Consider the following 72,089-nt stretch of genomic DNA (forward strand, 5'->3'; position numbering starts at 1 on the left):
CCAGCTGCATGGGCTCAGTCTCTGAGCCAGAGGAGGGAGATGGTTGCGATGCGGAGCAGGGAAACACCGTTGATGCGAGCTCTCTTCCACGAGCCCGGTGACGAAGATCTACCCGTCGTTCTATGCGGATGGCGAGAGCAATCAAAGAGTCCACATCTGAAGGAACCTCCCGGGAGAGAATCTCATCCTTAACCACTGCGTGGAGTCCCTCCAGAAAACGAGCGAGCAGCGCCGGCTCGTTCCACTCACTAGAGGCAGCAAGAGTGCGAAACTCAATAGAATAATCCGTTATGGACCGTTCACCTTGGCATAAGGAAGCCAGGGCCCTAGAAGCCTCCCTACCAAAAAACTGAACGGTCAAAAACCCGAATCATCTCCTCTTTAAAGTTCTGGAACTTGTTAGAGCAATCAGCCCTTGCCTCCCAGATAGCTGTGCCCCATTCTCGAGCCCGGCCAGTAAGGAGTGAAATGACGTAAGCAACCCGAGCTCTCTCTCTAGAGTATGTGTTGGGTTGGAGAGAGAACACAATCTCACACTGCGTGAGAAAGGAGCGGTACTCAGTGGGCTGCCCGGAGTAGCAAGGTGGGTTATTAACCCTAGGTTCTGGAGGCTCGGCAGGCCAGGAAGTAACAGGTGGCACGAGACGTAGACTCTGGAACTGTCCAGAGAGGTCGGAAACCTGAGCGGCCAGGTTCTCCACGGCATGGCGAGCAGCAGACAATTCCTGCTCGTGTCTGCCGAGCATGGCTCCTTGGATCTCGACGGCAGTGTAACGAGCGTCTGAAGTCGCTGGGTCCATTCCTTGGTCGGTTCCTTCAGTCATGCAGGTGAAAGAGGACCCAAAAGCGACTTGGCGAAAACAGAGTCTTTAATCCAGTAAAGTAAATACAAACAAAAAACACAACTTTCACTCGAAATGACGAGGACAAACTGGAGACTCGATCTTGAACAGCAGGTGAACAGCAGGTTGCCTCGGGAAGGCACTTGAACCAGACAGACTCAGACACCTGCTCACCACGCAGCATCTGAGGAAAACACGACACGACAGGGCGATACACAATCACAGCACGGTGAATTCTAAACAAGGAACCGACAGGACAGGAACGGAACACAAAGGAAGAAATAGGGACTCTAATCAGGGGAAAGGATCGGGAACAGGTGTGGGAAGACTAAATGATTGATTAGGGGAATAGGAACAGCTGGGAGCAGGAACGGAACGATAGAGAGAAGAGAGAGCGAGAGAGTGAGAGAGGGAGGGGGAGAGAGAGGGATAGAAAGAGGGAAAGAACCTAATAAGACCAGCAGAGGGAAACGAATAGAATGGGAAGCACAGGGACAAGACAAGATAATAAATGACAAAACATGACAGTTTAAGTGTTCCCTTTATTTTTTGGAGCAGTGTATAAGATGTTACAGTTTTTACTCTCCCGTTGGAAGTTTAATCCTCCCAATAACTCATCCATTTTATTGTCCAAGAATTGCATGTTTGTGAGCAGAATTTAAAGGATTTGGGGTTTATTCGATCGCCTCCTACTTCTCAGAGGGAAGCCTGCCCTCCGGCCTCTCTTTCTCTGCCTCCTCTTCACGCAGATCACTGGGGTCGGGGGCTGTTCCCGAGGGAGCCATATGTCCTCCGCCTCAGGCTTGTCAGAGTCGTGAAAGAAGAAAAAGGATTCTGCTAGTCCGTGGTGATTAATCACTGTCCTGATGTTATTTTCGGCAATAAGAGACAGTAGCGGCAACATTATATACAAAAATAATTGTAAATAAAGTTACAAACGCAGATAAACAAAAAAACAATTGGTTGGGGGCACGTAAAACGTCTGCCTTCTGTTCCGGCGCCAAGCCTCTTCTTATTTTTGGTGTCCTATAGTCGTGGTTTCTTTGCAACAATTCAACCATGAAGACCTGATTCACGCAGTCTCCTCTGAACAGTTGATATTGAGATGTCTGTTACTTGAACTCTGTTAAGCTTTTATTTGGCTACAATCTGAGGTGCAGCTAATTGTTGATTTCTGAGGCTGGTAACTCTCATGAATTTATCATCCGCTGCAGATGTAACTCTGGGTCTTCCTTTCCTGTGGCGGTCCTCTCTCGTCAGTTCACCATAGCTCTTGTTGGTTTCTTTAAAAGTTCTTGAAATGTTCCAGACTGACTGACCTTCGTGTCATAAAGTAATGATGAACTGTCATTTGTCTTTGCTTTTTTGAGCTGTTCTTGCCGTAATTTGGACTTACCAAATAGGGCTATCTTCTGTATACCACACCTACCTTGTCACAACACAACTTATTGGCTCAAACGGATTAAGAATGAAAGAAATTCCAGAAATTACCTTTTTACAAGGCACACCTGCTAATTTAAATATATTTTTTGATACTTAAAGAGTTCCTAAAATTCTAAATCAAATAGCTAAATGAGTTTTGGTATGACCATCTTAAAACAATTCCATATGTTAGCTTGCTAGAAGTGGGTTAAACTGGAACCCGGCTACCTTCAGGCAAGTCTTGCATGTGTTCGTGAGAACATGCACGTGTTCATGAGAGTCTCATCTTTCCATACAGTGGTCATATTAGTTTGTAGATTCAGATGCTTTAGACATTTTCATAGGAAGACTGATTTTCGGAATGTCTCATGGTCTGACAAACACCGCTGTAGCTCGACAACCTTCCACCGCAGATGCAAAAGGCTGCCATTGGCAGATGTGGTGGATATAGAGACGCATCTCTAGCTTAGGGATGGATTGAAATTTACAGAATGGGTACCTGCAGGAAAATGTGGGAAAATGCTTTTTTAATTTCAATTTTAAAAAATCTAGACCAGTGGATTTTTATGTAATTTGTAATGGAAATGTCAATATTTCTCAGCATTTTAGAATTAGTTGCTTAGGCTATATATCGATGTATGCCCGTTGCCACCCCTTATCTCTGATTTTCTGCTGTGCGCGTAATATTCAGTGTGTCTATAGGCTATTTAGTGGGGTCACAATCAAATGATCCATAGCCTATAGGTCATAGGCTATGAAGTGCACGCTTAGAGAAGCACAGAGCAAAGTTATATTTTGAAGAAAATGTACTTCCTTCCTTAGTCTTTTGCACTGCTTGGATGGCCTAAATCAGTGGTCACCAACCTTTTCTGGGTCAAGATAAATAAAAATGTAACGCAAAACTTTTTTTTTTTTTTTTTACTGAAATGTTTGGTGATCATCTAGGAATGCCTTGGAGATCGACCAGCCGAATATGGGACATTCCTCCTTTGTTAGTGAGCATTCCTCCTTTGCCAAGATCCATCCACCTAACAGGTTTTGGTATGACCATATTAAAAAGCTAATTAAACAGAATGATCATTACACAGTTGCACCTTGTGCTAGGGACAATAAAATAACTCTAAATGTCTAGTTTTGTCAAACAACACAATGCCACAGATGTCTCAAGTTTTGAGGGTGTGTGGAGTTGGCATGATGACTGAATGCCAACAATGTAGTGTTTATTTCTCTACCACAAGCCGCTTCCAGCTCCATTTTTAGAGAATTTGACAGTATGTCCAACCAGCCTCCTAACCACAGACCATGTGTAGCCAACCCAGGACCTCCACATCTGGCTTCTTCACCTGCGGGATTGTCTGAGACCAGCCACCTGGACAGCTGATTAAACTGAGTATTTCTGCCTGTAATAAAGCCAGTTTGTAGGGTGAAAACATTGTGAATGGCTGGTCCTGGCTCCCAAGTGGGTGTACCTATGCCCTCCCAGGCCCAAACATGGCTGCACTCCTGCCCAGTCATGTGAAATTGATACAGTAAGGCCTTTTTTTCAATTGATAGATTTCCTTATATGAACTGTAATTAATTAAAATTGTAGACATTGTTGCATGTTTCATTTATATTTTTGTTCAGTATATATTAAACACAGGAAAATCACATTTTTGCCTGCACTGGGCCTTGAAGTTATAACATTTTCCTATCAATCTAATTTGCATAACATTGTGATTGGATGATAGCTGTGAGGGTTCAGGATCAAACACTTTTATCTCCTCAAAATCATTATTGATAGAATGTTCATATTTGAAGATTGCCAAAAGGCCAGTCGCTTTGGCAAATTACAGGAGTGGCAAGATGTGTAATGTAATAGCTGAACAGAGACAGCAGCCAGGCTAGTCAATATGGTGGGTACCCCACATCTCAGAACATTGCTTTGAATGGAAATGTCTTTTCACACAGTCTTTCTGTTCAGTTGGGTCCCTGGCAAGCAGCCACCATTTAGAAAACCTAAGGAGAGATCGCCCTCAGGTGGTGAGTTAATGCATCCACACCCATGTGTGGAGGCAATAAGAGCTGTGAAACCTTATCAATTTGGAGATGATTTGAACATCCTCATATCTTAAAACAATGCTTTAATTTGACTCGTGCCAAGACGATAAAATATACCTACTGTCCAAATAATGGATGAATTGCAAATATCTTAGTTGGTGTTAGACTTGAGAGATGTTACTAAGCAGCTTGTTCCCTCATTTACTAATTTACATATTATTAGTCTCTTTGCCAAACAGGGATGGGGTCTGGCATCTAAATGAATATTTAAAATACTGAGATATATTGTATGCAATTTTTGTTGAAATTAGATAATTTTATGCAACTACAATTGAGTACCACAGTATGAGTTAAACCTAGTGGTAAAACCTGGAAGTGGTTCCTATCGTTTTTTCACCATTCATTTTTATGTCTGGGATTTTTGACCTACTTTCTATAAGGTCTGTGTTTTGCGTAGGCTTACCCTCATGTGACATTTTGATAACCGTGCAAATCTCTCTCGGATAATGTAACGTTTATCAATATATTCACCTGTAATCCCCCCCCCCCCCCACAAAAAAATAAAAATAAATAATGAAATGCTAATGTGCCAATCACACAGAACTACACATCCTGTCATAAGCTAAAACATCATCCCTCAAGGCCCATTTCTCCATGCAGTAAGCTAGAAAGTATGCAGATAGCTTTTTTACTTTGATATTGCGTATTTCTCATGTGTGTTGTTGTTTCGTATTTTTCAAATTACCTAGCTTGTAACCTAGAATGAATTACCCTCTGGCCTTTGTAGTGAACAAGCTAAGTTATCTCTGTTGATCTGAGGCCAGCTGCCAGGATGGTTCTGTGCAATGTATCGGATTGTAACCACTAAATCATATCAAATTGTATTGGTCACATACACATGGTTAGCAGATTCTATTGTGAGTGTTGCAAAATGCTTATGCCTCTAGATCCGACAGTGCAGCAGTATCTAACATATTCCACAACAAAACCTAATACACACAATCTAGTAAAGGAATAGGATGAGAATATATATGAATGATCAGTGACAGAGTGTCTAAGATGCAATAGATAGTAAAGAATAGATAGCAAAGGTAACTTTTATCAGTATGCTGATTGGAGAGTTACCGCCACTCTGATATCCATAAGTTACTCCCATAAGCACATGTGCATTTTATTGTTTTCCGACCTCTTTAATTCAAGAGGCATCGCTGGAGCCGCATGACAAGGTAGACCCAGTTTGCTAGCTGCACAGAAGCTGTTTTGGTTATGTCAATGATCTGTGGTTAGCTAGGTGCTTATGAAAATTCGCTAGATATCCACTAACTGTAGTTACGTGTAATACACACTTTACCTTCCTTACAAGTAAAAAGAACCAACAAAAGCTAGCATAATGATGACTGTTTTATTGACAAGTATTTAGTGAGCTAGCCAGCTATTTAATGTTAGCGCACGATTAGGTAGTAATTCTTTTTAATGTGGTGACATGCTAGCTAGCATTAGCCCACAAGGGAAGGCATATTTAGCTAACGTTAGCTAGTTTACGTTAACTCACTATTTGTGTAGTCAGACTTGCTAGCGAACGTTAGGCCGACACCATGGCAAGGATAGTTGGTTAGCTAACATGTCACCACTTAAAGTCTGACTACACATACCGTGAGTTAATGTTCACCAGCTAGCTACCTAAATATCGCCTGGCGGGCTAGCGGGCTAGGCACCTTTGCTAGCTATATCAGCTAAAGTTGGCTAGCGAGCTCACAAAGGACTTGTTATTACATAATGCCGGAAATAACTTTTGGATATCAGAACGGCGGTAACTCACCAGCATTACAACTGGGAATATGGCTTCCCGAATTGGATCCTTTGTTCGTACCCACCAGGGCAATTGAACTGATTCCGGAGGCTGATCCAAAACACTGCCGGCAGAGGAGAGATATTTGGAGTGGACTTCTAGTCCAACTCAGGAGGCATGCACCCCATCCATTACTTCCAAGTATATTTCTCGCTAATGTTCAGTCACTGGATAATAAGGTAGACGAGCTCAGGGCGAGAATCCCCATTCAGAGACATCAGGGATTGTAACATGCTCTGTTAATAAACATGGCTCTCTCGGGATATACTCTTGGGATACAGTCTTTGTCCATACAGACCTGGGTTCTCAGTACATCGCAAAACAAATATCTCTGGCCTTGTGAGTGGCACAGTGGTCTAAGGCACTATTAGTTGTTAGCTGTACCACTAGAAATCCTGGTTTGAGTCCAGCCTCTGTTGAGGCCGGCCGTGACCGGGAGATCCATGGGGCGGCGCACAAGTGGTCCACCGCTGTCGGACCTAGGGGAGGGCCGGAGCTAGGGGAGGGCCGTCTTTGTCCCATAGAGCTCTACCGACTCCTGTGGTGGTCTGGGTGCATGCACGCTGACATGGTCGCCAGGTGTACGGTGTTTACTTCAATACATTGGTGTGGCTGGTTTCTGGGTTAAGCAGACATTGTGTCAAGAAGCAATGCGGCTTGGTTGGGTCGTGTTTCGAAGGACGCATGGCTCTCTGTGCGGGAGTTTCAGCAATGAGACAAGACTGTAACTGCCACTTGGATATCATGAAAAAGGGGTAAAAGTACAAATAAATTATTTATTATAAAATATTAAATAAATAATGTATTAATTAAGAACACTGTATGGTTCATGATAAACCACTCATGGTGACATTGTGATAATATACAGAAACTCAAGTCTTTTTGTTAACCTGACCTTGAATAGCTCACAATCAAATGCCAACATGTATATTCCCCCTCAAGCCAATACCATGACGGCCCTCAAAGAACTTCACTGGACTTTATGCAAACTGGAAGCCACTTCCTGTGGCCGCATTTATTGCATCTGGGGATTTTAACAAAGCAACCTTGAGGAAAACGCAACCGAAGTTCTACCAACACATTGACTGCAGCATTCGTTAGACCACTGCTACTCAGCTTTTCAAAATGCCTACAAGGCCCTACCCTGCCCTCTGTTCAGCCAATTTGAACATGATTCCATTTTGCACCTCCCTTCCTATAGGCAGAAACTCAAACCGGAAGTACCTGTGCTAAAGACTATTTAACGCTGGTCTGACCAATCGGAATCCACGCTTCAAGATTGTTTTGATCATATGGACTGGGATAAGTTCTGGGTAGCCTCTAAGAATAACATCGACAAAAACATGGATATGGTGACAGAGTTTATCAAGAAGTGTATAGGACATGTTGTATCCGCTGTGACTATTAAAACCTACCCTTACCAGAAACTGTGGCTGGATAGCAGCGTTCGTGCAAAACTGAAAGTGCAAACCACTGCATTTAACCATGGAAAGGTGACTTGGAATATGGCAGAATACAAACACTTTAGTTATTCCCCCCGTAAAGCAATCAAACAGTTAAAACATCAGCATAGAGACAAAATGGAGTCGTAACTCAATGACTCAGACACTAGACGTACAGTGCTTCCTCCTTTAAATGTTGCGTCATACTGCGGCACACCTTGTGGGCTGCTGCAGCCTTCTGTGGCACATTATCTATTTGTCAACCATTTTTTCTGTTACTGCTAGTTTGACCACCAGAGGGCATCTTTGAGAAGCATTTGATAGTCTTCCGTATTGGCATTACCAGAAAAGGGGAGGGCACGCGGGAGACTAGGGTTCAATTCCCCGACGGGGAGGAAGGAGTAGGCTGTCCTTGTAAATAAGAATTTGTTCTTAACTGATTCCGTATGTGTTATTTCAGAGTTGTGATGTCTTCTCTACAATGTAGAAAATAGTAAAAATATAGAAAAATCCTGGAATTATTATGGTGTTTCTATTCCATGAAAAAAAAAACTCTGGGTATATTCAAACCGTTTCACTCTCGGAGCGCACACTGGACGTTTGTCCCAAGGATTAGGGTTGATTTTGAGCGTTCTGGCCTTACAACGGCAGACAAGCGCCCAAGCTAATGCTGGCTAGCTTGAAAGCTACTTCCAGACACAAATGAGACCACTCTGACCATTTTACATGCCCTTCCAGAGCTGGTTAACCAGAGCGTTGGTGACTAACTGTGCTGCAATTTAATTGTTGAAACTGGAGCAGCAGCACAGCCAGGTGGACTGAGGACAGCAAGGAGTCATCAGGCCAGGTAGTCGTGAGGCATGGTCCTCGGGCTCAGGTCCTCTGAGAGAGAGATGGAGAAAGAAAAAGCGAATTAGAGAGAGCGTACTTAAATTCACACAGGACAACCGGACCAGATAGGAGAAATAACCGACACCCCCCCCCAACACAAACTGCTGCAGCATAAATACTGGAGCCTGAGACAGGAGGGGTCGGGAGACACTGTGGCTCCATCCAACGATACTCCCAGACAGGGCCAGTCAGGCAGGATATAACCCCACCCACTTTGCCAAAGCACAGCCCCCACAGGACTAGAGGGATATCTTCAACCACCAACTTACCATCCTGAGACAAGGCTGGGTATAGCCCACAAAGATCTCCGCCATGGCACAACCCAAGGGGGGGAGGGCAACCCAGACAGGAAGATCACGTCAGTGAGTCAATCCACTCAAGTGACGCACCCCTCCTCGGGACAGCATGGAAGAGAACCAGTAAGCCAGTGACTCAGCCCCTGTAATAGGGTTAGAGGCAGAGAATCCCGGTGGAGAGAGGGAATCGACCGGGCAGAGACAGCAAGGGCGGTTCGTTGCTCCTGTGCCTTTCCGTTCACCTTCACACTCCTGGGCCAGACTACACTCAATCATAGGACCTACTGAAAAGATGAGTCTTCAATAAAGACTTAAAGGTTGAGACCGAGTCTGTATCTATCACATGGGTAGGCAGACCATTCCATAAAAATTGAGCTCTAGCTGTTTGCTTAGAAATTCTAGGGACAGTTAGGAGGCCTGCGTCTTGTGACCATAGCGTATGTGTAGGTATTTACGGCAGGACCAAATCGGAAAGATATGTAGGAGCAAGCCCGTGTAATGCTTTGTCAGGTGAGCAGTATAAGTCGCTCTGGATAAGAGCGTCTGCTAAATGACTTAAATGTAAATGTAAATACAGTAAAACCTTGAAATTAGCCCTTGCCTTAACAGGAAGCCAGTGTAGAGTGGCCAGAACTGGAGTAATATTATCCAATTTTGGGATTCTAGTCAAGATTCTAGCAGCCGTGTTTAGCACTTACTTTTAGTGCTTTATCCATAGGCCGATAGTTTCTACTAAGATGTATAATGTCTCCAAATCTAAGAAATTATTTAAACTTTTTTATTCTTACTTATTCATAGATACATTTTCAGTGATGTATGAAATTGGAGTCTTTCAACAACTGGTAATACATAAATAATGAAGCAAGTTAATAGGTTAACCTCTCTGGGATATGTGGGACACCTCGCCAAAAGCCAGTGAAAATGCAGAGTGCCAAATTCAAATAAATTACTATAAAAATCTAATCTTGAAATCACACGTGTAAGATACCAAATTATAGCTACACTTGTTTTGAATCCAGCCAACATGTCAGATTTTAAAAAGGCTTTTTGGCGAATGCAAACGATGCTATTATCTGAGGGTAGCACCTCCTTAAACAAAGAGAGAAAGCATATTTCAACCCTGCAGACGTGACACAAAATGCAGAAATAAAACTATAAATCATGCTTTTGACGAGCTTCTTATTTTAACGTAAATAATCTATAAAATTGAAGACGGGATGATCTGTGTTCAATACCGGAGGAAAACAAACTTTAGCTAGCTTTCTGGTCACACGCCTCTATCTGACAGTACACTTGAAGTGACCCTCGTTTTGAACAGGGCTACTTCTTCATTACACAAAGGAAAAACCTCAACCAATTTCTAAAGACTGGTGACATCCAGTGGAAGCAGTAGGAATTGCAAGAAGGTCCCTTAGAAATCTGGAAATCTGAATGGTTTGTCCTCTGGGTTTCGCCTGCTAAATAAGTTATTTTAAACTCACATACATGATTCAAAAAGTTTTAGAAACTTCCATCCAAATCTACTAATAAAATGCATATATTGTCTTCTGGGGATGAGTAGCAGGCATTTGAATTTGGGCATGCATTTCATCCGGATGTGAAAATACTGCCCCTTGTCACCAAGAAATTAAACATTTCACTTTAAATCCAGTGCTTTTTTCCAAGATACAACATTGTCATCTTTGGTGGTATAGATGGATTTTCAAGGAAGTATTTTATTTTGTATACATATTGTTCATTAGGCGATGGGAAATATGCAATCACAATACCAGTCTGGGGTTAAGCTTTCTGTGCTCTATTGACGTATCCTGACAATGACATCTGCTGCTTTAAATTGTAACGGTCATATATCAGTTATTGTTTTCACATCTACAAAAAATAAGCTATTTTCTTTACTTTCAGAGTGCGAGCTGATCAAGGGGTCAAAATGTAGATATTGCCAGATGTTCAATGTCTGAGGAACATAATCAGAGGTAATTAAACTGTATTTTTTTCTCTCTTCTTCTCTGCCTGTCTTGTTGTACATGGAACCTGTCTCACATGCACAGTTTGTAGGAAGAAGGATACCTTGACCTGTCGAATTAATAATAATAATATATGCCATTTAGCAGACACTTTTATCCAAAGCGACTTACAGTCATGTGTGCATACATTCTACGTATGGGTGGTCCCGGGGATCGAACCCACTACCCTGGGGTTACAAGCGCCATGCTCTACCAACTAAGCTACAGAGGACCACTCTATCCACCTCTTCTGTTTGGGATATGTGTTCCTACCTCGTCTGTGGGCAGATCTGCAGCATTTCACAGAGTTGGAATATTCACCCTTTATTAAGTACAGAGGCGAACCAGACCACGTGACCTTCTCCCATTCCTCCTCTGGATCATCCAGATGGTCATTTGCAAACTTCAGATGGGCATGGACATGTGCTGGCTTGAGCAGGGGGACCTTGCGTGTGCTGCAGGATTTTAATCCATGACGCCGTAGTGTGTTACTAATGATTTTCTTTGAGACTGTGGTCCCAGCTCTCTTCAGGTCATTGACCAGGTCCTGCCGTGTAGTTCTGGGCTGATCCCTCACCTTCATTCATGATCATTGATTCCCCATGAGGTGAGATCTTGCATGGAGCCCCAGACCCAGGGTGATTGACCGTCATCTTGAACTTCCATTTTCTAATAATTGCGGCAACAGTTGTTGCCTTCTCACCAAGCTGCTTGCCTATTGTCCTGTGTTCCATCCCAGCCTTGTACAGGTCTACAATTTTATCCCTGATGTCCTGACACAGCTCTCTGGTCTTGGCCATTGTGGAGAGGTTGGAGTCTGTTTGATTGAGTGTGTGGACTGGTGTCTTTTATACAGGTAATGAGTTCAAACAGGTGCAGTTAACTTCTTCTTGCAATCACAATACCAGTCTGGGGTTAAGCTTTCTGTGCTCTATTGACGTATCCTGACAATGACATCTGCTGCTTTAAATTGTAACGGTCATATCTCAGTTATATATATATATATATTAAATATATATTTTAAACAAGATATTGTGTCATGAAAAGATGCTCGACTATGCATGTAATTGACAGCTTTGGAAAGAAAAAACTCTGACATTTCCAAAACTTCAAAGATATTATCTGTGAGTGCCCCAGAACTAATGCTACAGGCGAAACCAAGATGAAGTTTCATACAGGAAATGCCCCAGATTCTGAAGGCACTGTGTTCCAATGTCTCCTTATATGGCTGTGAATGCGCCAGGAATGGGGCCTGCCCTTTCTGTCGTTTCTCCAAGGTGTCTGCAGCATTGTGACACATTTGTAGGCATATCATTGGAAGATTGACCATAAGAGACTACATTTACCAGGTGTCCGCCCGGTGCCCTGTGTCGAAATTATTGCGTAATCTCTAGGTCCATGCGCGTTCCATTTCTTCAGAAGAGAAAGTCAACTGCCACGAAGGATTTATCATCGATAGATATGTGAAAAACACCTTGAGGATTGATTCTAAACATCGTTTGGAGGGCTTCTTAAAGAAAATCTAACAGGTCTGTGAGAGTCGGAATTCTTACTGGTTGGTAGGTGATCAAATACTTATGTCATGGAATAAAATGCAAACTAATTACTTTAAAATCATACAATGTGATTTTCTGGATTTTTGTTTTAGATTCCTTGATAAAAATTACAGACCTCTGATAAAAGTTACAGACCTCTCCATGCTTTGTAAGTAGGGAAAACCTGCAAAATCGGCAGTGTATCACATACTTGTTCTCCCCACTGTACATGCAGACAAAGCATCATTCAAAGAATGGAGTTTGATACACCCGGTATTGGATAAAAATAATGTTTCACAGAGATTCATACCTGCAACTTTATTTGCCAAAGAAGAGTACATGATTAGTGAATATATTCAATATACAGGCTACAATGTGGGGATCTCATTGGTGGTAATAACTACAGTACATGTATTAAAGGACTTGCATCCTTGGCACAACAAAGTTATTATATTCTACTCTAACCACAGGCTTCATTAATGCCATTCAGACTTGAAGTTGATACAACTATGATAGCTAAGGTTCATAGATTGGTATGAATATTAGTTTAGAACCTAAATACTGTAGCTAGCTACACATCCATAGGCATAAAGTTATTTTTATCCTCCACTACACAATAAGAAAGTAAATAGTTAGCTATTTAGGCAAGCTTACGCAACTGTACATTCAATTGGCAGTAAATGCTTTAGCTAGCTAGATTATTTACATCCACTGTTTCGCAAGACAAAAGCCTGGTTTGATGGTTTTCTCAGGAGTCCCTTAAACATGTTAGGGGGTTATATTCCTGTGCGGGTAGCGTGACTACAGCTCAAGCTCATTACCATAACGCACAATGCGCAAAAATATTCCTAAAAATATTTAACCTCCACACATTAACAAGTAAAATAGCTCAAATGAAAGATAAACAAGTTGTTTATCTAGCCAGCAAGTCAGATTTCTAAAATGTTTTACGGCGAAAACATAGCACATATTTATGTCAAACCACCACCGCAGACATAGCTCATTAGCATAGCCAAGTAGGAAAAAATATGCAATCAACAAACGCAGGATTAAAAGAAAAATCATTTCACTAACCTTTTGAAATCTTCATCAGATGACAGTAATATAACACGTTACACAGTACATTCATTTTTTTTCAATAATATGCTATATATATCCATAAATCTCTGTTTACAATGATGCATCGTTCAAAAAATGCTACTAAAATGTCCGGAGAAATTAAATAGCTCCGGCAGATAACGTCAGCTAACAAGGAATACACATCATAAACTTTGACTAAATATGCATGTTTTACATATGTATAGGAAGATACACTTCTTCTAAATGCAAACGCTGTGTTACTTTTATTTATAACATTACATTTTGCGTTTACTAGGCTATAATAGGGAGTCGGCGCTCCCACATTAGCATAATGACTCCTCTATCTTGGAGTCGACAGAAACCCAAAATTAACACATAAATATTCCCTTACCTTTGCTGTTCTTCCATCCAAAAGACCTGGAAGGAATTATACTTACCAAAAACAGCCTTTAGTTTTCAAGTCTGCGTCTTTCGGTTCTCAAAATAGCCTGATTTTGGTCAAAATGTAGGCAAAATTGAAGTGGGTGCGCACCAAAACGTCGAAAATATATATCATATGTCGAGTAAACTTGTCAAACTATGTTCATAATTAAGCTTTAACATGTTATAAAGGTGTACAGCAATTGTGAGGACGAAGCGAAACACACACGTCTTTTAATCGATCCTGAGGGAAAGAGAAAATGTGCAGAGCGCGCAAATAGGTGCACTGTTTTTTGGCGTGACCGAGACCTTTCGGCACGCTCAAAGTCTCGTGAGCGCGCGATTCTCACAGTTACATGCCTCATTGGAAGCAGGCTTCGCGCTGAACACATACAGACTCTTCCCAGGCTTGTAACTGCTTGGTAAGTGCGTATACGATGACGTCAAAGTGGTGCCAACTTTTTCCATTACAAGAGAGACTTTGGGAGAATGCATGCCCTGACACTTCTGCTTTACATAGAGACAAAATTTTAATGATTTTAGAAGCGTTAGAGTGTTTTCTATTCGATAATATTTTTTTATATGCATATATTAGCAACTTTTGAAAAAAATGTATCCTGTTTTATATGGGTACCCAAATCCTCCAGAAGGGGCAGTAAACTGTGGTATCCTGAACAGGTTAAACATAAAACAACACGAATTACAAATTCATACTCGCGTCATAACACCAGCTGGCTAATGTTAGCTAGTCAGCTAACTTGCTAAAAAGCGATTTTCGTAAATGAACTTTATGACCAAAAAATATGCACAATCGTTTGTCTCCACATTAACCTCTAGTGTCGAGCAATCCCGTATCCGGGAGCGTAATCATAGCCTCAAGCTCATTACCATAACGCAACGTTAAATATTTATGAAAATCGCAAATGACATGAAATGAATATATTGGCTCACAAGCTTAGCCTTTTGTTAACCTCTTAAGCCCAGGCGTCCCATCTAGCCATCTGGAAATGCAAATGCGCTCCGCAAAATGCTAAACTCAAACGTTCATTAAAATGCTTTTCGGCGAAATCATGAGAAGCTATTATCTGATAGCATGCAACACCCCGAAATACCTGAAGGGGACGTAAACAAAATAATTAGCATAGCCGGCGCTACACAAAACGCAGAAATAAAATATAAAACATTCATTACCTCATTTTTTTAAGTTAAAAAAGTTGACGATAAACTTTCACAAAACACTTCGAAATACTTTTGTAATCCAACTTTAGGTATTAGTAAACGTTAATAATCTATCAAATTGATCACGTGGCGATGTGTATTCAATAGCTCCACGTCTTCAAATCATGGTCGGAAATCTCTCTTCCAAAACATCCTGTCTGAGACCGGAAGGAATGGGGTCTCTCTTACTCGTTTGACCAAGAAACAACCCCCTGGCAATTGACAAGACTGGCAACATCGTGTGGAAGCTGTAGGACTTGCAATCTCGGCCCCATCTAATTTGCTGTCCCACATGCAAGTGGCGCATTTATATTTTTTCCAGTTTTTGGTGGTCAGTTTTCCTTGCGCATTTCGACGAAACACACGTTCTGTTATAGTCACAGCCGTGATTTAACCAGTTTTAGAAACGTCAGAGTGTTTTCTACCCACACATACTAATCATATGCATATACTATATTCCTGGCATGAGTAGCAGGACGCTGAAATGTTGCGCGATTTTTAACAGAATGTTCAAAAAAAGTAAGGGGTAGGCTTAAGAGGTTCAACACTGTCATCTCAGATTTTCAAAATATGCTTTTCAACCATAGATACACAAGCATTTGTGAAGAGTATTGATAGCTACCATAGCATTAAGCCTATCATTCAGCAGGCAACATTTTCACAAAAACAAGAAAAGCATTCAAATAAAATCATTTACCTTTGAAGAACTTCGGATGTTTCCAATGAGGAGACTCTCAGTTAGATAGCAAATGTTCAGTTTTTCCCAAAATATTATTTGTGTAGGAGAAATCGCTCCGTTTTGTTCATCACGTTTGGCTAAGAAAAAAAACAGAAAATTCAGTCATTACAACGCCAAACTTTTTTCCAAATTAACTCCATAATATCGACAGAAACATGGCAAACGTTGTTTAGAATCAATCCTCAAGGTGTTTTTCACATATCTATTCGATGATAAATCATTCGTGGCAGTTGGGTTTCTCCTCTGAAGCAAATGGAAAAATGCACGCAGCTGGAGATTACGCAATAATTTCGACGGAGGACACCAAGCGGGCACCTGGTAAATGTAGTCTCTTATGGTCAATCTTCCAATGATATGCCTACAAATACGTCACAATGCTGCAGACACCTTGGGGAAACGACAGAAAGGGTAGGCTCATTCCTGGCGCATTCACAGCCATATAAGGAGACATTGGAACACAGCGCCTTCAAAATCTGGGCCATTTCCTGTTTGAAATTTCATCTTGGTTTCGCCTGTAACATCAGTTCTGTGGCACTCACAGATAATATCTTTGCAGTTTTGGAAAAGTCAGTTTTCTTTCCAAAGCTGTCAATTATATGCATAGTCGAGCATCTTTTCGTGACAAAATATCTTGTTTAAAACGGGAACGTTTTTTTATCCAAAAATTAAAAGAGCGCCCCCTATATCGAAGAAGTTAACTAACATATTCCTCTGAATAGTACACTTATATTTGCTTCCACCGTAATGTTTTGTCAGTCATCTTTGCTGAAGAATGTCACCAGAGACGGGTGGCTTGTGTTAAATTTGTTAATGGAACCACTCAATATGATTGGTCATAGAAAAGCCTTTGGACCCAAATGCATAATGAGTGCTCTAACTCTCCCTTGGGGTGGTCTGGAGCAATGGCGCTGCCGTGATGCTGGGTACCTCTAAGTCCCGCGGTGAAAGATCACAATTTTTAAAGGAGGAACCACTATGTGGCAGGGCCTACTGACAATCACGGACTACAAAATGAACTTCTTGCTTCCAGACAAGCTAAACACAGCACCCGTAGCACCCACTTCCGCCATCATGAAGTGCTTTGAAAGGCTAGTTAAGGACCATATCACCTCTACCTTACCTGACACCCTAGACCCACTTCAATTTGAAGTGGACCCACTTCAATTTGAAATTTGAATTTGAACAACAACCACCGAGTCACTGCCTGTTCACCCAGCTATCATCCAGAAGGCGAGGTCAGTACAAGTGCATCAAAGCTGAGACTGAGAGACTGAAAAACAGCTTCTATCTCAATGCAATCAGACTGTTAAATAACCATCACCTTCGAGGCTGCTGCCCCCATATTCATAGACTTGTAATCACTGGCCACTTTAATAATAGATCATTATTCACTTTAATAATGTTTACATATTTTTGATTTACTCATCTCGTATGTATATACTGTATTCTATTCTACTGTATTTAGTCTATGCCACTCCGACATTTTCTCATCCTTATATTTATATATTCCTTAATTCCATTATTTTACTTTTAGGTTGTGTGTATTGTAGTGAATTGTTAGATATTACTGCACTGTTGGAGCTAGAAACACAAGCATTTTGCTACACCCACAAAATAACATCTGATAAACATGTGTATATGGCAAATACAATTTGATTTGATTTGGGATACTTTTTTTCACACATGCAAAACACAAACTCATTAAATATGATACAATATTGTGTAAAAAATTGCATTTGTAGAATTTGACTTTGTTTCCTTTTCCCCCGTGTTTTAAACATGAGGCGTGACATGCGGTCATCAGGCTCACCCCATGAAAAGCAGTGCATGATCAATGCCAGCCCATGCTGGATCCAGATCTGCTGGAAGTGATGAACTCTCTCTCTCACTCTGGGGTAAAACATAATTCAAACATCACAGATATACATTCCCACGGTGACCATGATAAAATGTTATGTGAATTGTTATATGGTCCTGAATAAAACTGTGAGGAGATGCTCTCAGACCAGCCTTTGTGATTGAACTTATGCTAACTACATTACTTTAGTTGGCTGCTTTGACCAAACGTTTAATGTAATATAACCTATTCTAGGTATCTATTGATTGTCTATGATCTTAATTCATTGTACGCTTGTTTTTCAACAATGTCCAGTACAGACAGGGATGACAGAGAGGGCAGCGTTGTTCTGGCTCAGGTTCCAGGAGCCACGCCATTCCACTGAACCTGCCCCAGAGATGGTTCCTTAGCCACTGAAGATCCTCTTCTGTGGACAGATGGTTGTAGTCTTTGGCCGGGTACAGGTCCTCCACTGACTGCACCTGGTTTGGCACGGCTGGCTTCCTCCACTAGCATTCCACTTAAGTACAGTCGATATTGTGAACTGCAAAAAAATAGCCAATGCAGTTGCATGGCTACACTTATGAACTCCACAGAGGCATTCACATGTGGTAGAGAGAATCCCCTGGTCACCTATAGATACATTCCTTTCAATGCATGACTTTGAACACCTTGAAATGCATTTGTTGTAAGAAATGTGCTACATGAATAAAGTTTGAGTTAATTGATGACATTACAGCTGTAGAATATGTAATCAACTGTAATTTTCATATGAGGACAAGTGCAGTTTTTCGATTAACTTTTAATTGATCATTTGGGATTTTATCACTTGACATAGTGAGAAGGATCATATAAATCAAGGCTGTGTGAATGCATGTACCACCACGAATAAACAATACTGCCTTTGAAGATTTGTCTCTGGTCATGAACCTACAATACAGGATGGATGTCTCGTCAAAGTCAATTATGAATGCCAATGGATTTTAAAAAATTCATTCTCCTCATTGACAACATTCTAGAACTGAGTTTATCTCTCATCCACCTCTGGTATACGGGGAAATCTGTTGAATTATTATGTAAATTATTAAGTGGCTCTTTCTTTGTAGAAAGTTGATAGCTGTATAGAACATGTATTGTATATGTATTGCTATGATGCTCAAACTTAACTTAATAACTACAGACACAGGATAAACTTTATTCCTCATGCTGGCCCTGACCAAACCGGCAAGTTGCCCCTCACTATAGCTGCACTGCTCCACATGGCCAGACTTATATTGGTCTGCTCCCCTTTTAATGCTCTTATGCTCATCCTTGAAAAAACGATTGGAATCATTATCGGGTTTTGTCACTAGGTATTATGGGTATTATGAAATGTCCACTGTGTAGACTATTGCCCAGAAAGAGATTTTGTTTAACAATATTTGTTTATTCTAAAAACGGTAGGAGTCAAAATCATTGACACTCTTTTTTTCAGTACCTTTCAATACCTCACCTTGCGAGGATAACAGCACTGAGCCTTTCTTTTAAATGTTGCATGAGTTGGAGGGATCTTAGACCATTCCTCCATACAGAAACCTTCCAGATCCTTGATATCTTTTGTTTGCACTTACTCATTTGAAAAGAAAACAACATTCACAATATATTTTTCAATACATTTTTTTAGGATACATGCAAAATATTTAAATCTTTGTTACGAACGCACCAGAACACCGCTAACCATCCACTGTAGAGCCTTATAATACAACTCATTGGAAGCATAAGACATAGAGCTTCACTTTGACATATTGTGGAGCATTGTAGAATGTATAGTTTTTGTTTAAATGTATTTAAAAAATGAATAATAAGAAGAACATCCTAGTGCCCGATCTCTCCTTATTTAACTAAGCTGAAGAAAGGCACTTACTATAAACTTTTTTTTACCTCTTGAGATGGGAAAACATATAAAAAAATGAAATTTAGTTTAACATTTTCTCTTTATGATGGAATGTTAAAATGTGAGTTTTTGTCTCACCATCACAATTTTAATTATATCGCTGCCAAAGTTTTAACTTGGTGGCACAACAAATTATCTCCGTTGATCAATATGTAAAGAGTAATTTAAGAAGCCACTTCAGTAACGCTGTACACTAGATGCATGCATTTTGAGTGAAGCTGCAAATGTACAGTGCATTCAGAAAGTATTCACACCCCTTTGTTTTTCCACATTTTGTTGCGCTACAGATTAAATATAAAATACATTGAGATTTTGCGTCAATAGCCTACACAATACCCCATCATGTCAACGTGGAATTATATTTTTTAGATATGTTTACAGGTGTCCTTCCTAACTCAGTTTCTGGAGAGGAAGGAAACTGCTCAGGGATTTCACCATGACGCCAATGGTGACTTTAAAACAGTTACAAAGTTGAATGGCTGTGATAGGAGAAAACTGAGGATGGATCAACAACATTGTAGATGCTCCACAATACTAACCTAAATGACAGTGAGTGAAAAGAAGGAAGTCTGTACAGAATAAAAATATTCCAAAACTTGTGTTCTGTTTGCAATAAGGCACTAAAGTAATAATACAAAACATGTGGCAAAGAAATTAACGTTATAGCCTGAATGCAAAGCATTATGTTTGGAGCAAATCCAACACAACACGTCACTGAGTACAACTCTTCATATTTTCAAGCATGGTGCTATGGCTTCATCATGTTATGGGTATGCTTGTCATTGGCAAGGCCTAGGGAGGCTTTTAGGATAAAAATAAATGGAATAGAGCTAAGCACAGGCAAAATCCTAGAGGAAGACCTAGTTCAGTCTGCTTTCCAACAGACACATTCAGCTTTCAGCAGGAAAAAAACGTACAACACCGGGCCAAATATACACTGGAGTTGCTTATCAAGACAACGTTGAATGTTCCTCAGTGGCCTATTAACAATTGTGACTTAAATTGGCTTGACAATCTATGGCAAGACTTGAAAATGGCTTTCCAGCAATGATCAACAACCAACTTGACAATACTTGAAGAGTTTTAAAAATAGACTTTCCCAAAAGGACTTGATATTGTAATCGCTGCCAAAGGTGATTGTAACATGTATTGTCCAAGGGGTGTGCAAATACTTATATTTATGTATTTAATTTTCAATACATTTGACAACATTTCATAAAACATGTTTTAATTTTGTCATTATGGCGTATTGTGTGTAGATGGGTGAGAAAACATATATTTAATCAATTTTGAATTGAGGCTCTAACACAATAAAACGTGGAATAAGTCAAGGGGTGTGAATACTTTCTGAAGGCACTGTATTGAAAGACTGTGAGGAAAAGAAAATGGAAGTACGTAAACTGACTGAGAATTATTATTTTGTTGACTACACGGAAAAAATTAGTAGGAGAAGGCTTCTGTGGGCATAATGCACCTTATACAAGGCTTGGCACCGCACTATCAAATGTTAATCGAGGCCTTTTCACCACAGATAGTTAATACGGAAATCCATAGAGATCCACCGCTGTAAAGATCTTGATCACCACATAGTTTGCATTCAATTCATATCTATGTCATCAGTCTCTTTGCATAGCTAGCCCTCTACACACTATGCACTTCTGAGAACATTGGGGAGGTAAAAGCACTTTGGCGGAAATTACACCTAGCCAATCAGTAGGGAAAGTGGACCAACACTAAATTGTAATCGCTCCCCACAGATCTACACAAATCCATAAGGGACAGGGGCTATAGGGTTCAATTTGCGATTGGTAGATGTTTCTCTATGACTTCACTGCTGTTTTACTGAACACAACCCAGTGATGAGATAATAAATGGAATTGAAAATAAACCAAATACAATATCATGTTGATCTGGCTACTCTACCTTTAAATGATATTAATACACGGGAAATGACAATAATGGAGCAGTGTTTATACTTTAATTGATTCATTTACATTGTCGATTAACAGCCAAACTAAGTGAATCACAGTTGTTTTTATGATGGTCAACCTATAATAAAGAATGACGATCTCATTGTGAGGCGACACACATGTTTCAGTTGGTCTAAAGTAGCAGTCAGACATACAGACAGTCGATGCAGTGGCAGCTGTTTTCCTCTGCCCAGGTTGGATTTCAGCGTGATTGATATCTGTCAGGTGCAAGCAAACGGCCCCTCATTTATCTGGCCATCTGCCAATAAATCATTCAGCCTCTTACTGGCGTGACATCACAGGTGTCTCAGGATTGAGTTAGCAGCTAATATTAAAGAGATAGCGAACCAGAATAGAATTAACAACTCCCCCTTTCCATCCTTCCTTTCCCCACCCCTCACACTCATCTCTGTCTTTGATTTGCTTTTTTAAAATGAATATTTTCTCTTTCCTTTTCCTCCCTCACCCTCCCTACCACCGCCTTTGTAGACCCATCCCTGCCTCCCTCTCTGCAGAGCCCCTCCCTGGCCCCCTCAATGCTCCCCTCAGTGACTCCCGATAGGCAGGCGAGGCAGGCAGATGTAGGACGAGGCAAACAGGTTGATGTTGACAGGGTTTCCATCCAGCCTGATGTCCTCCAGGGAGCGTCGTATGTAGTTACGGTCGTGGCTGTTACAGAATGTGTCCACATGAAGATTCTGGATGTTGTTGTTCTGGCGGGGAGAGGAGAGGAGGAGAGAGTGAGACAGAGAGACAGAGAGAGACAGACAGACGGACAAACAGAGAGACGGGGGTGTGGGGGGGGGGGGTTATGTGTTACTTTGAGGAGGAAATTAAACTGGAAGAAGCAGAGACATGATGGCAGACGTCATTAGAGTAATTAATTTAATCTGGAGAGCGACTCCAATTTGACTCTGTGCCCGTTGAGAATCCATGACTACAGAGGAGAGGAGAGAGAAACCAGGTCGTCACTATCTGACCAAGTTGCAATGTCTCCTCTATTTTCAGCCCTCAGAGAATACTAGGTTTGAGACAGAGTCTGCGGAAATGTGTACTCTAGTCTGGTTGTGCTGGGTGTGGGGAGTACCACAGGATTTTTTTAAGTATACAGTACTGGAATTACTATATTTATATATTATACTATTCACTCTAGTGTTTTTGCGCAGTGTTTTTGTACAAAAACATTAAAGTGAATACTGTAATATTTAATTTAGTGTTTTTACAGATATGACTATTTTGAAAAGAAGGTCGACGACATCCGATACTCGTTTGCTAAGTCAAACGACACCGCTGGTTCTGCTGACACTGCCCTACCCTGTGCTCTGACCTCTTTCTCCCCTCTCTCTCCAGATGAAATCTCGCGTCTTGTGACGGCCGGCCGCCCAACAACCTGCCCGCTCGACCCTATCCCCTCCTCTCTTCTCCAGACCATTTCCGGAGACCTTCTCCCTTACCTCACCTCGCTCATCAACTTATCCCTGACCGCTGGCTACGTCCCTTCCGTCTTCAAGAGAGCGAGAGTTGCACCCCTTCTGAAAAAACCTACACTCGATCCCTCCGATGTCAACAACTACAGACCAGTATCCCTTCTTTCTTTTCTCTCCAAAACTCTTGAACGTGCCGTCCTTGGTCAGCTCTCCCGCTAATCTCTCTCAGAATGACCTTCTTGATCCAAATCAGTCAGGTTTCAAGACTAGTCATTCAACTGAGACTGCTCTTCTCTGTATCACGGAGGCGCTCCGCACCGCTAAAGCTAACTCTCTCTCCTCTGCTCTCATCCTTCTAGACCTATCGGCTGCCTTCGATACTGTGAACCATCAGATCCTCCTCTCCACCCTCTCCGAGTTGGGCATCTCCGGCGCGGCCCATGCTTGGATTGCGTCCTACCTGACAGGTCGCTCCTACCAGGTGGCGTGGCGAGAATCTGTCTCCTCACCACGCGCTCTCACCACTGGTGTCCCCCAGGGCTCTGTTCTAGGCCCTCTCCTATTCTCGCTATACACCAAGTCACTTGGCTCTGTCATAAGTTCACATGGTCTCTCCTATCATTGCTATGCAGACGACACACAATTAATCTTCTCCTTTCCCCCTTCTGATGACCAGGTGGCGAATCGCATCTCTGCATGTCTGGCAGACATATCAGTGTGGATGACGGATCACCACCTCAAGCTGAACTTCGGCAAGACGGAGCTGCTCTTCCTCCCGGGGAAGGACTGCCCGTTCCATGATCTCGCCATCACGGTTGACAACTCCATTGTGTCCTCCTCCCAGAGCGCTAAGAACCTTGGCATGATCCTGGACAACACCCTGTCGTTCTCAACTAACATCAAGGCGTTGGCCCGTTCCTGTAGGTTCATGCTCTACAACATCCGCAGAGTACGACCCTGCCTCACACAGGAAGCGGCGCAGGTCCTAATCCAGGCACGTGTCATCTCCCGTCTGGATTACTGCAACTCGCTGTTGGCTGGGCTCCCTGCCTGTGCCATTAAACCCCTACAACTCATCCAGAACGCCGCAGCCCGTCTAGTGTTCAACTTTCCCAAGTTCTCTCACGTCACCCCGCTCCTCCGCTCTCTCCACTGGCTTCCAGTTGAAGCTCGCATCCACTACAAGACCATGGTGCTTGCCTACGGAGCTGTGAGGGGAACGGCACCTCAGTACCTCCAGGCTCTGATCAGGCCCTACACCCAAATAAGGGCACTGCGTTCATCCACCTCTGGCCTGCTCGCCTCCCTACCACTGAGGAAGTACAGTTCCCGCTCAGCCCAGTCAAAACTGTTCGCTGCTCTGGCTCCCCAATGGTGGAACAAACTCCCTCACGACGCCAGGACAGCGGAGTCAATCACCACCTTCCGGAGACACCTGAAACCCCACCTCTTTAAGGAATACCTAGGATAGGATAAAGTAATCCTTCTCACCCCCCCCTTAAAATATTTAGATGCACTATTGTAAAGTGGTTGTTCCACTGAATGTCATAAGGTGAATGCACCAATTTGTAAGTCGCTCTGGATAAGAGCGTCTGCTAAATGACTTAAATGTAAATGTAAATGACTAGTATATTGTAGTGTTTACTGTGTTTTTTTGCAGACATTGCTGTAGTATTTACAGTAGTATTTTTGCAGACATTATTGCAGAATACTGTAGGACAGTACTATTTTTTTGCTATCTTTTGAGGGATTTGTCCTTGAGTGAAACCTACTGAACGAATACAAAAATAGAAAATTGTCCATAACCCGTAAGGAGTTAGAATTGGGAACTGAACGGCTGCTCCTTTCAGTAATCTGTAGGTAGGTAGGACTAGAGCCTGATTGGATAGTTCAAAGCTTCTGCTCTTTTCTATCCATTTCATCTCATGGGATGAGAGGAGGAGGCAAGGCAGGCAGGGGCAAGGTAGGCGTGGTTGACTCAAGGTTTGGTATTAAGTGTGCATTGAGGTGCGGGGGTCGCAGGAGTTTGCAGATTCTTTTTTTAACAGTACGGCCTTTTCTTCGTAATTCTCTATGCGTTGACCCTGTGACCTCAGTGTCGGGATTGTGTTGTCCTTTGTATTTCCATTAAGATTCTTTATTGTCTGTCAGAGATGCATGGGTTGGAGTCTTTGCCAAACTGTTTCTAGAATGAGGTGCAGGTATTCTGGCTCTGCAGGGTAAATTTTTATTTGATATTTTTCTGAAGCTGGTTTATTTATGATTTGGTGTGGGGGGGGGTCTGGTCTTGATGTATTTTCTCCTTAATTATATTTGGACAAGGTAAGGTGGGATTTGTTGTTTTGGTAGCCTGATGGTAGTTAGAGAGATCGTAGCCTCCCATACCTGGATAAGGACATTCTCCAGCCTCTCCACCAGCTGATACAGCAAAAATTGGGATATGGGCAGGGGAATGGGCAGGGTATATGCTAATGAAATATTAGCATATCTGTAGCCATGAAGTGCTTTGAACGGCTGGTCATGGCTCACATCAACACTATTATCACAGAAACCCTAGACCCACAAAAATGTGCATACCTCCCCAACAGATCCACAGATGATGGAATCTAATTTGCACTCAAAACAGGTGAACCTCAGGGGTGCGTGTTCAGTCAGGGGTGCGTGTTCAGTCCCCTCCTTTAATTCCTGTTTACTCATGACTGCACGGCCAGGCACGACTCCAACACCATCATTACATTTGCCGATGACTCAACAGTGGTAGGCCTGATCACAACAACGATGAGACAGCCTATAGGGAGGAGGTCAGAGACCTGGCCACGTGGTGCCAGCACAACAACCTCTCCCTTAACATGATCAAGACAAAGGAGATGATTGTGGACTAGAGGAAAAAGAGGACCAAGCACGCCCCCATTCTCATTGACGGGGATGTAGTGGAGCAGGTTGAGAGCTCCAAATTCCTTGGTGGCTATGTCACCAACAAAGTAATGGTCCAAATACACCAAGACAGTCGTGAAGAGGGCACAACAAAGCCTATTCCCCCCAGGAAACTGAGAAGATTTGGCATGGGTCCTCAGATCCTCAAAAGGTTCGACAGCTGCACCATTGAGAGCATCCTGACAGGTTGCATCACTGCCTGGAATGTGAACTGCTCGGCTTCCGACCGCAAGGCACTACAGAGGGGAGTGTGAATGGCCCAGTACATCACTTGAGCAAAGCTTCCTGCCATCTATGACCTCTATATCAGGCAGTGTCAAAGGGAGGCCCTATAAAAACTGTCAAAGACTCCAGCCACCCTAGTCATAGACTATTCTCTCTGCTACCGCACAGCAAGAGGTTTTGGAACGCCAAGTCTAGGTCCAGGAGGCTTCTAAACAGTTTCTATCCCCAAGCCATAAGACTCCTGAACATCTAATCAAATAGTTACCCAGATTATTTGCATTTCTCCCCCCACCCCGCTTTACACCGCTGTCATCTATGCATAGTCACTTCAATAACTCTATCTACATGTACATACTACCTCAAATTTGTGCCGCCACAAATTGACTCTGTACCGGTACCCCCCCCTGTATATAGTCTCCCTATTGTTGTTTTACTGCTGCTCTTTAATGACTTGTTACTTTTATCTCTTATTCTTGTCCATATTGTTTGGAAACTACATTGCTGGTTGGTGGCTTGTAAGTAATTATTTTACTGTAAGGTCTAAACCTGTTGTATTCGGTGCATGTGACTAATACAATTTGATTGTATTAGTCACATATAGTATTCTACAATATACTACAACTTTCTATAGTAAGCACTACACAATCGAGGGATACTACAGTATAAGACAGTGTGGAGTATTCTACAGTATTCTTCAAAATGCTACAGCAAGTACTACATGTGATCGAGGGGTCTTTTTTTGTTGTTGAGGATTTTAAAGTATACTAGAGTTTACTACAAAATGCAATAGAATGATATAGTAAGTACAATAATATTCTTTAGTAACCTGTAGTATTTTTATGTGGGGCGTGTGAGGTGTATGAGCGGGGTGTGTGGGATGCATGAGGAGTGTATGAGAGGTGTGTGCGGTATGTGAGGTGTATCAGGGGTGTGTGTACATGCATGTTGATACCTGCAGGTGTAGTACTCGGAGGCTCTCAGGTAGTGGGACAGGGATGTAGTCCAGCTTGTTATCAGACAGATACAGGAACTCGAGCAGGCTCATCTCCTGTTTAGGCCAGATGGAGTAAAACAACAATGTAAAACATCAATAAAAGCCACCAGAGGGAGCTCCATCTCTATTCAGTCAAGAGGAACTGTATCCTACAATACTGATTCAGCTACTTTGGTATTTACTGTTTGATGATGTTGTCAAAAGGAATTCCTTCTGGCATTTACATCAAAGAATTAAATACAATTATAGCTAGAGTGTGTGTGCACATGTGAATGTATTTATGTGTGTGTGTGCAAATGTGTGTGTGTGCACCTTAAACCCATCTGTATGTAGTCCATTGCTGATCAGTCTGTTGTTGCGCACATCAATGTATCTGAGGGTGGGTGGGAGTTCTGGCAACGCCTGCAGGTTGTTATCAGCCAATAGGATGTCCTGGAGCTGTGATAGGGGGCGGAACGCATCTTCATCCACACCAGAGATCTGGTTCCCTGTTAAGTCGATGCTCTTCAGCTTGTCTGGAACGCACAGACCAGGGGGTTGAGGTGAACATATACTATATCACACACAGTGTTGGGTAGGTTACGTTCTGAATGTAATCCGATACAGTTACTAGTATACAGTTACTAGTTACCTGTTCAAAATTGTAATCAGTACTGTCATTTTTGGATTACCCATACTCGGTAACATAATCAGATTACTTTCAGTTACTTTTGGATTACTTGTATTATGCCCCCCACACACATGCTCACTTCCTTCTTGACTTTTCCTAAGTCTGTTTAACAAATGCATTTTAGAATTTTGACATCACACAGAATCTGTGGTAAAACAGTCTTAAGTGGACATTATTTTCCCTGAGTGCCAAAAAAAATATTTTTAAAATCTTTCTACATGCAGGTAAGAAGTTTTGATTTCTGTATATTTGATTTGTACATATAGTATCTGAAAGATCAGAGGATAAGGTTTCCAAAAGACTTGCCATTGTCAAATAACTCTCAAAAGTGAAGAGATGAGCTCTATTTCAAAATATCACTGCTTCCAAGAATAACTACTGTTCCCACTCCACACATGTCAAAAGACAGGCTACAGCAGGGGTACTCAGCTCTTACCCGACGAGGTCCGGAGCCTAATTAGCATAATACAAAAATCTCCAAAAGAATCTGTCAAATTGACCTTTTCACGTGTGAGTTTCAAATATCTCTAACGGTCTCCCCCAGCTTGAGTTGTTTTATTCACATGACAGAATGCTCTCACTGTTCCAAAATATGATTATTTCGCAACAGGACAGTTAACATGCGCTGCCTGCTAATTATCTATAGGCTATGTTTCAACTTGTCAATTTCTAATTATTTTCTAACAACAGTTTGAATTGAGGTGTGTTCCGCCGTCTCATTAATTCACATAGAAGTAGCCCATTTCAGCGTCGCGGGTAATTTATGTTTGAGGCTTTACTGAGCCAGATACAATTCTCTCTTCCAGGAGAACACACCAAACTTCACACGTTTGCAGAGATCAAGTATGCAAATAATAGCGCAGTTTTGCAAGAATTTGAAAATGTTCCATGTTGTTGTCCTTATTTTCTGTATATCGTGTTCTCGTTTCTACTGTAAGCGCATACCGTATGTATGTACAGTTGAAGTCAGAAGTTTAAATCCACTTTTGTTGGAGCAATTAATACTCGTTTTTCAACCACTCCACAAACAAACTACAGTTTTGGCAAGTCGATTAGGACATCTACTTTGTGCATGACACAAGTAATTTTTCCAACAATTGTTTACAGACAGATTATTTCACTTATAATTCACTATATCACAATTCCAGTGGGTCAGAGGTTTACATACAGTAAGTTGACTGTGCCTTTAAACAGCTTGGAAAATTCCAGAAAATTATGTCATGGCTTTAGAAGCTTCTGATAGGCAAATTGACATAATTTGAGTCAATTGGAGGTTTACCTGTGGATGTATTTCAAGGCCTACCTTCAAACTCAGTGCCTCTTTGCTTGACATCATTGGACAAATCTAAAGAAATCAGCCAAGACCTCAGAAAACAAATTGTAGACATCCACAAATCTGGTTCATCTTTGGGTGCAATTTCCAAATGACTGAAGGTACCACGTTCATCTGTACAAACAAGAGTACGCAAGTATAAACACCATGGGACCGCGCAGCCGTCATACCGCTCACGAAGGAGATGCGTTCTGTCTCCTAGAGATGAATGTACTTTGGTGCGAAAAGTGCAAATCAATCCCAGAACAACAGCAAAGGACCTTGTGAAGATGCTGAAGGAAGTACAAAAGTATCTATATCCACAGTAAAACGAGTCCTACATCGACATATCCTGAAAGGCCGCTCAGCAAGGAAGAAGTCACTGCTCCAAAACTGCCATAAAAAAAGCCTTTTTTGCAACTGCACATGGGGATATGTGTATCGTTCATATCTGCTGGATATATGCGACACAGTCCCTCTCCAAAACAACACATATTTGGTTAGTTAGAGACCCTACTGAGTATTTTCCACCCCACTTTAGCTCAGACAGGTAGAAAAGTTTACACTCTACTGTTTGGAATTGAAAACCTGGTCTAGGTGTGGAGAAATGCGAAATATAAGGCAAACAACTTCTATATTTAAATATTTAATAGACAAATACAGACAGAGACAGACAAATACAGACAGACATAGACAGTATAGTATCCTGAGAAGTCTACCCTGGGGTTTGGTGATAGAGGGAAGGTACATGCCACGACAATGGCTCCTTCTGTTGGGAGTACACGGGCTGGGCACCCCAACACGGATGGCTCCATGTAGAGGTAATTAGGGGAGAGTGCCAACCAGCCGTGCAGGCCACATAAAGGGAGCACCGTGGCACACCGCAGGAGGGACAGAGAGACAGACAGAGCAGCACCTGAGAAGAAGGACTGAGCCAAACCCACGTTATTTTGTGATGTTTATTTTGTTGTAAAGTCGTGTTTTCTGCCTAGATCCTCCCTTTCTCTGTGTTAATCTCTGCGCGCACAACCCAACCCCCACGGTTTACCACAACAATTTGGACAGACGTAGAAAGACAAATACAGACATAGACAGATGTATTGGAAGACAGACACATTCCTCGAAGAGATTTGTTCACAGCAAATCTCTCCCCCTCCAGCTGGCAGGGCTGACCTAAATACACTCTTGCCTTCGCTGTTTGCTGTTTCACCCTTTTGTGCCTGGTGCCAAAGCATTAAATAAAGGCTGAGATCTTGGGGTTGAATAGACTATACATTTGAAACATAATTGCTTAAGGACACCTATGGCTGATTTTATGGCTCAGGGGCCCATATACCAGTTACTGAGGCCTGCTTTACGGTGACCTCTGGCCTGAGAGAGGGTACCTAGAGGCCAAATTCCAATAGGAATTCCAATATTGGAAAATAGAATTATTAACACTACAAGCCTATTTGTATCCCATGTACAGTCCATTGGTGGCTATGGAGAGGGTGGAGAATTAAGTGCTACTGGATGTCATGTTTTGTCTTATATTGTCTTGTCATTATGCTTTCCCTTCTGTTCGTTTCCCCCTGCTGGTCTTATTAGGTTCGTTCCCCTTTTCTATCCCTCTCTCTCCCCCTCCCTCTCTCTCCTCTCTCTATCGTTCCGTTCCTGCTCCCAGCTGTTCCTCATTCTCCTAACTCACTCATTTACTCTTTTCACACCTGTCCCCTATTTTGCCCTCTGATTAGAGCCCTATTTCTTCCCTTGTTTTCCGCTTCTGTCCTTGTCGGATCCTTGTATGATGTTCGCTGTGCTGTGTCCTTGTCTCGCCCTGTCGTGTTTTGTCTCCTTCAGATGCTGCGTGTGAGCAGGTGTCTTAGTCTGCTACGGTCGGTGCCTTCCCGAAGCAACCTGCAGTCAATGGTCGAGTCTCCAGTCTGTCCTCGTTACTACGAGTGGATTTAAGTTTTTTCCTGTTTTGTTTTCTTCTTGATTTTTCCAGGATTATTACCTTTGTCATATACTGGAATAAAGACTCTGTTTTCGTTAAGTCGCTTTTGGGTCCTCATTCACCAGCATAACAGAAGGATCCGACCAAGAATGGACCCAGCGACTACGGATTCTCGTAACACTGCCGTCGAGATCCAGGGAGCTATGCTCGGCAGACACGAGCAGGAATTGTCTGCTGCTCGTCATGCCGTTGAGACCCTGGCCGCTCAGGTTTCCGACCTCTCTGGACAGTTCCAGAGTCACCGTCTCGTGCCACCAGCTACTTCCTGGTCTGCCGAGTCTCCGGAACCTAGGGTTAATAACCCACCTTGTTACTCCGGGCAGCCCACTGAGTGCCGCTCCTTTCTCACCCAGTGTGATATTGTGTTCTCTCTCCAACCCAACACATACTCAAGAGAGAGAGCTCGGGTTGCTTACGTCATATCACTCCTTACTGGCCGGGCTCGAGAGTGGGGCACAGCTATCTGGGAGGCAAGGGCTGATTGTTCTAACAATTACCTGAACTTTAAAGAGGAGATGATGGTTTTTGATCGTTCAGTTTTTGGTAGGGAGGCTTCTAGGGCCCTGGCTTCCCTATGTCAAGGTGATCGATCCATAACGGATTACTCTAAAGAGTTTCGCACTCTTGCTGCCTCTAGTGACTGGAACGAGCCGGCGCAGCTCGCTCGTTTTCTGGAGGGACTCCACACAGAGGTTAAGGATGAGATTCTCTCCCGGGAGGTTCCTTCCAGTGTGGACTCTTTGATTGCACTCGCCATCCGCATAGAACGACGGGTAGATCTTCGTCACCGAGCTCGTGGAGGAGAGCTCGCGTTAACGGTGTTCCCCCTCTCCGCATCACAACCATCTCCTCCCTCCGGCTCAGAGACTGAGCCCATGCAGCTGGGAGGTATTCGCATCTCGACTAAGGAGAGGGAACGGAGGATCACCAACCGCCTGTGCCTCTATTGCGGTTTTTCTGGACATTTTGTCAATTCATGTCCAGTAAAAGGCCAGAGCTCATCAGTAAGCGGAGGGCTACTGGTGAGCGCTACTACTCAGGTCTCTCCATCAAGATCCTGTACTACTATGTCGGTCCATCTACGCTGGACCGGTTCGGCTGCTTCATGCAGTGCCTTGATAGACTCTGGGGCTGAGGGTTGTTTTATGGACGAAGCATGGGCTCGGAAACATGACATTCCTCTCAGAGAGTTAGGGAAGCCCACGCCCATGTTCGCCTTAGATGGTAGTCATCTCCCCAGTATCAGATATGAGACACTACCTTTAACCCTCACAGTATCTGGTAACCACAGTGAGACTATTTCCTTTTTGATTTTTCGTTCACCTTTTACACCTGTTGTTTTGGGTCATCCCTGGCTAGTATGTCATAATCCTTCTATTAATTGGTCTAGTAATACTATCCTATCCTGGAACGTTTCTTGTCATGTGAAGTGTTTAATGTCTGCTATCCCTCCTGTTTCTTCTGTCCCCTCTTCTCAGGAGGAACCTGGTGATTTGACAGGAGTGCCGGAGGAATATCATGATCTGCGCACGGTCTTCAGTCAGTCCAGAGCCAACTCCCTTCCTCCTCACCGGTCGTATGATTGTAGTATTGATCTCCTTCCGGGGACCACTCCCCCTCGGGGTAGACTTTACTCTCTGTCGGCTCCCGAACGTAAGGCTCTCGAGGATTATTTGTCTGTTTCTCTTGACGCCGGCACCGTAGTGCCTTCTTCCTCTCCTGCCGGGGCGGGGGTTTTTTTTGTTAAGAAGAAAGACGGTACTCTGCGCCCCTGCGTGGATTATCGAGGGCTGAATGACATAACGGTTAAGAATCGTTATCCGCTTCCCCTTATGTCATCAGCCTTCGAGATCCTGCAGGGAGCCAGGTTCTTTACTAAGTTGGACCTTCGTAATGCTTACCATCTCGTGCGCATCAGAGAGGGGGACGAGTGGAAAACGGCGTTTAACACTCCGTTAGGGCATTTTGAGTACCGGGTTCTGCCGTTTGGTCTCGCTAATGCTCCAGCTGTTTTTCAGGCATTAGTTAATGATGTACTGAGAGACATGCTGAACATCTTTGTTTTTGTCTACCTTGAGGATATCCTGATTTTTTCACCGTCACTCGAGATTCATGTTCAGCACGTTCGACGTGTACTCCAGCGCCTTTTAGAGAATTGTCTCTACGTGAAGGCTGAGAAGTGCGCCTTTCATGTCTCCTCCGTCACTTTTCTCGGTTCTGTTATTTCCGCTGAAGGCATTCAGATGGATCCCGCTAAGGTCCAGGCTGTCAGTGATTGGCCCGTTCCAAGGTCACGTGTCGAGTTGCAGCGCTTTCTAGGTTTCGCTAATTTCTATCGGCGTTTCATTCGTAATTTCGGTCAAGTTGCTGCCCCTCTCACAGCTCTTACTTCTGTCAAGACGTGCTTTAAGTGGTCCGGTTCCGCCCAGGGAGCTTTTGATCTCCTCAAGAAGCGTTTTACGTCCGCTCCTATCCTCGTTACTCCTGACGTCACTAAACAATTAATTGTCGAGGTTGACGCTTCAGAGGTGGGCGTGGGAGCCATTCTATCCCAGCGCTTCCAGTCTGACGATAAGGTTCATCCTTGCGCTTATTTTTCTCATCGCCTGTCGCCATCGGATCGCAACTATGATGTGGGTAACCGCGAACTGCTCGCCATCCGCTTAGCCCTAGGCGAATGGCGACAGTGGTTGGAGGGGGCGACCGTTCCTTTTGTCGTTTGGACTGACCATAAGAACCTTGAGTACATCCGTTCTGCCAAACGACTTAATGCACGTCAAGCTCGTTGGGCGTTGTTTTTCGCTCGTTTCGAGTTTGTGATTTCTTATCGCCCGGGTAATAAGAACACCAAGCCTGATGCCTTATCCCGTCTCTTTAGTTCTTCTGTGGCTTCTACTGATCCCGAGCGGATTCTTCCTTATGGGCGTGTTGTCGGGTTGACAGTCTGGGGAATTGAGAGACAGGTTAAGCAAGCACTCACTCACACTGCGTCGCCGCGCGCTTGTCCTAGTAACTTTCTTTTCGTTCCTGTTTCTACTCGTCTGGCTGTTCTTCAGTGGGCTCACTCTGCCAAGTTAGCTGGCCATCCCGGCGTTCGAGGTACTCTTGCTTCTATTCGCCAGCGCTTTTGGTGGCCTACTCAGGAGCGTGACACGCGCCGTTTCGTGGCTGCTTGTTCGGACTGCGCGCAGACTAAGTCAGGTAACTCTCCTCCTGCCGGTCGTCTCAGACCGCTTCCCATTCCTTCTCGACCATGGTCTCACAACGCCTTAGACTTCATTACCGGTCTGCCTTCGTCTGCGGGGAAGACTGTGATTCTTACGGTTGTCGATAGGTTCTCTAAGGCGGCACATTTCATTCCCCTCGCTAAGCTTCCTTCCGCTAAGGAGACGGCACAAATCATCATCGAGAATGTGTTCAGAATTCATGGCCTCCCGTTAGACGCCGTTTCAGACAGAGGTCCGCAATTCACGTCACAGTTTTGGAGGGAGTTCTGTCGTTTGATTGGTGCTTCCGTCAGTCTCTCTTCCGGTTTTCATCCCCAGTCTAACGGTCAAGCAGAAAGGACCAATCAGACGATTGGTCGCATACTACGCAGCCTTTCTTTTAGAAACCCTGCGTCTTGGGCAGAACAGCTCCCCTGGGCAGAATACGCTCACAACTCGCTTCCTTCGTCTGCTACCGGGCTATCTCCGTTTCAGAGTAGTCTGGGTTACCAGCCTCCTCTGTTCTCGTCCCAGCTCGCCGAGTCCAGCATTCCCTCCGCTCAGGCGTTTGTCCAACGTTGTGAGCGCACCTGGAGGAGGGTGAGGTCTGCACTTTGCCGTTACAGGGCGCAGACTGTGAGAGCCGCCAATAAATGTAGGATTAACATTTACATTACATTTAAGTCATTTAGCAGACGCTCTTATCCAGAGCGACTTACAAATTGGTGCATTCACCTTATGACATCCAGTGGGACAGTCACTTAACAATAGTGCATCTAAAACTTAGGGGGGGGGTGGGGTGAGAGGGATTACTTAACCTATCCTAGGTATTCCTTAAAGAGGTGGGGTTTCAGGTGTCTCCGGAAGGTGGTGATTGACTCCGCTGTCCTGGCGTCGTGAGGGAGTTTGTTCCACCATTGGGGGGGCCAGGGCAGCGAACAGTTTTGACTGGGCTGAGCGGGAGCTGTACTTCCTCAGTGGTAGGGAGGCGAGCAGGCCAGAGGTGGATGAACGCAGTGCCCTTGTTTGGGTGTAGGGCCTGATCAGAGCCTGGAGGTACTGAGGTGCCGTTCCCCTCACAGCTCCGTAGGCAAGCACCATGGTCTTGTAGCGGATGCGAGCTTCAACTGGAAGCCAGTGGAGAGAACGGAGGAGCGGGGTGACGTGAGAGAACTTGGGAAGGTTGAACACCAGACGGGCTGCGGCGTTCTGGATGAGTTGAAGGGGTTTAATGGCACAGGCAGGGAGCCCAGCCAACAGCGAGTTGCAGTAATCCAGACGGGAGATGACAAGTGCCTGGATTAGGACCTGCGCCGCCTCCTGTGTGAGGCAGGGTCGTACTCTGCGGATGTTGTAGAGCATGAACCTACAGGAACGGGCCACCGCCTTGATGTTAGTTGAGAACGACAGGGTGTTGTCCAGGATCACGCCAAGGTTCTTGGCGCTCTGGGAGGAGGACACAATGGAGTTGTCAACCGTGATGGCGAGATCATGGAACGGGCAGTCCTTCCCCGGGAGGAAGAGCAGCTCCGTCTTGCCGAGGTTCAGCTTGAGGTGGTGATCCGTCATCCACACTGATATGTCTGCCAGACATGCAGAGATGCGATTCGCCACCTGGTCATCAGAAGGGGGAAAGGAGAAGATTAATTGTGTGTCGTCTGCATAGCAATGATAAGAGAGACCATGTGAGGTTATGACAGAGCCAAGTGACTTGGTGTATAGCGAGAATAGGAGAGGGCCAAGAACAGAGCCCTGGGGGACACCAGTGGTGAGAGCACGTGGTGAGGAGACAGATTCTCGCCACGCCACCTGGTAGGAGCGACCTGTCAGGTAGGACGCAATCCAAGCGTGGGCCGCGCCGGAGATGCCCAACTCGGAGAGGGTGGAGAGGAGGATCTGATGGTTCACAGTATCGAAGGCAGCCGATAGATCTAGAAGGATGAGAGCAGAGGAGAGTTAAGAGTCCTAGGTATTGTTGCGGCCAGAGAGTGTGGCTTTCCACTCGTAACCTTCCCCTTACGACAGCTTCTCGTAAGTTGACTCCGCGGTTCATTGGTCCGTTCCGTGTCTCCCAGGTCGTCAATCCTGTCGCTGTGCGACTGCTTCTTCCGCGACATCTTCGTCGCGTCCATCCTGTCTTCCATGTCTCCTGTGTCAAGCCCTTTCTTCGCACCCCCGTTCGTCTCCCCCCCGTCCTTGTCGAGGGCGCACCTATTTACACGGTACGTAGGATCATGGACATGCTTTCTCGGGGACGTGGTCACCAATACTTAGTGGATTGGGAGGGTTACGGTCCTGAGGAGAGGAGTTGGGTTCCATCTCGGGACGTGCTGGACCGTTCGCTGATTGATGATTTCCTCCGTTGCCGCCAGGATTCCTCCTCGAGTGCGCCAGGAGGCGCTCGGTGAGTGGGGGGGTACTGTCATGTTTTGTCTTATATTGTCTTGTCATTATGCTTTCCCTTCTGTTCGTTTCCCCCTGCTGGTCTTATTAGGTTCGTTCCCTTTTTCTATCCCTCTCTCTCCCCCTCCCTCTCTCTCCTCTCTCTATCGTTCTGTTCCTGCTCCCAGCTGTTCCTCATTCTCATACTCACTCATTTAGTCTTTTCACACCTGTCCCCTATCTTGTCCTCTGATTAGAGTCCCTATTTCTCCCCTTGTTTTCCGTTTCTGTCCTGTCGGATCCTTGTATGATGTTCGCTGTGCTGTGTCGTTGTCTCGCCCTGTCGTGTCTTGTCTCCTTCAGATGCTGCGTGTAGCAGGTGTCTTGGTCTGCTACGGTCGGTGCCTTCCCGAGGCAACCTGCAGTCAATGGTCGAGTCTCCAGTCTGTCCTCGTCACTACGAGTGGATTTAAGTTTTTTCATGTTTTGTTTTCGTCTTGAGTTTTACTGGAATAAAGACTCTGTTTTCGCTAAATCGCTTTTGGGTCCTCATTCACCTGCATAACACTGGATATATACGACACAGTCCCTCTCCAAAACAACACATATTTGGTCAGTAGAGACCCTACTGAGTATTTTCCACCCCACTTTAGCTGAGACAGGCAGAACATTTCTCTCTCTACAGCCCAATATTCTCCACATAAGTGTGAACCTACACTGATTGTACAAAACAGTAAGAAAACCTGCTTTCGATGACACAGACTGACTAGGGGATTGCAGGTGAAGGCTATGATCCCATATTGATGTCACTTGTTAAATCCACTTAGATCAGTATATATGAAGTAGAGGAGACAGGTTAAAGAAAGAGTTTTAAGCCTTGAGACATGGGTTGTGTATGTATGTGTGCTAATGGAGGGTGAATGGGCAAGATACAATATTTAAGTGCCTTTGAACAGGGTATGGTAGTAGGTGCCAGGTGCACCGGTTTGTGTCAAGAACTTCAACGCTGCTGTTTTTTTTACACTCAACTGTTTCCCGTGTGTATCAAGTAATTGTCTACCACCCAAAGGACATCCAGCCGACTTGACTGAACTGTGGGAAGTATTGGAGTCAACATGGGCCAAATGAACATGACGTCATCAAGTCATCCCTTTTAAAGCCTGTGGGGAATCTAAAACGCCGCACCATGAAATGCAATGGCACAACCAAAGAAAGCTTTTTCTAGACTGAAATATAGGTGCCATGGTCAGAGGTCGAGAACAACCAAAATATAGTATTTTATTTGGCACGCTCAGTTATGACTTGACAAGTAAAAATATAAAACATAGCTATAAAAAGAGGACCATTAAGACAAGTTGCTTTACATTTGCCATTTATACTTCAAACTAGTAGGCAAATGAGTAGGCAACTAAGACATCCATTGTAAACAGCTCCCTCCTGTAGTCGTATAGGCAAACATTTCCGTTCTTAGGCCAAATTGCTGTTCTGCAGAATGAACGAGTCATGCGTTCCACCTGGCCACCACATTCAGCAGTGTATTTTGCACATCACATAACCTATCACCTGCATATTAAGTGAGGGGAAGTGTTTTCTGTTCACATATTTTAACTTGTTTTGGGATGCTGCTTTTATGGAGATGTGGGTCCCATCTATTGATCCATTTATATATGGGAATTGATTGACGCACCTGGACTCAGGTGTAGACCTACCATAGTAAATATAAATCCAAGACACACCAATTAGAAGTTATGTTTCGTATTGGGAAGTATTAATTCGTGGATGTTACAAATTTGTACAATATGTTTCGAATTAGCAAAACATATGATATGTAATGAATTCCCATTTGTTGTGGCTAACGTTAGCTAGGTGGCTAATGCTAACGTTAGCTAGGTTCTAATGTTAGCTAAGCTAGGGGTTAGCATTAGGGGTTAAGGTTAAGATTTGGGTCAGGAGTTAGGTTAAATGGTTAAGGGTTGGGGAAGGGTTAGCTAACATGCTAAGTTGTTGAAAAGTAGCTAAAAAGTAGTAAATCGTTGCAAGTTGTTAATTAGCTAAAATGGTCCATGATTAGATTCAAACAGGCAACCTTTGAGTTGCTAGACGTTTGCGTTATACAGTCGTGGCCAACGGTTCAGTCCTGTGTCATGCCAACAGTAAAGCATCCTGAGACCTTTCATGTGTGGGGTTGCGTCTCAGCCAATGGAGTGGGCTCACTCACAATTTTGCCGAAGAACACAGCCATGAATAAAGAATGGTACCAACACATCTTCCCGAGAGCAACTTCTCCAGTAACAGTTTGGTGATGAACAATGCCTTTTCTAGCATGATGGAGCACCTTGCCATAAGGAAAAAGTGATAACTAAGTGGCTCGGGAAACAAAACATTGATATTTTGGGTCCATGGCCAGGAAACTCCCCAGACCTTAATCCCATTGAGAACTTGTGGTCAATCCCCAAGAGGCGGCTGGACAAACAAAACCACACAAATTCTGACAAACTCCAAGCATTGATTATGCAAGAATGGGCTGCCATCAATCAGGATGTGGCCCATAAGTTAATTGACAGCATGCCAGGGCGGATTGCAGAGGTCTTAAAAAAGAAGGGTCAACACTGCAAATATTGACTCTTTGCATCAACTTAATGTAATTGTCAATAAAAGACTTTGAAACTTATGAAATGCTGGTAATTATACTTCAGTATTCCATAGTAAAAATATCTAAAGAAATAGGCAGCAAACTTTGTGGAAATTAATATTTGTGTCATTCTCAAAACTTTTGACCACGACTGTACACCTAACCAGCCACCCTGACTAACCACCCTACTTTAGTTTGCGCTTTAAGTAACCTTCTGTCTTATGTAACTAAACCAAAGGTAACATCATACTAACTTGAGTGTCATAAATGTACATTTATTATGTCATGTCTAGTCTATGAGACCAGGCTGATTGATGGCCTGGTCTCTCTTATTAGACCAGGCTGATTGATGGCCTGGTCTCTCTATGAGACCAGGCTGATTGATGGCCAGGAAACCTCTCTTCAATTCAACCTGTTTTGCGATGGTCTATGGAAATTTTATGTAACTGTTCATTTTTCTGATGATTGCATCCAAAACATCGGCTCGTGGAGGGCTGTGAAATACCCATCGTCAAGTTCCAGCAGAAAAGTGCCCATTGACAAAAACCTGAGGGTGGATATAAGCACTTGGATGTGCACCGGAATAGCATGCATGTTTGTCTTTCTAAAGTAGGTTTTAAATCCTCGCAAAAATATTGGTTTTGGGAAACGATATCTGATGAGCCAATCCCACCTTTCTCTAAAAACGGGCTCTCTGCGAAATGCAATATGTGCAAAATCTTCCAACAGAGAAAGATCAGCCATCTCTCATTCAATGCCCCATTATCTCAGTCTTTTATAATATTTCAACAATAAATGTACTTTCACACGTGCCTCTGGTTGCTGTACTTTACATGGATTATTATTTAAAAATATAAAATGATTTACTCTCACAGTTTCACACATGTTCAACATACATTTTCCCCATTCACTAGGCTATGCTTGGCACTGTGCGTCACGGTCATGGCTGTGAGTAATTTATGCACACGCTCAAACAAACGTTCATAGTGATATATCTCACACTTTGTAAATGATCCCATTCATGGTATCACTCAGATATAGGACAAACACTTCAGGGCAAACTTCCTTTTGATTTTCTTTGGGACTATCTGTTGTGCTATGTTTGTAAGGACTAATAGCAGTAAGGCCAATAAAAATGTTCATCAAATATTTTCTATACAGTGCATTTGGAAAGTATTTAGACCCCTTGACTTTTTCCACATTTTGTTACGTTACTGCCTTATTTTAAAATATATTCAACAGTTTTTTCCCGTCATCAATCTACACACAACACCCCATAATGACAAAGAAAAGAATAGGTATTTTATGTTATTAATGTTAGAAAATTTATAACAAACCCCCCCGAAAAAATCACATTTACATAAGTATTCAGACCATTTACTCAGTACTTTTCGGAAGCACCTTTGATAGTGATTACAGCCAGTCTTCTTGGGTATGAAGCTACAAGCTTGGCACACCTGTATTTGGGGAGTTTCTCCCATTCTTCTCTGCAGATCCTCTCAAGCTCTGTCAGGTTGGATGGGGAGGTGCCATGTTGGTGCCAGTTTTCCTCCACACGTGACGCTTGGCATACAGGCCAAGGAGTTCAATCTTGGTTTCATCAGACCAGAGAATCTTGTTTCTCATCGTCTGAGAGTCCTTAAGATTCCCTTTGGCAAACTCCAAGGGGGCTGTCATGTACCTTTTACTGAGGAGTGGCTTCCATCTGGCCACTACCATAAAAGCCTGATTGGTGGTGTGCTGCAGAGGAGGTTGTCCTTCTGGAAGGTTCTCCCATCTCCACAGAGGGACTCTGAAGCTCTGCCAGAGTGACCATCGGGTTCTTGGTCACCTCCCTGACCAAGGCCCTTCTAAGGCCCTTCTCCCCGATTTCTCAGTTTGGCCTAGTGGGTAGCTTTGGGTAGAGTCTTGGTGATTCCAAACATCTTCCATTTAAGAATGATGGATGCCACTGTGTTCTTGGGGACCTTCAATGCTGAAGAAATGTTGTTGTACCCTTCCCCAGATTTGTGCCTCTACAGAATCCTGTCTTGGATCTCTAATAACATTTCCTTCCACCTCATGGCTTGGTTTTGCTCTGACATGCACTGTCAACTGTGGGATTTTATATAGACAGCTGTGTGCCTTTCCAAATCATGTCCAATTAATTAAGCAGAAGTTGTAGAAACATTTCATGGATGATCAATGGAGACAGGATGCACCTGAGCTCAATTTATGTTGTGTCTCATGTCAAGGGGCCTGACTACTTATGTAGATACATTATTTCTAATTTTATTTGTAATACATCTGTTTGCTCTTTGTCATTATGGGGTATTGTGTGTAGATTCATGAGATAAACAATTGATTTAATTTGTTTTGGTATTAGGCTGTAATGTAACACAATTTGGAAAAAGGAAAGGGGTCAGAATACTTTCAGAATGCAATGTATATAAAAACAAAGATCTAAATTCAGTAGCAAAATTATCCTTGCTATGACCTACCTAAAACAATTCCATATTGCTTAGTAGAACCCCCCCAGACTGTAATGGGTTAATCATACAAAGAGCACCACCACTACTGACCCCATCGTAAACCATAGCACGCACTGTGTCAAAGGTGCACTTGGTAGAGACGGATTCCTGCTCTTTCAAATCTAAATCAAACTTAGTGCCATCCTTTAGAAGTATGGCTGTAGTGCCATACTTGTGTCCAAACTTACTAGTAGCATCAGTGCAAAGGATGAGCTTATTCAAAGCATCCTCCAGATGTCACATTGAAACCTGTCATGCCTCCAAAACCATGTGAATGCAGAATATTGGACCTGGTCACCTGTCAACCTGTGACCCACCAAGTTTTTCCAAAACAACCGTGACAACCTGTGATGCTTTTACTGAAACAACACACATGGTAGTGATAAAATCCATACAAACCTCTCTAACAGCATCTGTGTAACAGCTTCAGCCTCATCTATCCTTTCCTTGTACAGCCTCTCTCCTCCCTGAGACGCTCACACTCCTTTCTCAGGTTCCTCCTACCACCAAGTTCCCTATCTAACTCCTCTACAGCAGAGTCTGTCTCCCGAGCACATTCCAAAACAGCGACACTGTCATCTTCATCACAATCTCCTACAAAAAAGTATATCCTGACTCTAGCATCTTTTTAGGAAGATGAAACACTCTCTCATCAAAACCCCCCTGTTTCAGTCCAGCTAAATGTTTCCTGTTTGCTTTCATTCAATGTAGACATCAATCCACTCCGCTGCAGCACATCTAAAATCAAGTTATTGCATGACTCTGACTGTGGGACAGTCACCTGAGCGCGGTTGCTTATCTCCAGCATAATGCCATTGGTCAACTGGTCAGCACCAAACGTACATGGCCCTTATATAGACAAATAAGACTCAATTGCAAAATCCTGACTTCCCCTACCGTCCATACTACAACTGCTGCTGTGTCTCCACCTCCCCACAGGCCGAAGTAGCAATTATCCCTGGCAATGCATTCGTTTAGCTGGACACATTGTGCCTCATTGGCTAAAATACAGACAATCAGATCATAAAAGCCAGTGGTATAGACATGTAAACACAGACAACCCACTACTCTCTTCAAACACACACCTGGCAGTTATTTGGGGAAAAAGTTCAACAAAATATTGCTGTGAGCAGTAGGACCTGGGGTTCACAGGATGACAGAAAGGACAAAGGAAGTGTAGGATAACAAAATGAGCACTTTATCGTGTATGAACTATCTTCAAATATGTACAATCAGTGAAAGCATTACTATGTGTACCCGTCTATACCACAAGGATGACGTAAGTGAAGTTTAGTCTAGTGCTTTAGGTTGGTTATCTTTGAATGCAGCAGGTAATCATTCTTAAGGTCGATACTTAATGTATTGAGTTTATATTCCAATTCTGGGGTCAATTTGACTAATATTTCAGTCTCCTGAGGGGAAATAGGTTTTGTGGTGCCCTCTTCACGACTGTCTTAGTGTGTTTGGCCTATGATAGTTTGGTGTTGATGTGGACACCAAAGGACTTGAAGATCTCAACCTGCTCCACTACAGTCCTGTCGATGAGAATGGGGGCGTGCTCGGTCCTCCTTTTCCTGTAAGTCCACAATCATCTCCTTTGTCTTGATCATGTTGAGGGAGAAGTTGTTGTACTGGCATCACACAACCAGGTCTCTGATCTCCTCCCTATAGGCCCGTCGGGAAGTTCAAGATCCAGTTGCAGAGGGAGATGTTTTGTCCCCGGGTCCATAGCTTAGTGATGAGCTACAAGGGCATTATGGTGCTGAACACTGAGCTGTAGACAATTACTATAATTCTCACATAGGTGTTCCTTTTGTCCATTTGCGAGGTCAGTGTGGAGTGCAATAGAGATTGCATCATATGTGGATCTAATGGGGCTGAATGCAAATTGGAGTGGGTCTAGGGTTTCTGGGATAATGGTGTTGATTTGGGCCATAACCAGCCTTTCAAAGTACTTCATGGCTACAGATGTGAGTGCTACGGGTCGGTAGACTTTTCGGCGGGTTACCTTAGTGTTCTTAGGTACAGGGACAATGGTGGTTTGCTTGAAACATGTTGGAATTACGGACAGACAAGGTGATGTCACTTGCCTTGTCTGTCACTTGCCTGTTGGTCAGCACACTCTCAGAGTATACTTCCTGGAAATCCGTCTGGCCCTGCGGCCTTGTGAATGTTGATGTGTTTAAAGGTCTTACTCACATCGGCTACGGAGACGTGATCACATAGTCTTCCCAGAACAGCTGATGCTTTCATGCATGTTTCAGTGTTACTTGCCTCGAAGCGAGCATAGAAGTAATTTAGCTTGTCTGGTAGGCTCGTGTTACTGGGCAGCTCGCGGTTGTGTTTCCCTTTGTTATTTGTAATAGTTTGTAAGCCCTGTCACATCCGACAAGCATCGGAGCAGGTGTAGTACGATTCGATCTTAGTCCTGTATTGATGCATTGCCTGTTTGATGGTTCGTCGGAGGGCATAGCAGGATTTCTTACAAGCTTCCGGGTTAGAGTCCCCTTCCTTGACAGTGGCAGCTCAAGCCTTTAGCTCAGTGCAAATGCTGCCTGTAATCCATGGCTTCTGTTTGGGGTACATATTTATTATTATTTTCCTTCTTGGAATATTTGTTGTTTTGAGTAAAGTTACGTGAATTAATCATCTCTGTGTCCTGCGCCTGACTCCGCCTTACCTGCTACACCTAGACGCCTTACAGAAACACGCACCTTAAAATGGAGTCAGCAGGTGCACAAAGCCCTCCTTTGTTAGTAGAGGAGCGTGTCCAACAGCACTCGACCATGTTGCATAGTCTCGGGTATGAGGGCCTTATCGGGTGTCTGGAGTAAATCTCCCTCCTTCGACTCGTTAAAGAAAATAATTGTCTTTCAATACGAGGTGAGTAATCTCTGTCCTGATTTCTAGAAGCTCTTTTCGGTCATAAGAGACGGTGGCAGAAACATTATATCCAAAATTAATTACAAATAACGTGACAAAACACACACAATAACACAATTGATTAGGAGACTGTAAAACGACAGCCATTCTCTCCGGTGCCATTCTGACTAAGACAATTGGACTTACGGTTCATGAGAAGATTTTTAAAAGTATTTTTAGAATTAGCATATGTGCATCTATAGGTACAGTGTGACCATATTTGAATGCAGGATTTTTTCAAATCCAAACCATAAATACCTAGTCATTTGCACAACTGCATCCAGCCAAAATGTGTCTTCCTCATTTATGCCAAAATGGCTACCATTAATCCACATAGCAGTTGTTGTTAGGGGTTAACTGCCCTGCTCAAGGGCAGAATGGATTGTATACCTTGCTGGCTCAGGGATTCAAACCAGCAACCTTTCGTTACTGGGCCAACACTCTTAATGCAACCGCTGTGTCAGATTTCAATAAAACTTTACGGAAAAAGCATAATCTGAGAACAGCGCTCAGAGCCCAAAACAGCCAGAGAAATATCCGCCATTTTGGAGTCAACAGAAGTTAGAAATAACACCATAAATATTCACTTACCTTTGATGATCTTCATCAGAAGGCACTCCCATGAATCCCAGTTTGACAATAAATTACTGATTTGTTCCATAAAGTGCCATAAAGTCCATCATTTATGTCCAAATAGCGACTTGTTGTCAGCGTGTTCAGCCCGAAAAGTTCCGTTACAGTCCTTTAGAAACATGTCAAACGATGTATGGAATCAATCGTTAGGATGTTTTTAACATAAAACATCAATAATGTTCCAACCGGAGAATTCTTGTCTTCAGAAAAGCACTGGAACAAGAGGTAACTATGTCGGGAATGCACGTCATGAGATCAAGGTCACTCTGCCAGACCACTGACTCAGAGGTCTCATGAGCCCCTCCTTTATAGTAGAATCCTCATTCAAGTTTCTAAAGATGGTTGACATCTAGTGGGAGCCGTAGGAAGTGCAACTTGACTCCATAGACACTGTGTATTCGGTAGGCCAAGCTTTGAAAAACTACAAACCTCAGATGTCCCACTTCCTGGTTGGATTTTTCTCAGGTTTTCGCCTGCCAAATGAGTTCTGTTATACTCACAGACATCATTCAAACAGTTTTAGAAACTTCAGAGTGTTTTCTATCCAATACTAATAATAATGTGCATATATTAGCATCTGGGACAGAGTAGGATGCAGTTCACTCTGGGCATGCTATTCATCCAAAAGTAAAAATGCTGCCCCCTATCCCAAAAAGGTTAACTGCTAGGCTACCTGTCACCTTGTCTAGAATGATGCAATGAGTTTAAAGACAACATCTGGAATGAATCTGACTTATGGTTCCTCTGTGTTGGAAAACATACCCAATTGTCATACTTAAGTAAAAGTAAAGATATATTAATAGAAAAGGACTCAAGTAAAAGTGAAAGTCATCCAGTAAAATACTATTTGAGTAAAAGTCTAAAAGTTTTTGGTTTTAAATATACTTAAGTTTCAAAACTAAATGCAATTGCTAAAATACACTTAAATATCAAAAGTAAAAGTATAAATCATTTCAAATTCCATATTTAAGCAAACCAGACAACAACAACAACAAAAAATAAATTTATTTACGGATACCCATGGGCACACTCCAGCACTTAGACATTAATTGAAAAATGATGCATTTGTGTTTAGTAGTACACCGGATCAGAGGCAATAGGGATGACCAGGGTTGTTATCTTGATTAGTGTGTGAATTTGAATTTCTCAAAATATTTGAGATAATATACGACAATTACTTGAAAGAATTAAACATTATGAAACATCAAAGATACCAGGCCTGGTCTTCAGAGCAAATTTTGAAAAGACATTTGATAAAGTATGGCTGTAATTGATATATAAATGCCTGGGTACTTTAATTTTGGTGAATCTCTTCTGCAATGGTTTAAAGTTATGTATAGCAACCCCATATGTAAAATAGTAAATAATAGTTACTTCTCAAAGTATTGAGCTTTTAAGAGGAGTAAAATAGGGCTGTCCATTGTCTCCATATCTATTTATAATGGTCATTGAAATGCTAGCTATTAAAATTAGGTCCAGCAACAACATCAAAGGGTTAGAAATCCAGAGTTAAAACAAAACTGTCAGTGTATGCCGATGACTCAAGCTTTTTTAAGTCCACAATCTGGTTCCCTGCACAGACTCATTGAAGATTTTGATCACTTTTCTAGCCTCTCTGGAAAAAACCTAATTATACCGTTTTAAGTTTTGGATTGCTGAAAGACAGTGTTTACACTACCTTGTGGTTTACCAATAAAATGGGCAGATGGTGAAGTATACATACTTGGTATTCACATCTCAAAAAATATTTAAAAAATTGATACGATTCTGCAACCATGCATAGGTAAGTACTTAAAAATTCTCATTGATTAACTCTTTGGTCCTATCACAGTTTACTTACTTACTAACGGCGCTGCCTACTCCAGACGACTCATTTTTTAAATCATATGAACAAAATATGTTTCACTTTATTTTAAAACCTTATATAATAAAAGTTTTTGAGCAAAAATTTGGAAAGCCAAAGTTTAAACCTGTCAAAAATATTCATTCATAATACCAAATGGAAAAGTTTTAAACTTTAGCTCATAATCTGTGGATACTAAAATCATAAAGCACTTAAATAAATGTAAAACATCACAGCAAATTGAAAAAGATATGGAAAATAAAATCATACAAGGGTGGTCTATAGTGATAATCTGTGGATACTATACGATTATAAAGCTCAAATAATTATGTAAAACATCACAGCACAATTGAAAAAGATATGGATAATGGAAATCATACAAGGGTGGTCTATAGTGATAGGTGGGACACACACACACACACACACACACACACACACACACACACACACACACACACACACACACACACACACACACACACACACACACACACACACACACACAGTTGTTTTAATGGAAGGTATTTCATGGCCATGCAAGTGCTAGAACATGCAAAACAACAAAAAAATGCTCTAAAACTTTAATACATTCTTACATTTTTATTATACTTTAATTCTCTAGCTATGATCAACAAACAATTTAAGCTTGAAGAATTTACAAAATAACAAAGGCCAAATATTGTACAATCCAGGTGTGCAAAGCTCTTAGCGACTTACCTAGGAAAATTCACAGCTGTAATTGCTGATTCTAACATGTATTGACTCAGGTGTGTGAATACTTATATACAATTATTTCTGTATTTAATTTTCAATACATTTCTACAAACATATTTTCACTTTGCCATGATGGGATATTGTTTGTAGATGGGCATTTATTTAATTCATCTTGAATTTAGGCTGTAACACAACAAATACGGAATAAGTAAAAGGGTATGAATACTTTCTGAAGTTACTGTAGATTTGTGTTAAAAAAATACCAATATTTCCTGAGTGTTTTTAGATCTCCTGGATATAGGCCATACACTTCAAATCCTTATTCCTTAAGATGTATTTTTAGACTGTCTAAAAATGTATGCATTTGTATGGGCTATAGTAGTAAATTAATATTTTTCTCAAGTCATTGGATACTGAAGAAAAAGTGCAGAGAAGCAAAAGATTGAACTTTCCCCCTTTAGTTAACACTATCAACGTTTCGCTCTACTGTGGGAATTGTGCTCAAATCATCACAATATTATCCACTTTCAATGTAACAAACTGAAAACAAACTATGCAAGACTTATTTTGCAAAACAAACTGTGCAAGAGATTCTATTGCATTGACATGCAGGACTCATGAACCGACTCTACACAGACCGGTGTACCATAACCAATCAGAGCTGCAGTACGACTATATGCAAATAACTATTGCCATATCTGGATCTGTGCCATTCATTTTGACCTGGACTGTGTTAAAAGCATGAACGGTTGCGCTTGTTTTGAGATCAAAGCGAGAGCTACATGTGCACATTTGTTAATATTCTTTGCTAGTTAGTGAGTTAGTAGCCCAGTTATAGCTAATTTGGAGTCAACAATGGGTGAGTGGTTGCTTCCTATGAGAGCACAAGATCTTTGAAAAGCAAGTCAGGTAAAGAGCTTTTTTATATCTTAAAGGGGCAGTGTTGTATTTTGAGACTGTCTTTAATAAGCTAAGCAGCCAATAGGCAGAGGGTAGCATAATTTGTCTGATTCTCTGTAATAATGGTATGGGAATAATAATGAGTTTTACTTTGTAAAGTGGTTTCTTGTATCAAACAACACAACATTTTCAGCCACTGCCTCGTCTGAAGGACAAGTGGATAAACAGGTTATTGCCAAGCTGTATACGTTTATTTTCAAAAGTATCAGGGATTTTAGGCCTACATTGAACACCACACCTTTTCTGCTGCTGTAGGCTGAATGATAGAACTGCTATTTCTATGTTCAAATGTTATGAGATGCATTTTTATCCATTGTTTGCCACTCTGGTAGGTCTACATTATGATCAAATAGCCGCAGCAGCCCGTGTAATCACCCTAACTACTTGCAGGGTGATATGTGTGTGTGTGTGTGTGTGTGTGTGTGTGTGTGTGTGTGTGTGTGTGTGTGTGTGTGTGTGTGTGTGTGTGTGTGTGTGTGTGTGTGTGTGTGTGTGTGTGTGTGTGTGTGTGTGTGTGTGTGTGTGTGTGTGTGTGTGTGTGTGTGTGTGTGTGTGTGTGTGTGTGTGTGTGTGTGTGTGTGTGTATATGCCTCTGTGCCTGTGTGTGCGCGTGCCTGCATATATCTTACTGAGGTTGATGAAGTCAGTGTTCTTGACGTGTCTGATACTGTTGAAGCGTCCGTAGAAGTGTGTGGTATCTTTAGGCAGAGGAGGAATCTGCTCCAGGTTAGCATCATCACAATACACACTTCCACTGATGCACACACACAGCAAACATGTAGGCATACCTGCACAGAGACAGAGAGAACATTACACACATACACACACTCCTACTGGTATGCATGCATGACTGTAAGTCACTTTGGATGAATATTATTTATAAATATTATTAATACTATTATTACCCATATTATTACCCTCTTGCTCTTTTGCACCCCAGTATCTCTACATGCACATAATAATCTGCACATCTATCACTCCAGTATTAATGCTAAATTGAAATTATGTTCACCTCTAGGGCCTATTTATTGCTTCTCTTCTACATTTGCACAAACTGTAAATTGATTTTTTTTTCTTTCCTTTTGTACATTTGTTTATGTGTAACTCTGTGTTGTTGTGTTGCTTTATCTTGGCCAGGTCACAGATGTAAATGAGAACTTGACTTGTTCTCAGATGGCCTACCTGGTTAAATAAAGGTGAAATAAAACATGTAGAAAAATGTACGTGTCTGCTAAATGACATATTATTATTATTATTATTATACGCACAGCAGACACGTAGGCATACCTGCATAGAGAGAGATTACATTTTGCGCACACACGCACGCACGCACGCACGCACGCACGCACGCACGCACGCACACACACACACACACACACACACACACACACACACACACACACACACACACACGTGGCTCACCCAGGCCAGTGTCGGGTCCAAACAGGCCTGGTCCTTTGAAGTCCAGAGTTACTGGAGCAAGGGGAGGGGTCGGCCTGGGGAACAGGGTCATCTCCTCCTCATACTCAGGAGGGGGCATGTTGGCTGGGGGAGGGGTCTCAGGAGCAGGGGGGGCCACCGTCCCCACCTCGATCTGCTCTCACAGAGAAGAGTACATTAGTAGATTGACCAATTCACCTCTCTCAACCACTCTCTCTAGTTTCCCTTCTTTCACTCCCATCAATTCCTCCCTTCCCTCTCACACCTATTCCTATCGCCCATATTGTCCACTCTTACTTTTCTTCTCTCTTTATCTTACATCTCCTCTCTTGTTCCTTCTTTCTCACCCTCTGCTAGTCTCTCCTTTCTCCTCCTCTCCTTCTCACCTCTTGGTCTAGGTCTTCATAGTCATAGTTTTCTCCATTGAGGTCCAAGTTTTCCCAGTCTGTCTCTCCATTCATATCGAAGTCATCCAGGTCATAGGGCTGTTCGTCTGGCTCTGCCCCCCCCTGAGGGGCACACACACTGGGGCAGGGGCCTAGCAGAGTCAGGGCAAAAGCCACAACCACACACAGCAGGGCCATTCTCAGGCTACACACCTGGGATTAGAGATTGTCAGTCAAAGCGTTAAATTCAGTAGGCTTTGGTTAGTGCTAATGCTAGCAACTAAAAATGTACCAAATCATCTTAAAAATACAGCACTTGGTTTCAATTCATATCACAACCATATTACCCCTTAGGATAAACAGTTGTGATAAAGCAAATGTTGTAAATTAATTCTGTTTGATCGCAATCAGCGATAGTAACCTGGTAGATTTTTTGGTTAGTAAACCCCATCTGCATGGTAATTGATCTATATTTTACAGGCTCTTCTATTTTGTTTTTAACAAGGGCATTAGTCCAATGTTTGCATGACCTCTTGGGTCCACCTCTCCCTACTGCCTCCGGCCTGTCTAGCCTAAGTATAGCTGGAGATGTCTTGGTTCACACACACACGCACACAGACACAGATACACACACACACACAACTCCAGATGTCCACTGTCTCAGACACAACCACCTCCAAGGGCAAATCAAATGCAACTGGATATTTCAAACATTGTACAGTCTTTTTAGGTTAGATCTCCACATTTCCCTGTTCTCGAAATGTGACCCTGTATGTTTTGGTGTTTGTTTCTGCACCTCAGATCTGACCTCAGATCAGACCTAAGGATGCCAAGAGGTCACATCTAGGATCCCTGTTGCTTTGGAACAGAGGGAGTATTGTTGAGTTGTTGGTAAGAATGCAGATGGAATGTTTGCTCTAAAAGCAGACATGAGTGTGTGAGTCTGGCCTTGGGTTTGTCTGGTGCCAACAGGACTTAACACAAGTCATACACAAAACAGGATTATGCACCAGAAGTTATATTATTTGATGACCAATAAGGTCTATTGAATGGAATATTGAGATGACTGATATTATCAACAAACTGAGTGCTGATATTGTACTAGTCAAGCTACAGCTACAGAAACAGCAGGGATGAGTTTCAAGGAATGTCAATTGAATGACTTAAACATGTGCATAAATAGAAATTATATTGTACGTAATGAGTCAGCAAAATCACAGTAATGTTGTTGCCAATCAGACAAATATCCAAATCACACTCTGGGACATGACACGAACAAAAGTGGAATTACACCACTTTATGATGATGTGTACCGATTGACATGACCAGTTTATTGTATTAGTCCCTTACTAAAACCAAACCCCATTGGCCCTTGAGTCATTCTCTAGTGACAGTGGGGTTTAGCAGCACAAGAGTATGCTTAGAGAGAAAACCAAAAACACTGTGTAGTAGTCATGAAATATAACTTACCAGTGTCAGGAGTTAACTAATCTCCTTTTTATCCTCTCTCTTCTCCTGTTTTCTCCTTTAGAGTGCTGGTCCAGCAGGGTTAAATAATACCCTCTCCTCGTCTCTCCTATATTGTCTTCTCCTTTAGAGTGATGGTCTAGCAGGGTTAGCCAGTGGAGGAATGGACCCCTGTTGTTCAGTTGGCTGGTGAGGGACGTGGCCAAAATAATGGGTCATTATTAGGAGAGGTACATGGGAGGGGGGAGAAAAGGGTGCATTTGAGGGAAGGCAAGGTCATTTAGGTCAACATGTACTCAGCTGTTACTAATCCCCCCCCACCACCACACACACACACACACACACACACACACACATACACACTCTCACACATGCTCACATTCCTACTTCTCCCAGACCCCCCCTCTAGTCTTTTTGAAGGCCTGATTACTCTAGCCGAAAGACCAATGTAATGTTTGAATAACACAAGGATTATATGGTTTATATGAACAATTCCAGAACAATCAGAAACATTCACCTTCCCGAAATGGTTCTATACAGCTTCGTCCAATTCACGTCAACAAAGGCACCATACGGGAGTTAAGGTTAGGGTTAGAGTTTTGCTAGGATTCTTGGACTAACTTTGCAATAGGAGATACTCTACCTTGGCTGGAATCGGCCGGGTTCTAACCTGGAACTCCACATCCAAGCCTTTTCACCAGTTACAGTACATTCAGAAAGTATTCACAACCCTTGACTTTTTCAACATTTGGTTGTGTTACAGCCTGAATTAAAAATTGATTCAATTCATATTTTGTGCAACTGCCTTACACACAATAACCCATAATGTCAAAGTGTAATTATGTTTTTATGAAATTTTACAAATGAATTAAAATGAAAAGCTGAAATGTCTTGAGTCAATAAGTATCGAACCCCTTTGTTATGACAAGCCTAAATAATTTCAGGAGTACAAATGACCTTAACAAGTCACATAATAAGTTGCATGGACAAACTCTGTGTGCAACAATAGTGTTAAACATGATTTTTGAACCACTACCTCTTTGTACCCCACACATACAATTATCTGTAAGGTCCCTCAGTCGAACAGTGAATTTCAATTTCACAGATTCAAGACCAGGGAGGTTTTCCAAGGCCTCGCAAAGGGCACCTAAATGGGTAAAAACGTAAAAAGCAGACATTGAATATCTCTTTGAGCATGGTAAAGTTATTAATTACACTTTGGATGATGTATCAATACACCAAGTCACTACAAAGACACAGGCGTCCTTCCTAACTCAGTTGCCGGAGAAGAAGGAAACCGCTCAGTGATTTCACCACGAGGCCAATGGTGACTTTAAAACTGTTACAGAGTTTAATGGCTGTGATAGGAGAAAACTGAGGATGGAACAACAACATTGTAGTTATTCCACAATACTAATATAAATGACAGAGTGAAAAGAAGGAAGCAGTTACAGAATAAAAATATTCCAAAACATGAATCTTGTTTGCAATTAGGCAATAAAGTAAAACTGCAAACAAATTGGCAAGGAAATTATCTTTATGTGCAGAATACAAAGCGTTAGGTTTGGGGAAAATCCAACACAACACATCAGTGAGTACCAGTCTTCATATTTCCAAGCATGATTGTGGCTGCATCATGTTATGGGTATACGTGTCATCAGCAAGGACTAGGGAGTTTTTCAAATGGAATAGAGCTAAGCACAGGCAAACTCCTAGAGGAAAACTTGGTTCAGTCTGCTTTCCAACAGACACTGGCAAACAAATTCACCTTTCAGCAAGGACATAAAATAAAATGGCAAATATGCACTGAAGTTGCTTACGAATACGACATCGAATGCTCCTGAGTAGCCTAGTTACAGTTTTGAGTCAAATCGAATTGAAAATTGATGGCAAGACTAATAATGGTTGTCTACCAACTTGAGTTTGAAGAATTTAAAAAATAACAATGTGTACAATCCAGTTGTGCAAAGCTCATAGAGAAAGCCTCACAACTGTAATTGCTGAAAAATGTAATTCTAAAGTATTGACTCAGGGGTGTAAATACTTATGTAAATTAGATATATATGTATTTCATTTTCAATACATTTGCTAACATTTCAAAAAATATGTTTTCACATAGTCATTAAGGGATATTGTGTGTAGATGGGTGAGAAAAATAATCTATTTCATACACTTTTTTATTTAGGCTGTAACACAACAAGATATGGAGTAAGTCAAAGGGTATGAGTACTTTCTGAAGACACTGTATAGATATTGTCCTGTGGATGATAACATTCTTGGACATCCTGGATGCAATTTTTGGATGAATATTTGGATGAATATGAATATTTATTTGTATTTTTGCCCACTTATTCTAAGCGTCCTATCTACCCCAAATGTGTTGCAATGTGTTAGAAGAGGTGTCAAATGTACTATTCAACATTAGGTTTTTCTAAATGTCCCATCCTTCCAAATGTTTTATTTGTGACCGTAGGCAACCCCCTCAATGACTAGGGTAAGAGTGAGGGTTAAGGTTGCACTGAATGACCTAAATCTGTTTCAACAAATCTCCCCCCGTGAACATGACCCAGGTCACCAGCACAAGGAACTCTAGCCAAACAGAATCCTTCTCTCATTCTCTTTCAGAAAACAAATGGATGTCATTGGAAGTTTAGTGGATGGCAGTGCATGAGGTGATTTCCCCCTCTCTCAATATAACACACTTTGAGCTCTTAGGAAAAACATGTGCTTTATGTATTTTACCTAATGGAGTTGTGAAAGCTGAACTCTCAAGCTAAACTCTAAACCTGTTCTCTTATCCGCAGACTCTCCTGTGGTCACTAGTCAAAGGGTTTGACATAACCCTTGTGTGGTGTTCAAGTTTTTGTTATTCACCCAATGTTTGCGGGTCTGATGAACCTACAACATTATTGGGTTTTCAAAACAATACAGCCATAATAATTTATGTAAAGATACTTCATTCTTAATACATAGATGTTGACTTACATCAATTACAAGCAATATAGACACCATTAACTGTTAATATTTTCCATTTACCTCTGCTAGAAGCACAATAAATTAAATTATAATGAAGACATGGGTGGAATAAATCATGTTTGTCTTGAACAAACATAAATGAAGCAAGGTTTCCATCGCTATTGATGTTTTGCTTTGAACTGAACAAATTTTACATACAGTATTTTATGGAAATAATAAATGAGAACCGTTGAAAACAAATTAAGGTCAGTTTATAAACCACAGAGTTTTACTGGGTGTGTGTTGCAAATGTACTTGCAAGTCTTCTTGTCCTTCTTGCGTCCACACACATTGCAGTGCTTCTTCTTTTTGATACCGGATGAAAACACTTAGCTTATGAATTTTACAAACAACTCACTCACTCACTCACTCACTCACTCACTCACTCACTCACTCACTCACTCACTCACTCACTCACTCACTCACTCACTCACTCACTCACTCACTCACTCACTCACTCATATAGTCACAGCAGGTAGGAGAGTCAGACACACACACATGCAACAACATCACTCACACTTACTTCTGGTATTGGAGTTGCTGGTTCTGTGGGTCGGCAGATGGGGCACCAGCATCCTCTTCCTGAATCCTCCTCACGATGGCTGCAGAAGCTGGGGTCATTGGGATATGTTATATTTGAGGTCTTGCCCAGCTCCTCAAGAAAGAGCCGTCACCTCTGGAGCTTTCCCTCTTTTCCAATCTGGGTTCAACGCCATCCAGATGATAAACGTTTTGTACGCCGAGATGTCCAGGATGCTGAAGAATATCCCAAGTGTCCAGTGTAGGGTCCTTCTTTTGCAGCTGTAGCCAGTCACTAGCCTAAATTGTCCAATCCTCCTTTTTGAGGTCCATTATAATTTCTGGTTTTTGATGTTCCTGGCCACAGATTCTCCCATCCATATGCAGCTTACTCATGAGTACCACATTTATGCCTTTTCTTGGCACATAGTACACTAGTGGACGTGTCGGCCATGAACACGGAACTTAGTGGAATCTATAGACCTGTTCCGTGTAATCAACAGTTGAGTTGGGAGCTCTGGCTTGTTATATCGTACTGTTCCTACCATCATTAGCTTCCTCTTGAGGAGCTCCTGTCCCAGCTTGTGCGAAGTACAAAAGTTATTGCTTGTTATGTCGTGGCTACGGAGTCCCTGCTTCAAGTCTAGGACAACCTGCATCACTTGGTTCATCTCAGGGGCTCCTCCATCTTGCTTCCTCGTATACATTTGCAAGTTCGACGCATATGATGAAGCAGCATCACAGGCAGCCCAGATCTTGATTCCATATTTTGCGGGTTTAGACGGTATGTACTGCCTGAGGGGGCAACGGCCCCTAAATGGCATAAGCTGCTCATCAACAGTAACATTGGGCCCAGAGTTGTAAAACAGGGGAAGCTGATCCACCTACTTGTCCCACACTGACCTGATTGCAGCTAGCTTGTCTCTCTGCCGCCGAGCTGGTCTGGTGTCTCGGTTATCGAGGCGGATAATCCTGGAAATAATGTGGAAGTTTTCCAGAGACATTGATGCACAGAAAAGTTCTATGTCAGTTTCTGCATCCCACAGGGATTCTGTGGATTCCCCATTGGATCTGAAAACACCAGCAAGGATAAGAACCCCAAAGTATGCATGTAAATGAGTTTGGTCCATCCCTTTCCATCTGTCTCCAAAAACACGCCTTCGCTCCAAATGATTGCAGTCCAGATTGATTTTCTGGATGGTTTCTGGGTTGAAATAGTTCAAAAGAAGACTTTATGTCCTGCACATGAGTAACCGCCACCCTTGTTGGCCCTGGTTGCATCTTTATCACATTGGCAGCCATGTGGGGTGGTTCATTCCTTGGGCAAGAAGACTATTCAATTTCACAATTTTTTTACATCTAAATTTCTCCTGCAGGCTGCTGATGAGCTGGTTGCTGATGGGCTGGTCCTGGGGCTGGCTGAGGGTCAACCTCACCCTCTTCAACCAACTCACTGTCGGACTCCAAATTGACAGTGACATTATCCTCATATCTTCCAAAGTGGAAGACGCTCCTTCCACACTAACTTTTCTCTCTGCAAAAAAGGCCCTATGAGCAGAGATAATTTCTTTGCCATACTAATTGATTGTGGTAAGGAGCCACACATGCAACGCTATTTATTTGTTGTGTCCCTCCCCCAATTGGCACCTGGCTGGGGTACAGTGTGGGAAAATACAGATTTGTTTTTACAATGGTTGAAAATAATATATTGTAATAACACTGTGTAGGTTCCCACAAGACATTGTGTATAGTTTCAACACTACAAAGGGTAAAGAGTGCGAGAAAAGCAGGAGACAGGCAGTGAGACAGACAGGTTCTTCGTGCTATGTTGAAACAGCAGGCCCGGGGAGGAGGAAGACAGAGTGAAGGCACACTGCAAACCTTTTTGTTTCATTTTTACTTGTCTTCACACACACACACACACACACACACACACACACACACACACACACACACACACACACACACACACACACACACACACACACACACACACACACACACACACACACACACACACACACACACACACACACACACACACACACACACACACACACACACACACACACACACACACACACACTTTTCCACAATTTGATTACCCTCTGGTAATAGTGGACCTGAACATCACATATGTAGTATAAATGTGTAGGGGGGTGCACAATGCAAATGTTTCTTTTCAGAAAATGAGCCAAGGTCAATGAGTCTCAAGTTGAAAAAATAATTCATTGTATCATTTTTCTTTTAGGAAACATTGAAAATGGGTGCCACAGACCCGAACACCACCCAAGGATTAAGTTCCAAATCCATTCAACTAAAGTATGCCAGACACTATGATGTGTGATATGTTATATTCTATCAACTTCATGTTGTTTTCAACTCACTTCATTTAGCTTTCTGTCTCAGTTTCTGCTTCACAACACTTTTCAATTACTCTTTGATTTCCATGTTTTGGCTGCCGTAACTCGCAATACACGACCTCTGCATTCCCACAAAATCCCATTAGGATTACCATAAAATTGGAATTACTTACGAATCCAGTACTCACCTGTCACATTGATTACTTGAAAATATTCCAGTTATTCCTCATGATAGTTCTGTCAGACTCGAGTTCTAATAGAGAAATTGTGTGTAGTGAGTGCGTACGTGTGTGTGTTTGGCTGGATTAGCCAAAGAATGAACTCAGCCCCCTGGCAGCAAAGAAAGCTGGGAACAAAGTAGAATATAAATGGGCCAATATGGCATTATGATTAGAGGGAGATTGAGAGAGACTGTGTCAAGGGCTATACTGATTCAGTAAATGTGACTGATCAACTATTTCAAGAGGGTATCTAATACATTACGATTACTAGTGGTGTAAAGTACTACTTAAATAGTTTTTTGGGGTATCTGTACTTTTACTTTTACTACACTCCATTCTTAAAGAAAATATGTACTTTTTACTCCCATACTGTTATGCTGGTAAATGAGGACCCAAAAGCGACTTAACGAAAACAGAGTCTTTATTCCAGTATATGACAAAGGTAATAATCCTGGAAAAATCAAGAAGAAAACAAAACAGGAAAAAACTTAAATCCACTCGTAGTAACGAGGACAGACTGGAGACTCGACCATTGACTGCAGGTTGCTTCGGGAAGGCACCGACCGTAGCAGACTAAGACACCTGCTCACACGCAGCATCTGAAGGAGACAAAACACGACAGGGCGAGACAAGGACACAGCACAGCGAACATCATACAAGGATCCGACAAGGACAGAAGCGGAAAACAAGGGAAGAAATAGGGCTCTAATCAGAGGGCAAAATAGGGGACAGGTGTGAAAAGAGTAAATGAGTGAGTTAGGAGAATGAGGAACAGCTGGGAGCAGGAACGGAACGATAGAGAGAAGAGAGAGAGGGAGGGGAGAGAGAGGGATAGAAAAAGGGAACGAACCTAATAAGACCAGCAGGGGGAAACGAACAGAAGGGAAAGCACAAGGACAAGACAATATATGACAAAACATGACAGTACCCCCCCACTCACCGAGCGCCTCCTGGCGCACTCGAGGAGGAATCCTGGCGGCAACGGAGGAAATCATCAATCAGCGAACGGTCCAGCACGTCCCGAGATGGAACCCAACTCCTCTCCTCAGGACCGTAACCCTCCCAATCCACTAAGTACTGGTGACCACGTCCCCGAGAACGCATGTCCATGATCCTACGTACCTTGTAAATAGGTGCGCCCTCGACAAGGACGGGGGGGGAAGACGAACGGGGGCGCGAAGAAAGGGCTTGACACAGGAGACATGGAAGACAGGATGGACGCGACGAAGATGTCGCGGAACAAGCAGTCGCACAGCGACAGGATTGACGACCTGGGAGACACGGAACGGACCAATGAACCGCGGAGTCAACTTACGAGAAGCTGTCGTAAGGGGAAGGTTACGAGTGGAAAGCCACACTCTCTGGCCGCAACAATACCTAGGACTCTTAATCCTACGTTTATTGGCGGCTCTCACAGTCTGCGCCCTGTAACGGCAAAGTGCAGACCTCACCCTCCTCCAGGTGCGCTCACAACGTTGGACAAACGCCTGAGCGGAGGGAACGCTGGACTCGGCGAGCTGGGACGAGAACAGAGGAGGCTGGTAACCCAGACTACTCTGAAACGGAGATAGCCCGGTAGCAGACGAAGGAAGCGAGTTGTGAGCGTATTCTGCCCAGGGGAGCTGTTCTGCCCAAGACGCAGGGTTTCTAAAAGAAAGGCTGCGTAGTATGCGACCAATCGTCTGATTGGCCCTTTCTGCTTGACCGTTAGACTGGGGATGAAAACCGGAAGAGAGACTGACGGAAGCACCAATCAAACGACAGAACTCCCTCCAAAACTGTGACGTGAATTGCGGACCTCTGTCTGAAACGGCGTCTAACGGGAGGCCATGAATTCTGAACACATTCTCGATGATGATTTGTGCCGTCTCCTTAGCGGAAGGAAGCTTAGCGAGGGGAATGAAATGTGCCGCCTTAGAGAACCTATCGACAACCGTAAGAATCACAGTCTTCCCCGCAGACGAAGGCAGACCGTTAATGAAGTCTAAGGCGATGTGAGACCATGGTCGAGAAGGAATGGGAAGCGGTCTGAGACGACCGGCAGGAGGAGAGTTACCTGACTTAGTCTGCGCGCAGTCCGAACAAGCAGCCACGAAACGGCGCGTGTCACGCTCCTGAGTAGGCCACCAAAACCGCTGGCGAATAGAAGCAAGAGTACCTCGAACGCCGGGATGGCCAGCTAACTTGGCAGAGTGAGCCCACTGAAGAACAGCCAGACGAGTAGAAACAGGAACGAAAAGAAGGTTACTAGGACAAGCGCGCGGCGACGCAGTGTGAGTGAGTGCTTGCTTAACCTGTCTCTCAATTCCCCAGACAGTCAACCCGACAACACGCCCATAAGGAAGAATCCCTCGGGATCGGTAGAAGCCACAGAAGAACTAAAGAGACGGGATAAGGCATCAGGCTTGGTGTTCTTATTACCCGGGCGATAAGAAATCACAAACTCGAAACGAGCGAAAAACAACGCCCAACGAGCTTGACGTGCATTAAGTCGTTTGGCAGAACGGATGTACTCAAGGTTCTTATGGTGAGTCCAAACGACAAAAGGAACGGTCGCCCCCTCCAACCACTGTCGCCATTCGCCTAGGGCTAAGCGGATGGCGAGCAGTTCGCGGTTACCCACATCATAGTTGCGTTCCGATGGCGACAGGCGATGAGAAAAATAAGCGCAAGGATGGACCTTATCGTCAGACTGGAAGCGCTGGGATAGAATGGCTCCCACGCCCACCTCTGAAGCGTCAACCTCTACAATGAATTGTTTAGTGACGTCAGGAGTAACGAGGATAGGAGCGGACGTAAAACGCTTCTTGAGGAGATCAAAAGCTCCCTGGGCGGAACCGGACCACTTAAAGCACGTCTTGACAGAAGTAAGAGCTGTGAGAGGGGCAGCAACTTGACCGAAATTACGAATGAAACGCCGATAGAAATTAGCGAAACCTAGAAAGCGCTGCAACTCGACACGTGACCTTGGAACGGGCCAATCACTGACAGCCTGGACCTTAGCGGGATCCATCTGAATGCCTTCAGCGGAAATAACAGAACCGAGAAATGTGACAGAAGAGACATGAAAGGCGCACTTCTCAGCCTTCACGTAGAGACAATTCTCTAAAAGGCGTTGGAGTACACGTCGAACGTGCTGAACATGAATCTCGAGTGACGGTGAAAAAAATCAGGATATCGTCAAGGTAGACAAAAACAAAGATGTTCAGCATGTCTCTCAGTACATCATTAACTAATGCCTGAAAAACAGCTGGAGCATTAGCGAGACCAAACGGCAGAACCCGGTACTCAAAATGCCCTAACGGAGTGTTAAACGCCGTTTTCAACTCGTCCCCCTCTCTGATGCGCACGAGATGGTAAGCATTACGAAGGTCCAACTTAGTAAAGAACCTGGCTCCCTGCAGAATCTCGAAGGCTGACGGCATAAGGGGAAGCGGATAACGATTATTAACCGTTATGTCATTCAGCCCTCGATAATCCACGCAGGGGCGCAGAGTACCGTCCTTCTTCTTAAAAAAAAAAACCCGCTCCGGCAGGAGAGGAAGAAGGCACTACGGTGCCGGCGTCAAGAGAAACAGACAAATAATCCTCGAGAGCCTTACGTTCGGGAGCCGACAGAGAGTATAGTCTACCCCGAGGGGGAGTGGTCCCCGGAAGGAGATCAATACTACAATCATACGACCAGTGAGGAGGAAGGGAGTTGGCTCTGGACCGACTGAAGACCGTGCGCAGATCATGATATTCCTCCGGCACTCCTGTCAAATCACCAGGTTCCTCCTGAGAAGAGGGGACAGAAGAAACAGGAGGGATAGCAGACATTAAACACTTCACATGACAAGAAACATTCCAGGATAGGATAGAATTACTAGACCAATTAATAGAAGGATTATGACATACTAGCCAGGGATGACCCAAAACAACAGGTGTAAAAGGTGAACGAAAAATCAAAAAGGAAATGGTCTCACTGTGGTTACCAGATACTGTGAGGGTTAAAGGTAGTGTCTCATATCTGATACTGGGGAGAAGACTACCATCTAAGGCGAACATGGGCGTGGGCTTCCCTAACTGTCTGAGAGGAATGTCATGTTTCCGAGCCCACACACTCATCTCATATGTATATACTGTACTCGATACCATCTACTGTATGCTGCTCTGTACCATCACTCATTCATATATCCTTATGTACATGTTCCTTATCCCCTTACACTGGGTATAAGACAGTAGTTTTGGAATTGTTAGTTAGATTACTTGTTGGTTATCACTGCATTGTCGGAACTAGAAGCACAAGCATTTCGCTACACTCGCATTAACATCTGCTAACCATGTGTATGTGACAAATAAAATTTGATTTGATTTGATTTTGATTTGATGCTTCGTCCATAAAACAACCCTCAGCCCCAGAGTCTATCAAGGCACTGCATGAAGCAGCCGAACCGGTCCAGCGTAGATGGACCGACATGGTAGTACAGGATCTTGATGGAGAGACCTGAGTAGTAGCGCTCACCAGTAGCCCTCCGCTTACTGATGAGCTCTGGCTTTTACTGGACATGAATTGACAAAATGTCCAGCAGAACCGCAATAGAGGCAAAGGCGGTTGGTGATCCTCCGTTCCCTCTCCTTAGTCGAGATGTGAATACCTCCCAGCTGCATGGGCTCAGTCTCTGAGCCGGAGGGAGGAGATGGTTGCGATGCGGAGAGGGGGAACACCGTTAACGCGAGCTCTCTTCCACGAGCTCGGTGACGAAGATCTACCCGTCGTTCTATGCGGATGGCGAGTGCAATCAAAGAGTCCACACTGGAAGGAACCTCCCGGGAGAGAATCTCATCCTTAACCTCAGCGTGGAGTCCCTCCAGAAAACGAGCGAGCAGCGCCGGCTCGTTCCAGTCACTAGAGGCAGCAAGAGTGCGAAACTCTATAGAGTAATCCGTTATGGATCGATCACCTTGACATAGGGAAGCCAAGGCCCTAGAAGCCTCCCTACCAAAAACTGAACGATCAAAAACCCGTATCATCTCCTCTTTAAAGTTCAGATAATTGTTAGAACACTCAGCCCTTGCCTCCCAGATAGCTGTGCCCCACTCTCGAGCCCGACCAGTAAGGAGTGAAATGACGTAAGCAATCCGAGCTCTCTCTCTTGAGTATGTGTTGGGTTGGAGAGAGAACACAATATCACACTGGGTGAGAAAGGAACGGCACTCAGTGGGCTGCCCAGAATAACATGGTGGGTTATTAACCCTAGGTTCCGGAGACTCGGAAGACCAGGAAGTAGCTGGTGGCACGAGACGAAGACTCTGAAACTGTCCTGAGAGGTCGGAAACCTGAGCGGCCAGGGTCTCCACGGCATGACGAGCAGCAGACAATTCCTGCTCGTGTCTGCCGAGCATAGCTCCCTGGATCTCGACGGCAGTGTTACGAGAATCCGTAGTCGCTGGGTCCATTCTTGGTCGGATCCTTCTGTTATGCTGGTGAATGAGGACCCAAAAGCGACTTAACGAAAACAGAGTCTTTATTCCAGTATATGACAAAGGTAATAATCCTGGAAAAATCAAGAAGAAAACTAAACAGGAAAAAACTTAAATCCACTCGTAGTAACGAGGACAGACTGGAGACTCGACCATTGACTGCAGGTTGCTTCGGGAAGGCACCGACCGTAGCAGACTAAGACACCTGCTCACACGCAGCATCTGAAGGAGACAAAACACGACAGGGCGAGACAAGGACACAGCACAGCGAACATCATACAAGGATCCGACAAGGACAGAAGCGGAAAAACAAGGGAAGAAATAGGGCTCTAATCAGAGGGCAAAATAGGGGACAGGTGTGAAAAGAGTAAATGAGTGAGTAAGGAGAATGAGGAACAGCTGGGAGCAGGAACGGAATGATAGAGAGAAGAGAGAGAGGGAGGGGGAGAGAGAGGGATAGAAAAAAGGGAACGAACCTAATAAGACCAGCAGGGGGAAACGAACAGAAGGGAAAGCACAAGGACAAGACAATATATGACAAAACATGACACATACATTTTCCATGACACCCAAAAGTACTCGTTACGTTTTGAATGCTCAGACAGGACAGCAATGTGGTCCAATTCACACACCTATCAATATAATGCGTTGTCATACCTACTGCCTCTGATCTGGCAGACTCAGTAAACACTGAGTCTGTTTCTGTCCGTAAATTTTAAAATAAGAAAATATTGCCCTCTGGTTTGCCTGTTATGGATCATGCGCATTTTCGCAGCTTTTTGTTAAAAATCGCGCAACATTTCAGTGTCCTGCTACTCATGCCAGGAATATAGTATATGCATATGACTAGTATGTGTGGATAGAAAATAGACGTTTCTAAAACTGGTTCAATCACGGCTGTGACTATAACAGAACGTGCGTTTCATCGAAAAGCGCAGGAAAATCTGATCACTGAAAACTGGAAAATATATCAATGCGCCAATTGAATGTATTGTTGAAAAGAAACCACATTAAATGGGGCTGAGGTTGCAATACCTACAGCTTCCACACGATGTCAACAGTCTTGTCATTTGTCTCGGATTTGTTTCTTGGTCAAACGGACACGAGGCAGCGCATTTCTTCCGGTCTCCGACTGGATGTTTTGGTTGAGAAATATTTGGACATGATATCAGGACGTGGAGCTATTGAATATACATCCCCCCGTGATCATTTTGATAGATTATTAACGTTTACTAATACCTAAAGTTGCATTACAAAAGTATTTCGAAGTGTTTTGTGAAAGTTGATCGTCGACTTTTTAAATTTTTGTTGCGTTATCAAACTCAGTTTTTTTGCTTGATTACACAGTCTTCATAGATCGATATCTAGGCTATATATGGACCGATTTAATCGAAAAAAAGACCCAATAGTGATGTTTATGGGACATCTAGGAGTGCCAAGAAAGAAGCTCATCAAAGGTAATGAATGTTTTGTATTTTACCTCTGCCTTTTGGGTAGCGCCAGCTACCGCAAAATCTGTCGTTTTAGGTGACGTTACAGTATTTTGGGGGTGCATGCTATCAGATAATAGCTTCTCATGCTTTTGCCGAAAAGCATTTTACAAATCTGACTTGGTGGATAGATTCACAACGAGTGTAGCTTTAATTCATTACCTTGAATGTGTGTTTTATTGAAAGTTTGAGATTTATCAAAAACTATAGGTGGCGCTCTGAAATTTCCGCTGATTGATGTTCCTGCAGGGGAACTATATTCTGCGTCATCCTTAAGAAGTTTTAATTAAAACGTCTTATGGCTGGGGGGCAGTATTGAGTAGCTTGGATGAATAAGGTACCCAAAGTAAACGGCCTGCTCCTCAGTCGCAGTTGCTAATATATGCATATTATTAGGATTGGATAGAAAACACTCTGAAGTTTCTAAAGCTGTTTGAATGATGTCTATGAGTATAACAGAACTCATATGGCAGGCAAAAACCTGAGGAGAAATCAAAACATGAAGTGAGAAATCTGAGGTTGGTATGCATTCAACACAGTTCCCATTGAAATCTCCTTCAGATATTAATGAACTTGAACTTCCTAGGGCTTCCACTAGATATCAACCGTCTATAGAAATTTGAATGAGGCTTCTACTGTGTTGTGGCACTGAATGACAGCAGAATGATTCAGGTGTCTGGCAGTCAGCCATTTCCTGGTCACGTGCATTTCACATGATAGCGACCTGCGTACCATGGATCCTCAAGACACAAAGGAATACTCCGGTTGGAACTTTATTGAAGATTAATGATAAAAACATCCTAATGATTGATTCTGTACTTAGTTTGAAATGTTTCGTCGACCCTTTAATATACATTTTTTATAAAGTTTTTGTCCGACGTAAAACAGAGCGAGCGTTTGGATATGTATACCAAACGCGCTAACAAAAGAAGCTAACTGGACATAAATAACGGACATTATTGAACAAATCAAGCATTTATTGTGGACCTGGGATTCCTGGGAGTGAATTCTGATTAAGATCATCAAAGGTAAGGGAATATTTAGCATGTAATTTATCGTTTATGTTGACTACAACATGGCGGCTAATTTGACTTGATTGTTTTGAGCGCCATCTCAGATTATTAAATGGTTTGCTTTTTCCGTAAAGTATTTAGAAATCTGACACAGCGGTTACATTAAGATGAGTATTTCTGTTGAATTGATGTGTCTATGCAAAATGACTGGATGTTTTTGGAACTAGTGAATGTAACGCGCCAATGTAAACTCCGATTTTTAAAATATAAATATGAACTTTATCAAACAAAACATACATGTATTGTGTAACATGAAGTCCTATGACATCTGATGTCATCTGATGAAGATCATCAAAGGTTAGTGATTCATTTTATCTCTTTGTGCTTTTTGTGACTCCTCTCTTTGGCTGGGAAAATGGCTGTTTTTTCTGTGGCTTGGTAACATAAACGTTTGTGGTGCCTTCGCCGTAAAGCCTATTTGAAATTGGACACTGTGGCTGGATTAACAACAAGACTACCTTTAAAATGGTATAAGATACAAGTATATTTGAGGCATTTGAATTATGAGATTTCTGTTGTTTTGAAATTGGTGCCCATCACTTTTACTGGCTGTTGTCATATCATCCCGTTAACGGGATTGCAGCACAAAGAGGTTTAAATATACGGAATTTGATGTATAGCTTTAACTTTAACTTTGTACTTTTACTCAAGAAATGACAATAGAATATGTGTATCAATTTGTATCAATTAATCAGAAGTACGTCATCGATGACGTCCGAAGCTTCAATTGATCACATGCTCATGCCCAACCCGGCTCTTGTGTGCCCTCTCATGCCCAACCTAGTTCCTGTGTGCTCTACATGAGGCTACTTGAGGAGAGAGGGTGGCCATATTCAGTTTGTACCCCCTGCCGCCTGTGTCTGCTAGGTCACACACCATGTGCCTCTCTTACCAAACTTGTTAATATATGTAGCGTTAAGTCCCTTGTTTATTACAAACGGACTGTGCTGTGGTCAAAGAGTCTAGCTAGGTTAGGCTAAAAAGCCTCCTGGCTAACTTCCTGTGAGTGAAACTTACTAGCTTTCCCCCGGCGTTATGGCAACCCCGTTCCTATTTTCAATTCCTTGAGTGGAGGGAGTGATGAAGCGGCGTTAGCGTGCACCTCCAATGAAGAAGCAGCCCCCCAAGCACTTAGCAAAGGGCCTTGGCACAGGTCTGAGTGACCTTTGTGCGTCTCTGCACAAAAAATATTACTGTGCACAACAGTGCCTCCACGCATGGCAAACGGGTTACTATGTCAGCCATTGTCAGAGCGCCCTGTGCCCGTATAAAATCTCATGGAAGCACAAAGTATGTTGGAAAATTGTCCATGTTTAATACTGCCCCCTCTGGGTTATATAAATCTCCCCAGGGTGAGAGTGATAAATTGGGGCACTGTCCACAAAGGTGCCCCTATCCTGTAGGTGGCTCATTAATGGGACTCATTGCGGATTCCTGTCTGTAGCTCACTAGTCCCTATGAGGTGTCTAGTGATACAGGTTACAGGTTATAGGTGATTAGTTGGTAGCGGAGTCGAGGTGATTAGTTGGTAGCGGAGTCGAGGGAACAAGCAGTGTTGGACACGACCACGCTATTATCCCACACGCAGCGTCTGTTGTTCATATGAGAATTATCCTACATGCAGTCTCTGTGGTTCATATGAGAAGCCAAATGAGCTGTCTGTTTCCAGCTCAACACTTCACTCGAGGGAATTAGATTAAATTTTTCCCTGTCTGTTACCACAGAAGGGGTACATTCCCAGCTAGGTTACAAGGTACTTTGTCGCCAGTGCCTATGACTGGTCGGTAGGGAAACTTGCATCGTAAAGTTTTTCCCCTGTGTCTATTTTTAATCTTTGTGGGATGACAGCGTGGTATTGTCCAACCCTGCTCATTCTCTTGACTCCGCTATCAACAACTAATTGCCTATAGAACACATAACCTGTATCACTAGACACTTCATAGGGCCGACGTTAGCCATGATCCTTTTTAGGCTAAGCTAGGCTAGCTAGACTCTTGTGAAAACATTAATTCAAGAAGCATGGCCAATCAGGGTACGGCAAATAGCCAGAGCCTGTGTACACAGAGTTGGTTTGGCTTTAGGCAAACCTTGGAACCCCGGGTTCCACAGTGTTCACAAGCGTTAAAAGTGTTGTCTCCCACATGAGAGTTCGATTAAAAGTGTCCCTCTTCCATTTTCGGACACACGGTTGTGGTGGAAATGGAAGAAGAAGCAATCTCACCCAGTCCGCAACGTGGCATCCCGACCCTTCAGCTCGCACCTCACAGGAGTTGCGATGCCTATTCCGACCAATGTCTTGCATGCGCAGTGTCACCCTGGATCATGTGAACAGTGATGTCAGGGAACAGGATACAATTTGTTGTCTGCGCCCCATGCTTCTCCAGCATCATCGTGTTGACAGTTCGCAAAGTTATTCCTATGTCGAAGATACAGGACGGCTGATATAGCCGGTATTCCTGGTTATGAAAAGTGATTAGACCTACGTACCCCCAACAAGCACCTCAGAGTTTACAAACTCTGAATGCTCACAAACTGCCGGGATATTACAGTGATTGACTGGTGATAGTGTTTCACACATCCATGCTAGTGTCCCGTATTATGTTTCGAGGCTTCATAGGAAACCAGAAAAAGAGCTGTCTGACTCCATCTCAGGGCATTCCATTTCTGGGTCTCAAGCTAGATTGTGACGCGTATTGCGATTTCTCTGTCCCCACGGAGGGTGTCTGGGTTCCGGCTCTGCTTAGCCAAAATTAGTCTGCGTCACAGTATTTTTTTGCCAGTACCTATGCCTACTGGGGATGATGGCTTCTTTGAGAGAAGTTGTTCCAATGGAGCTATTGTTGATGAGGGCCTTCCAGCGCTGAGTGCCAATCTCTTTTGGAAACAAAACACGTTTTATAAGGAGGATGGGATCCACCCAAATCATTTGGGTTCCTGGATCCTTTCACAGCATTATAAGGCTGTGTTGAGACAATGATTTATCAGCCCAGCTCAGCTAATCCCTACCAATGTGATGCAGAGTTGTCATAATGCTTCAACAAATTACACAAGGGGCCTTGGTAGACACAATGTAAGTAACCTCATTTATTTCCCCCGAACTGCCCTGAAAGCCTCTGCTGATCCTACAGTAGTAATCATGTGCCTATGAACCAGATTTATACTGTTATCACTGAGGCGGTGTGCCCCCGGAGGAAGTCCACCGTGTGCAGCTAACCCTGCACTTTCATAAATAACATGAGGATATCTACTTCTGCTAAACTTCCAAGTAAAGGATTGAAAACAAGTTACCGTCCTGGAAGAAAAGTGCTTAAGATAGCCTACGTTAACATATGTAGCTTAAGAAACAACGTTAATGAAATCAATAATTTGCTAGTAACAGATGACATTCATATTCCGACCATCTCTGAAACTCACTTAGATAAAACCTTTGATGATACAGTGGTAGAAATACAAGGTTACAGCATTTACAGAAAAGATAGAAATGCCAAAGGTGGAGGTGTTGCTGCTTAAATTCAGAACCACATTCCTGTAAAGATTAGAGAGGATCTCATGTTAAATACTCTTGAAGTAACATGGTCAAAGGTTCATCTTCCTCACCTAAAGCCCATTCTTGTGGGAAGCTGCTATAGACCATCAAGTGCTAACAGTCAGTATCTGGATAACGTGTGAAATGCTTGATAATGTATGTGATACCAACAGAGGTATATTTTCTGGGGGATATAAATATTGACTGGCTTTCATCAAGCTGCCCACTCAAGAAAAAGCTTCAAACTGTAACCAGTGCCTGCAACCTGGTTCAGGTTATCAGTCAACCTACCATGGTAGTTATAAACAGCACAGGAATGAAATCATCAACATTTATTGATCACATCTTTACTAATGCTGCAGAAATGAGCTTTGGGAGGAGGACACAATGGAGCTTGAAAGAAGTATCCAGATCCATCGGATGTAGTGATCACAATATAGTAGCCACATCTAGGAAAACATTTACATTACATTTACATTACATTTAAGTCATTTAGCAGACGCTCTTATCCAGAGCGACTTACAAATTGGTGCATTCACCTTATGACATCCAGTGGAACAGTCACTTTACAATAGTGCATCTAAATCTTAAAGGGGGGGGGTGAGAGGGATTACTTATCCTATCCTAGGTATTCCTTAAAGAGGTGGGGTTTCAGGTGTCTCAGGAAGGTGGTGATTGACTCCGCTGTCCTGGCGTCGTGAGGGAGTTTGTTCCACCATTGGGGGGCCAGAGCAGCGAACAGTTTTGACTGGGCTGAGCGGGAGCTGTACTTCCTCAGTGGTAGGGAGGCGAGCAGGCCAGAGGTGGATGAACGCAGTGCCCTTGTTTGGGTGTAGGGCCTGATCAGAGCCTGGAGGTACTGAGGTGCCGTTCCCCTCACAGCTCCGTAGGCAAGCACCATGGTCTTGTAGCGGATGCGAGCTTCAACTGGAAGCCAGTGGAGAGAACGGAGGAGCGGGGTGACGTGAGAGAACTTGGGAAAGTTGAACACCAGACGGGCTGCGGCGTTCTGGATGAGTTGAAGGGGTTTAATGGCACAGGCAGGGAGCCCAGCCAACAGCGAGTTGCAGTAATCCAGACGGGAGATGACAAGTGCCTGGATTAGGACCGCTTCCTGTGTGAGGCAGGGTCGTACTCTGCGGATGTTGTAGAGCATGAACCTACAGGAACGGGCCACCGCCTTGATGTTGGTTGAGAACGACAGGGTGTTGTCCAGGATCACGCCAAGGTTCTTAGCGCTTTGGGAGGAGGACACAATGGAGTTGTCAACCGTGATGGCGAGATCATGGAACGGGCAGTCCTTCCCCGGGAGGAAGAGCAGCTCCGTCTTGCCGAGGTTCAGCTTGAGGTGGTGATCCGTCATCCACACTGATATGTCTGCCAGACATGCAGAGATGCGAATCGCCACCTGGTCATCAGAAGGGGGAAAGGAGAAGATTAATTGTGTGTCGTCTGCATAGCAATGATAGGAGAGACCATGTGAGGTTATGACAGAGCCAAGTGACTTGGTGTATAGCGAGAATAGGAGAGGGCCTAGAACAGAGCCCTGGGGGACACCAGTGGTGAGAGCGCGTGGTGAGGAGACAGATTCTCGCCACGCCACCTGGTAGGAGCGACCTGTCAGGTAGGACGCAATCCAAGCGTGGGCCGCGCCGGAGATGCCCAACTCGGAGAGGGTGGAGAGGAGGATCTGATGGTTCACAGTATCGAAGGCAGCCGATAGATCTAGAAGGATGAGAGCAGAGGAGAGAGAGTTAGCTTTAGCAGTGCGGAGCACCTCCGTGATACAGAGGAGAGCAGTCTTAGTTGAATGACTAGTCTTGAAACCTGACTGATTTGGATCAAGAAGGTCATTCAGAGAGAGATAGCGGGAGAGCTGGCCAAGGACGGCACGTTCAAGAGTTTTGGAGAGAAAAGAAAGAAGGGATACTGGTCTGTAATTGTTGACATCGGAGGGATCGAGTGTAGGTTTTTTCAGAAGGGGTGCAACTCTCACTCTCTTGAAGACGGAAGGGACGTAGCCAGCGGTCAGGGATGAGTTGATGAGCGAGGTGAGGTAAGGGAGAAGGTCTCCGGAAATGGTCTGGAGAAGAGAGGAGGGGATAGGGTCAAGCGGGCAGGTTGTTGGGCGGCCGGCCGTCACAAGACACGAGATTTCATCTGGAGAGAGAGGGGAGAAAGAGGTCAGAGCATAGGGTAGGGCAGTGTGAGCAGAACCAGCGGTGTCGTTTGACTTAGCAAACGAGGAT

At 43.3% G+C, this 72,089-nt stretch overlaps 1 protein-coding gene across 1 annotated transcript; it reads right to left on the minus strand.

Moving 5' to 3' along the window:
- Nucleotides 1-21,505: 21,505 nt before the first annotated feature.
- optc (opticin) lies at nt 21,506-58,390 on the minus strand. Its single transcript, XM_046312488.1, has 8 exons — nt 58,256-58,390; nt 52,174-52,356; nt 50,704-50,916; nt 50,300-50,471; nt 49,507-49,665; nt 27,410-27,612; nt 27,056-27,151; nt 21,506-22,230 (listed from the first exon to the last, which is right to left on the minus strand). Exons 3-8 carry the CDS (start codon nt 50,899-50,901, stop codon nt 22,063-22,065), a joined length of 996 nt encoding a protein of 331 aa, XP_046168444.1. The 5' UTR covers nt 50,902-50,916; nt 52,174-52,356; nt 58,256-58,390; the 3' UTR covers nt 21,506-22,062.
- Between the last annotated feature and the right edge of the window lie 13,699 nt (nt 58,391-72,089).

Source organism: Oncorhynchus gorbuscha, linkage group LG18, assembly GCF_021184085.1.
Source record: "Oncorhynchus gorbuscha isolate QuinsamMale2020 ecotype Even-year linkage group LG18, OgorEven_v1.0, whole genome shotgun sequence".
Classification (NCBI taxonomy): Eukaryota; Metazoa; Chordata; class Actinopteri; order Salmoniformes; family Salmonidae; genus Oncorhynchus; species Oncorhynchus gorbuscha.

Excerpts from the sequence above, each read along its gene's own strand:
- optc (XM_046312488.1), bottom strand. The coding sequence starts at position 50,901 with ATGGCCCTGCTGTGTGTGGTTGTGGCTTTTGCCCTGACTCTGCTAGGC. Across the intron at positions 27,152-27,409 it reads TACATACAGATGGGTTTAAG|GAGATGAGCCTGCTCGAGTT; the intron begins GTGCACACACAC and ends TGGCCTAAACAG. Across the intron at positions 22,231-27,055 it reads TCCGAGTACTACACCTGCAG|AACAACAACATCCAGAATCT; the intron begins GTATCAACATGC and ends TCTCCCCGCCAG.